Genomic DNA, 72,089 nt, shown 5'->3' on the forward strand with positions numbered 1-72,089 from the left:
GGTATAGAACAATAAATTGTGGGTGGTTGATGACCCAGTTGCGGACCAGAGCAGCTCACGTTGTCCCAATAAAAGTCAGCCCGGTGGAAACTCACATTGTCCCAATAATGTTCTGTTAGTCCCCTTCTTTTGGCTATATTAGTGTTAAGCCAGCCTAATCACTAAAAATATAAACATGCTGAATTGCAGCAGCAACAGACAACAAGAAATGATGAGAAATAGGCCTGGGGCAGTCAATATGGTGAAGCACAATACCGGATTACAGTACTGTAACGTGTCTATATAGTGCTGATATGTTAGTAAATTCACAGTACAGTACTTACTTGCACATATTCATAGTGCTGTTCTTCATCCCTCTCTGAGTTTCGCTCAAATGGCACCTTGTACACCTGTTTCAACTGGATTTGGTTGCACTGTAATACATGGTCCAATGCAGGCAAGCCTGCATTCACCTGGTGAATGCTATTGTATATTGTGTTGTCTGCAATTAAGTGGTCCTGGATTTCTCGTAGTCTAATGGTATTGTGTCCCAGCACCATGTTAACAATAGCGTCTCCTGTTCTGGTGTGAACAGCTGGTGTCTTCGGCCATGACCTGGTCGTCTCTCAGCTCTGCAGAAGATCCAAAAATATGACATGATTGGTTACAGTAAGCTAAAATAACTTTTCTTTCAATATGAAATGACACTGGCCAACAATCACTGAGTAACATAGGCCTACTGATATGTCGAACTGCAGTATACTACAGTATACGTAAAGAGCAGTAGCATAGTGTAGATAGTAGGTAACTTACCGGTTCTGAATGTACAGATGATAGATATAACTGTGTAGCGGCTCAGGTTGGGCTGAACTCTCTGCCCAACCTCCCTCATACTCATTGCATGGTTGAGCACATGGTCAACCAATGTGGGCCTGATCTCATCTGAGACAACGGTCCTTCCTCGTCCTTGTCCTCGTCTTACTCTCACTCCTTGACCTCATCTGTGGCCTTTTTTTTTATAGTGCTAAAGCTCTGATTTCTAAGTGAACAATTAAACAATTAGTGTTTACACCTCTGAGGAGGGGGTGTTGCCAATTGGTAAATAAAGCTTGGCATTTTGATTTGTGTTGATTGGTTACAAGAGATTTTAATTTTGAATGTTGTGCCTAATGTAGAGAACTGTGTGTAGTGTTTTGCAAAAAGTGTGATTTAGAATTGAAAACTGAGTGTAAAGCAGAAATTGTGCTTGCAGTTTTGCAGACTTGGTTTAGGGACTTGGTATATGAGTTCAGGGATTTGATACATGAGTTTCAGGTTTCAGTGATTGTGTTTACTAATAGAAATGGTGGTATAATATCACTTAAAAGAAATCAGTTTGATTAGTATTATTTTGTTTGATTATCTAATATTACCTAGTTTGGAGGGGGATGAGGCAGGTTTTAAATAGAATATGTTGCTGTGTTTTTTTTAATTTTATGCATGTACATACGATCAAATAATACTAATAAATTCTTACAGTAATAAATAAACAACAATAAATAACATATCATGCTGAGGTTGGGGCTATCTATCTATCTATCTATCTATCTATCTATCTATCTATCTATGTGTGTATCTATCTATATATATATGTGTGTGTGTGTGTGTGTGTGTGTGTGTGTGTGTGTGTGTGTGTGTGTGTGTGTGTGTACATATATAATGTATATACATAGAGAAATATGTATGTATGTATGTATGTATTTATGTATGTATGTATCTATATATACATGCATACATATACGCTGTCTGCCAAGAAAAAAAGTCGCAAACTCTACCATTTCATTGGACCACATTTAGCTTTGATTATGGCATGCATTCACTGTGGCATTGTTTCGACAACTTTATGCCATGTCAAAACATTTATTTCCGTCCAGAGTTGCATTAATTTTTGGCTGAGATCTTGTTGATGAGAGGAGAGTCTACTCACTCCGTAAAGTCTTCTCCAGCACATCCCAAAGACTTTCAGTGGGGTTAAGGTCAGGACTCAGTGGTGGCCAATTCATGTGTGAAAATGATTCCTCATGCTCCCTGAACCACTCTCTCACAATTTGAGGAATCTTGACATTGTCATCCTGGAATATGCCTGTGTAATCAGGGAAGAAAAAATCCAGAGATGGGATAACCTGGTCATTCAGTACATTCAGGTACTCAGTTGACTTCATTTTATTGTCGCATAACGTTGCTGAGCCTAGGCCTGACCAACTGAAGCAAATCCAGATCATAACACTGCCAAATCCAAATGGCAACTTTTTTTTTTGGCCAGGCAGTGCATAATGTATATACACAGATGAATATGTATGTATATGTGACCACTCGCATGATTTAGGGGCACATTCACAAAATTTCCATTATTGTTTTATTCGTGAGACACTAAAGTACAGATTCATAACAAAATGGGGTATCACTTCCCAATATTGACCAAATACTTTGGCCGTAATGCTCAACAGAATATCATGATAGCCTTTCTCATTTTTGTACACATTCTCAGCACAAAATCTACTTTTAGAAAAGGAATTGATGCTTTAAATGGTTAGATTTGGATAGTGATTTACTCTAGCAGTAAGTTAATTTTGAAGGTGCGGTGCTGAAATAAAAATGACACCATAGATTTATAGAAAATATGAAAAATATATCCAAGATAAAGCATTAATTTAGTGGTAAATTGTGATACTTTTCTTTACTCTTCTCATTCTCTACATATCTTTGTGTGTCCCCTCATCATCCTGTGACTTCAACCAGTGTTAATTTTGGCAGGTGATTTTGATTTAGTCTTAGTTTTAGTCTTCTGATTAAAATACATATTCGTTTTTGTCATATTTTAGTCATTTGATCATTATTAGTTTTAGTCTAGCTTCAGTAAACGAAAACTAGACAAGATTTAGTCACATTTGTCAATTTGCATTTTTTTAAACTAAATCAGAACAGTGATTTCATCAAGCACACAGACATTAGGCTTGCTATAGCGATACACAATTAACGCTACCAAGTCAAGTGAACAAGAAAACATAGCCGTCTGCTTCTAGCCAACAAAGTCAAGCCTTTAAGTTGATTTTGATAGAAGGCTAACCTTTTTTTTATCATTTCTTGGTCACGCGTCTTCAAATGCCTGAGGTTTGAGGTATTTTTCCAATCGATTTTGCACCCACATTGTTTGCAGTGCGTTTTATTTTCAGTTGTATTATAAAATGAGTCACAAATCCGTTCTTTTTCTTCTTCTTCAGAGAGTAGCCATGATATGAGTTGCCAACAGCGTTGCCAGATGGGAAATGTTAAAGTATCGTACCAGAGACTTAAAATGATCGTATTTTGAGGGAAATTATCATACAGGAGTATAGGAGTATATATAGGAGTATATATATACACATACATACATACATACACACACATATAAATGTAATAGACGTTATGATTCAATTATTAGTCGTTTTTTAAATTTCCACATTTCGTTTGCTTTCACACGTGCTGTTTTGCCGTTGAGCTAACAAATAATAGATAAATTGTTTGGAAGAGTATAGTGTACAATTGGAAATGAACAAATCAGTGAGTCAAATATAGGAATTATATTAGTGTACTGAACGCAACGAATCGAATCACTGAAAAGAATCGTTTGGAACACTTCTACTGGTTGACCTGCTTTCCAGAGTCGGGTAGGAGGGTAAAAACTAATCCTAGTCTGTTCACCTCTATATGTCACCCTGAGGTACCGATAGTTCACGTGTAGAAGCGCTGTGGCGTTTGAAGTGACCCACTTACAGTAGTGTTAATTGTTTAAATTAGTGGATTTATCACCTGCACAATGGATATTTTTCAGTTTTTTCAGACATATTTTGTGTCTGTTATCATGGGGGTCGTGGTATTGATATTATTATGGAAAAACCGTGGAAAACAAAGCTTTGACCGATTGCCGCCAGGTCCTCCACCGTCGCCCTTGACTGGAAACTTGTTACAAATCGATGTCAGCGAACCCTATAAGTATTACCTAAACGTAAGTATTCAAACATTCGAATATATGGGCTGTCGAATATATGTGGCACATCATATGTGTATAATAAATTTACTTGCAGATCTCAACAGGGTTTATATCCCTATGTATCTCTGCACGACAATCAGAACAAACACTTCATGGTCTAAGAACAAAGCATGAGAGACATACCCACTAAATGCTTGTTTTGTTGTGGAACAACTGTTTACGATACTAGAAACCCTAGGATTCAGTTTCTGTGCATAAGTACGTAGATTATAGAACCCTCTGAAAGGGTACACGCTATGACGTTAGGTTGCAGAAGCTTTAAAGAAACCATTTCAGATTTTTGCAGTGATTTTGTGCTGCTTGTTTCATAAACTTTAATAAAAAGCTTAATCTTTTTAAATCGCTTTTTCATAATAGTTTGCTCTGGGAAACGTTTTGGGAAACGTTTTGGGAAAAAGTAGAAACGTTTTGTAGACTACATTTATGGTTACGTCACAGAAAGCTACCTGAAAGCAGTTTGTTCGTTTTAGTTTTGTGTTATACACGTTAACGTATCTGGTGTCTAGTGATTAAATTTCTTGCAGTCAGACATAAGTTATTTCGTTTTTAAAAATATGCTGTACTTTTTATTAAGTCTTTAAAAGCGTTTTACGCGTTATTCTGAATTTAAGTCGTGTAGATGAAAAGAGATTTGTAGGAAATGTACAACGTGGCTGATGCAGGTGCTAGAGTTGCCGTGCGACTGCGACACTCCCCTAAGACTTTCCATAATTGTGTTTACTTGAACACCCGAAGTAGATCAGTGAGGAACTGCTTAAAACCAACGGAAGTAGGGAACAGATCAAAATCCTACGCGATTTCCTAAATTTCTTTGAGTTATGACTTAATGTAGTTTTAAATAGATGTAATGACTGGAGAAGTAGGGAAGCGGGCTTGTGATTGAAAGGTCACAATCCCCTGGACCGGCACGTAAAATGTGGGTGGGTGGAGTGGGTGAACAGCGCTTTCCCCTCCCTCAGCTTCCATGGCGTAAGTTCCCTTGAGCAAGGCACTTAACCCCCAAGTGCTCCCCGGACGCAGGCGTGCTGCACACTGCTCCTGCGCTTCGTGTGTGTGTTTTCACTGCCGTATAGGATGGGTTAAATGCAGAGATCAAATCTAATGTTCGCTGCTCACAGTGTGTGTGTGCGATCATGGAGATTCTCATTCTACTGCATTTTAGTCACTAGGTGGTGCTATATTGAGAATCCAGGATTGGCAAGTATATTAAGCAGTCAGCTTTGTCCTGCATGGTGAGATCTGGAGCCATGTGGGGGGGTTGGGGAATGTTCCAGGGCTTGACTTTTGGACAAATTTATATATCCTTACCTTTGATGTAGAATCTTATGGTGTTCATCAGTAAATACAACTTCTGATGGAAAATTACATTTTCATTCACTGGCTCATTATTTGTTATTTTGTTTTGGATTTTGAATTTTCAGGAAAAAACAATTTTTCAGAAAAATATGCCTTTGTGAACTCCTCCTGCAGTGTTTGTCAAGTTTATCAAATTTACTGTGTACCATCCATAGAGAGGACCACCACCAACAACAACAACAAAAACTGTAGCCCACTAAAAGCCAATCAGTTTGACTTGTCAGGACTTTCTTCCAAAAGCATCTCTGCATGTACAGCAGGTAATCACAAAGCAGAATGCAAAATATTACAGATATTGGTCGCCATGGATCTTGAATCTTGAATATCATAATAAAGTAAATAGTGAAAATGTGTTTAACTGCTTGGGGTCTGTCTGATGGCCTTCATACTCTCCATACTTCATTTTGTGTGTGTGTAGGGTTTCAATTTTCAAGTTTATTTAGAGCCCAATATCACTTTACGAAGGACTTTACATGCCCACAACAAACAAAACAGTTGTAAAGGATTGTAAACTTTTGCAACATTCATTTAATACATTTTGCTACAGAAAAAACGAAAAACAAAATCACAACTGTTGCTTAGACTCTGTTAATATCCACTTGTGTCTGTATTGATTATTGTTATTATTGTGGTCCCTCGGCAATGATTTGTTTTTGTCTAGCCATAACTGACATTTTATAACCGTCTCTTCCACAGCTCAGCAAGATGTACGGCTCTGTTTTTACCATTTGGCTGGGTAGCAAACCGGTGGTGGTGATTTCCGGTTACCAGGCTCTTAAGGAAGCCATGGTTCTGCAGGGAGAGGAGTTCAGTGGCAGGGCCAACTACCCGTTGATCATGAGAGTAACCAGCGGATATGGTGAGTCAGATTAGAGCTGATCAAATGGGAAACTACCCAGGTAATATACGTAGACCCATTGTCAGTTTTGCAAAGTGTGTGCATAGTGGCAGCTCACTGACAGTTGCTGTTCTGTTGTCTCAGGGGGGCAAACACTAAAGGAACAAGTGTACCTGACTGTTTTTGTTTTGAGTTTTTCCTTTGTGGCACTGTTGAATGCAGTGAACCAGGGATGGGATGGGATGAAGCATCCTCTTTGTTTAGATAAAAAATGTTTTTCAAACAAAATTAAGGCGAGTATGAACAATAACTGCCATGTGGTTTTATATAGATGACATTGTAGTAGCAATTGTAGTGGCAACTGCAGTTCTTAATTACCACTACTGTTTGTAATTTCGGGGCACCAGTCCTGACAGACAACTCAAATTAGACATTTAGTGATCTTACTTTACAGATGACACTAAACAAGCTGTGGTGTGTCATTACCTGTTCCAAAACTCAATGTTAAACTGGTTGCTGCATTTGGGCAGTAGACACACAGCACAGGATAACAACATGTAATACATTCATCATGCAATGGAATTAAAGTTCACTGTCTGGTATTTGCTGCAGCATTATGACGGACTCCTTAATAGACTATTTGATAGACTATATTTGTAGTCCTATGTTTGGTAGATGCTGGTTCAGTGTAAGATCGGTTGATTGTTGTAAGACAGTCTATCAGTGCATCATGTGGTGACCATGGAGATCCTACTTGTGAGCCTTTGAAGGCAATTGGCCCCAGCTTAGTCTTGGGCTGATGTATGAAAACTCAATCGAGTGTAGCTGCTGACGTTTCTTTTTTCTTGTTGATAAGTTGTCAGGCAATCGTGAAGTTACTTGCAAATAGTGGGTGCTGCAGAATTCTGGGTAAGGCAATGCTTTGTACACTGTGTATGCATATGCATGCAGTACTGCCACTTATGCAGATGATAGCAGTAGTGATCCTTTTCTGGCTTGGAGATTGCAAAGTGATATGTCCAGCACAGTTCCCTCTCAAGAACGAAATCTGAACACTTCTCACCGTTGGATCCAAGATATCGTCACAGACACTCTTTATCACACAGTCACACCCACAGTCACACACACAGGCACGCACACACACTCACACACATAGTTGGAGTGTGAATTTGAGTTGTTTTCTTGCTCCTTCTGTCTTCCAGGTGTGTTGGTGAGCAGTGGAAAGCAGTGGAGGGAACTCCGCAGGTTCTCCCTCACAACCCTAAAGAACTTTGGAATGGGACGCAAAACCATGGAGGAAAAGGTGCAGGAGGAGGCCAGGAATTTAACAGAAGTTTTCCGTCAGTTTGGAGGTACCCCCCATCTTTTGCTTATGTTTTTACATGTCATTTGAAAATTTCAAAGAAAGAATGAATCCAGTTCATTGATGTAATATCTCTGTTTGGAGTCTGACAGCTCAATTAAAAGCAATTTATATACACCTTTGGAAAATCTTAAGGGTGATCTGGTGCAGGGGAAGAGTCGCCAACTAGTGGAGGTGTGCTGAGGGTGTTTGGATCCCCAAGGAAGAAAACTCTGAGAACATCAGTCAGTTCATCTCATTGCTAAGCGTAGAGGGCAAGATATTTTTCAGTATCCTGTCACGACGACTAACCGAATTCCTTCTGATGAACAGCTATGTTGACTCCTCCGTTCAGAAGGATAGGATCCCTGGCATGCCTAGCTGTTTGGAACACACTGGTGTGGTCACACAACTTATTAGTGAGGCACGCAAAAGCAAGGGAGACCTGACTGTGGTGTGGCTGGACCTCACAAATGCGTACGGATCTATACCACACAAACTCGTTGAGCTTGCCCTACACCTACACCATGTTCCTAGTAAAATCAAGGAACTTATTCTCAACTTCAGCTTAAGAGTCACTTCTGGGTCTGGCACTGGCTTGAGAAAGGCATTATAACAGGCTTCACCATCTCAGTCATCCTTTGCGCCCTCGCCATGAACATGATCGTCAAGTCAGCAGAGGTACAATGCAGGGGCCCCTTGACCAAGACTGGAGTACGACAGCCCCCAATAAGAGCATTTATGGATGACCTGACTGTCACTACAACATCTGTCCCGGGCAGCAGACGGATACTCCAAGGCCTAGAGAAGCTCACCACCTGGGCAAGGATGAGCTTTAAATCAACAAAGGTCTCTAGTGCTGAGGAAGGGGAGAGTAGCGGACAAGTTCTGGTTCTCACTGGCCGGAGCCACCATCCCGTCCATTACAGAGCAGCCAGTCAAGAGCCTTGGGAAGATCTTTGACTGCAGCCTAAAAGACACTGCCTCCATCCAGAAAACCAGCAAAGACCTCGAGGCCTAGCTAACTAAGGTGGACAAAACAGGCCCTCTGGGAAGGTTCAAGGCCTGGATTTACCAGCATTCCATACTACCCTGGAGCCTGTGGCCTCTGCTGGTGTACGCAGTGCCCATAACAACAGTCGAGGCTCTGGAGAGGAAAATTAGCAGCTACTTGTGAAGATGGCTAGGCCTAGCTCATAGTCTGAGCAGTGCTGCTCTGTATGGCACCAGTAATATCTTGCAGCTCCCGATCAGTGGCCTTGCTGAAGAATTCATGGTGGCACGAACGCTGGAAGCTCTCCAGTACAGAGAATCCAGGGATCCAAAAGTGACATCTGCCGGCATCCAGGTCTGTACAGGCAGGAACTGGAGTGCAGACAAATCCGTGGAGGTGGCTAAGTCACGGCAGGAGGCATTGGTGGGGTCTGTAGCTATAAGGTGTGCAGGCATAGGCTACTTCCTGGCAACCAGGGTCGACAACGTCCAGGGCAAAGAGCGGCAACATCTCGTTCAGGAGGAAGTGTGAGCAGGCGTGGAGGAGGTTCGAGCCAGCAGGATGGTGGGGATAGGACAGCAAGGAGCATGAACAAGATGGGAAAATGCACTGCAAAGAAAGATCACCTGGTCTAACATCTAGCAAGAAAACTTCCGTCGCATCAGATTCTTGGTACAAGCCGTCTACGACGTCCTACCAAGTCCAGCAAACCTTCACATCTGGGGCAAAAGTGAGACACCTTCCTGCCCAGTAGCGTAAATGCTTTGAGTGAATGCCCTGCAAATCCTCAGCAGCCCACCTCCACAGGCTCACAGCGAGTTCGCCAGCCCTGCCTTCTGCACTCTTCCACAAGCTCCTGGTACTTTGTGCGCTTCCTCTTGTTTGCCTCGTCCATGCCATGCGCTCTTCCCAGGGCACTGTGATTTCCAGCATGATCAATTGCTTGGTGGACTCTGAAACAATGATCATGTCTGGACAAAGCTGTGTTGATGTTATCTGGGATGGGAACTTCAGCTGTTTGCCCAGGTCCACTTCCAGTTGCCAGTCGATGGCAGTGGCAAGGAACCAGACTCTGCTCTAGGTTGTTGGTGGGGCCTCTCTCTGGCTCTGATGCTTTGTATTTTGTGTGCTATGCTAGGTGCAACACTGTTACTTGTATTGTAGACCATGCCAAATGTGACAAATAAATACTCAGGACCACAAGAATCTTGTTCAATAATATTTTATATATCTTTTCAATGAAGGACAACAGGATGAGTAGGAATGCACCACTCTAATGTAAAAGACACCGCCTCCAGGGTTGCAAATAAGTGGGTTGCAAATCAATGCTAATGTAAGCTTTTTCTCAGGACCAGATGCTAGCTGTGATATGTAATGTTACTGTCAAGGTCAAGGACAAACTTAGTTATAAGAACAAAGAAAGAAAATTTTGAAATTCATTTTTCTTATTCTTATAATATGAGTAACAGGGTTACATTGGTTAGAGTAACACTCAATCAAGGCTGAGAAGACTGGAAAAATATGAAAAATAGAAGAGAGGACTTACCTTTGGGGGGTATTTCAGAAAGCGGGTTTAGTGAAAACTCAGACCTCCTAAAAGAAGAGCCCTATGGTTTCATTCTCACAGCAAAACAAAGCCATAGGGCTCTTCTAGTAGGAGGTTTGCTACTTTCTCTGAGTTAACTAACTCTGAGTTTTCACTAAACCCACTTTCTGAAACCTCCCTCAGGTCTACCCATAGTGTAAGCAAATGTCTTGATGATGTCATTTCCTCTGTCACGTGACTCACTGTTTTTTCTCCTCCGCTGCCAGGCTAAGTAGGTTTTGGTAGAGCCATGTAGAGAGAGTCACGTCAACGAAAGTTCAAAATGCTTGATCATCACAGGATTCACATAGACTTCAGATAGTTCCAGGAAGTTCTTGGCGGGCAATTTGAATGTATGAATACAGAGAGACAGAACTGCGGTTTTTGGTAATTAGTAGTCAATAAATGCACCCATTTACAATATTTATAGCTTGTCGACATGTGTTTGTGGTTACATCAATAATTTTTTTTTAAAAGTAGGGATAATCCACTAGCATGCTTTAATGCACATGTTAATTTGATTTAGATGTGCTGATAATATACAATCTGATTTTTTAAACATCTTACACTTTAAAAGTGCATCACAAACGGTCTATTCTGCTGCAGCTCTACTGCGCTGCTAGTATTTGCTTCTAACTTCTGAGAACTATTGAGAGGCTCCACGATCTGCTATTGCTGTTAAGAAGATGGTCCATTGGAAAGAATGGAGATGACGTGACTCTATCCCTACATGGTTCTGGGTTTCAGGGTAATAGGGTTGTGCACATTTTGTAGGGCACAAGTTCAGTGCATAATTACTATTGTTTAAAATATGTCGATGATTAAAAAATTGTTTTAACAATTACAAGAGACATATCAGCAAAATCATACCAAAAAAGTAGATCTAAAACTTATTTTAATTGTTGTATTTGATGTGCAAGTTTGTCATCATGAATTTGGGACAAGAGAGAAATGCCATTTTAGGGGGTGCTCGAGAGAATTTGGTATTTTAAGTAATATTCTAGAGCTACATTTTTTCTACAACTATATACATTTTGTCTCAGCACAAGTATAATTCACACAAGAAGTGCATAATTTAGTATTTGTGTATGGATTATTCGAAGTTTCATGGGTGGGACAGAAGATGTCCTCCAATTCTGGAATGTCCCAGGAAGGCAGATGTGAACTGGCAAAACCACAGGTTCTTTTGTTTTGTTTGGGAAGGAAAGTAGAAAGTAGTTCTAAGTAGTTTAAATTTCACATTACTCTGTTTGGCGCGTATAGCTGTTCCTTTCTAGGCCATGAGTGACGCACAGGTCTTTTATTCTATCAGTGGAATTAACGTTTTTCACCTTCATGCTCAAACTTGTCACTGAACTAGGTCATGAATTCCAGATCATTTCTGTCATCTGACTTCTGTTATGGTTGTGCTATGACTTCTGTCAGTTGAGCTGAGTTTCCCAGAGATTACAGCTCAGTGAGGTAATACCTTATTCTGGAAAAAAACAAACCAACTAACATACATACAAACAACAACAACTACCACAACAAAAACAAAAAACAAACATGAAGAAAAAAAAATGTAGTTTTACATCAGTCATCGTTTTCAAGTGTTAACTAGATCTCTCAGACAATTTGTTGCCTTTTTTGTGTTAATTGTCCTAACCAATCAAATCAAAGCAACTGACATTCAGAAGTTTGCTGTGGTATTTGACAGTGTCTGTGCTGTTTCCTTTTGTTCCCCATAGATTCTCCCTTTAATCCCAAAGACCTGATATTCAGAGCTGTGAACAACGTCATCTGCTCTGTGGTCTTTGGCCACAGGTGTGAGTACGATGACCCAGAATTTCAGTTACTCATCCAGGCTGTGGAGTCGTACTTCGATGTCCTTAACAGCACTATTGGACAGGTACGTCTAACCACATTTACCGCGGCAAAGATGTGTACAGTAATGTCTGCAGTCACCCTAGTGTTTTCCTTGTACCATAGCTGCAACAAACTCAGTCGAACGTTGTCTGATTCAATACTTCATTTAACCAATAAATGTTTAGTAGAACTCTCACAATATGTGCACATATTAGTCAGAAGTTCATTCTGAAATCCTTCCTTCATTCAAACGTCACCACAAAGTATAACATGTCAATATAGCATGTACCATTATCGTAGCTGTTTGCTTCATTTTAATCATAATAGTACAGGTTGAGCATCCCTAATCTGAAAATACGAACTTCTCCAACATCCGGAACTTTCTGAGTGCTGACATGACGCTACAAGTGGAAAATTCTACACCTGACCTCACTTACCCATGTGGGGCTCTGACGATCTGTTGGCGCCAGTTTGTTACCAACCATCGTCGACGCCAGACATAAGTGCATGACTTACTGTGTTTTTTTGCTCATTCTCTGCTCTGTAGTGCACAGATATTGTTGCAAATGTTAAAAAGGGCTGCAGATACCACTATGGGTAAGAGTGATAACGTTGTAGACGTAGACGTATAACGTCGTATTTGTATTCTACGAGCAATAGGCTATACCATATAGCCTAGGTGTGTAGTAGATTATACCATCTAGATTTGTGTAAGTACACTATGATGTTAGCACAACGTTGAAAACGACACATTTCTCAGAATCACAACTGTATTCCAAAATCCGAAAACGTACAAAATCCGAAACAATTCTGGTCCCAGGTATTTTAGATAAGGGATACTCTACATGTACAACCAAAGCTCTAATTTCTCTTCTCTGTTTCTCTGTCTGCCTGCCTCTGTCTCTCAATAATTTTTTGTTTGTTTGTTTTGTTTGAAAATAACAGCTCTACAACATTTTCCCCAAAATTTTTGGGTGGGTTCCGGGTAAGCATCAGGAGATGTTTGCTGTTCTGGATAGGGCTAAAGCTTTCATTTTGGAAGAGGTTGAATGCCGGACAAAGGATTTGGACCCTTCCTCTCCACAGGACTTCATCGAAGCATTCCTCATTAAAATGAATGAGGTAAAAATCACTCACCGACACCAAGTCTGAGTGCTGTAAGCTACGAATAAAGTGAAAGAGCAGACAAAGTAATTCTAACTGCTTAGATGTTTGTATGTCTGTTAATGATCCTGGAGTCACCACTTTCTTATCTTACCCACTTGGCTATGACTGGTGTTTAAGAGAGATTGTGGAGTGAAATTAGAACACAGAAATTCACAAACTGGAGTGGGCAGAGACAGGGTCTGCGGAGGGTTTAATATTAAATACTATGGCTTAAACCCTTATTACTGTCTTTTGCAAGTGTGCTGTCTTATGTCAAAGAGTACCAGCTCCAGCTCCTCAAAATGAATCTCTATTTCTTTTCCAATAGAAACAAAAATTATTTTCCTTCAAACAATGCGTGCGTTCCAATTTCAACTCTTTTACAAGTTTGTTGCATTGATTTAAAGGCATCCAATAGTTTTCTCAAGCTGAATCAGGTTTCTAACAAAATATTCAAGTGTCCATACATTCAAAATAAACCATGTGAAATGTAGTTCATTTCCATTCCAGTTATGTCCATATCATTCCATGTTCCTTTGAATTATTCGGCTTTAAAGCACATACCTCCGCTGAGACGCTCTCCTTTGGTGAATCCTGCCCAAAGCGTAGGCCTCTCCAAGTTTTTCAGTTATCCACAACGAAGTAATCAAAATAATTCAGAGCCTGGTCTTTGACTATTTGTAGTGGTAAAAACAGCTTAAGTTTTGTTCCTTTTGTTTCCTATGTTCCATTAAACTTTCCCACTTTTTTCCTTTTCACTGGAAGTCGGGTGCAATTGTCTGACGCGTGTTATAATGAAAATAAAAATGCATTATTGTTGTTCCTCTTGTTGAATTTATTTGAAAAATAGAATGAACATAAAACTGCAAAAATAAAATTAGTAAAGGCAAGATAAATTCCATTATAATTTCAACTTAAATGTAGAACAGAATAAATAAATTTCATAATATTTTTAGGGGTTCGCTATTATAAATCAAGATAAAGTAATGGCTCCTACACATTGCTTAATATAAAGATTACGGACACATCTGGCCTCAGTAACATAGTATCAGTTTCAAAACAAATGATGTTGTTTTGATCAGATGTTCTGTGTTTCTGAAAGCACAGAAATTCTTTATTTAATGAATAACTACCATACCTTTTTTTTTCAGGGGGTGGGGTGGGGTGGGGTATTGTGTTTCAATTTGCCTCTAGAATGAGACCTAGAAACCTCTCTGCCTTTAGTGGATATTTTTGGCACAAAATTAAAGTCTTACCTGTGTATTTCAGTGAGCACCCATTTGTCACTGTGACGCACTTATCAGGAATAATATGGGGACTTTGGAAAACACAATATTTGTTTTTATGATTCACTCCCTAAAATACAGACACAAACCATAAGCAAACAGAGGTGACATTGAATAGAGAAAATCAATAGTTGCTACACATCTTGTCACATCAGTGTACAACTGGAGCGAGGCGCTTGGGACAGTGGGAGTAGTGACATTCTGATGAGGGTTAAAGATCTTGAATGTGTGTGTGTGTGTGTTTGTGCTTGACAGGAGAAGGACAAACACGACACAGACTTTCACTTGAAGAACTTGCAGACCACGGTGTGGAACTTGTTTGGAGCGGGGACAGAGACGACCTCTTCCACTCTCAGACATGGCTTACTACTCCTGATGAAGTACCCACACGTCCAAGGTGGGACAGGAGGAGGACCTCACCTTTTTTAATTTCTTCCCAAGCAGTACACTTATTATTGAAATTAACACAGCAATCCTACTGATCCAAGATCAGGTACATCTTTGGGTGAACATCCAACAGCATGGAATGGAATGGAATTTCCCATAAATATAAATTTTGAATCACAAGTTTAACTTTGAAACTAACACATATTGCATGTTTGTCCATTAATAGTGTATGCATCTGTAAACTCCCTGTCTTGTACATATGGTCCAGTGAAGCAGCTGCATTTTCTGATGATTCTGTTGAGGTCAGTGTCATTAAATGTAGGTGAATGTCATGTGGTGCATGTCATGTTGTGGTGTTCCCTCAGAGCGTGTTCAGAGAGAAATTGATGAGGTGATTGGCCCAGACAGAAGCCCGCGTATGGATGACAGACAGAACATGCCTTACACGGATGCAGTTATTCATGAGATCCAGCGCACTATGGATCTGGCTCCCACATCCGTCCCACACAAAGTGCTTAAGGACACAGAGTTTAAGAACTATCTCATTCCCGAGGTACTCTCACACTCAAGGAAACTGCAGCCTGTATAAGATGTTAGCAGAGATACACTACCTCTGCCCTGTGATTGGCTAATTTTAGAGAGGACCCACCATGGAGAGCATTAGGTTTACCCAGGGCAAAAGGAATGGCATTGAACCCATAGCAGGGGGTCTTTCCTGCCATGCTTTGCCACCATAAGGATTTTAATTCATGCAAGATTACACATTTCATAGCCACTTAATGCTCTGGTCTTCTGTTTCAATGACAGTGTTTTTTCCTCATTTGAGTAAAACATCATAGTTAAAATCAAGAGGATCCAGCAGCTCAATAATCATTGTTTGTTGTCCAGGGCACCATGGTACTTCCTCTCTTGTCCTCAGTGCTTTCTGACCCCGAACTGTGGAAGAATCCAGATCACTTTGACCCAGAGAATTTTCTGGATGCTGAAGGTCGCTTTCAGAAGAATGATGCATTTGTAGTGTTTGGAATGGGTGAGTCTGCTCTGAAATGTATGTGCTGTTAAACTGTAAAGATTTAGGTGAAATGAACTCTGAAAGTACAAACCAAAGGAGTTGCTTTATAAATCACTTATTGCTTTTATTTTTGGGCATTAGGTCAAGCTCAAATTGAATAATGATTGGCTGGAGTTTTACAGATTAACTTTTTCATATGAAAATGAATGAAAATGTTTTTCTCCTTAAATGATAACATGCACTCCTTCAATGTCAGCAGCATCAAAGCATGTATGGGAGAAGTTCCCTTTTCTTTTTGTTTTTGCCTTATTAAAGTAACCAGACAATAAGGATAAACAACGGGTTGGATTTTGTCTTTGCATTATCAGCTCGCTACATAGCCATGCTCTCCTGTCTTATTTCAAACAAGAAAATTTCGAAAGACTGGAAGAGTCAAAGTACAACATTTTTGGATGTTTCTTTGATGGTTTCATTTAAACTTTTTGCCAGAAAGACATGTAGATATTTGATTATGTAAAGGACATAAAGATGTTTGGTCAACGTCGGTACCCCATTTGCAGCACATATTCGTGTTGGGGGGCCATTGTATACTGGGAAATGATCTTCCGGTAAACCTTACGCCTCTTTTCTGGTCCACCAGGGAAACGGGTATGTCTGGGTGAGGGTCTGGCCAGGATGGAGCTCTTCCTCTTTTTGACGTCCCTCCTCCAGCATTTCACCTTTAAGGGAACCCAGGCGCCCGAGGAAATAGACTGCACGCCTGCTGTGTGCAGCTTTGGCCGAGTACCCCGCACTTACGACTGCCACGTCCAGCTCAGGGGGAAGTAGAAGCAGCCGCTGAGGGTTATATGTTGTCTGCAGAGTTGAGCCTTTTTAGTTGAATCTATGGCTGCACATTGAATCATTTCTGGAAAACAAACTCCTACTATTCCCTCACTTTATTACGCTTTATGATGTGAGACCCAGTATAGTTACCTGTTGCAGTTAACAAGAAAAGCAAGACAATGCATACAAGGTCTGACCAGTTTTATTTTAAGTCAGAGGCATACACACACACATACACTCACACACACACACACACACACACACACACACATACACACACACTTTAGCACATGAGCTGTTTTCAGATTGTAGTTCAAGATTTTAACAGTTTTACACAACCACCTGCATCTTTTACTCATCACATGGTGTAAATTAATAGTGTCCTTTGATAGGCATGGGAAGCCTTGGTCTTTACCATCCACAGTAGAACCTGACTGATATAGGATTTTTCAGACCGATACTGATTTCGATATTTGAAGATGTAAAAAGCGGATAATGATATATCAGCCGATATTCTTTTTTTTTTCTTTTTTTTTAGAAACACATAACATCAACAAAGATTTTCCCTAACATTTGTTATTTGTAGTTATTTAAGAGTCTTCACCAAGATAATGACATAATGCAGTTTAAAAGTAAACTTGTTTTATTGTTGTAAATAGTACATTGAACAAAAGTACAACAAAATTAAAGTTTTGATGAATAATGCAGTGAACTGATACAGTGATCTAGAGTAAACGCAGCTGTTGAATGCCTCTAGCCTACATGATTGTTTGCATCGATGACTTGCAACTTCGGGATTTCACACTACAAGTTTGAAAGAGAAGCTAGATAACTTTGATTGGCTACCAAGCCATGTTAGATACTTGTTCAGCTCACGTTTATTTACGTGTCCCTTCTGGTTTAATAATTTCCAATGCACCGACTATAACTACAGACATGCAAGTCGCAGATATATTTACCATTGCTTCATTTAGGTAGAATAAGTTCAACGCTACACTTTAATCGCTATCAGTTTAATCATTAACATTAGCGGTCCACTGATAAACATGGCATTAGCTGGCTTTGTCGGCAAACTAATTTAGCAATGGACAGCGTTACAAGCTGCTGTAAGCAATGTTTCCAGAGAAGTGCTAGGATCGGTGTTTGTTTACTTGCTAGAACTGCCACACTGTTTCATAAATAAACCTACAATCAGTTTTGTCAACAGCTTAATCTACACCACTCAACTACCATAACGTTAAACTTAATTTTGATGTTTGATTGACTGTACCGGCTTTCCCGATACTGCATCAAAACCAGGCATGACTGATATGAATGCCATAACATGTTTGAAGGATCCATCTTTGGTCTCTTTTTAGCTGTCATTTATCGGCTGTTATGAACGCAGATACCGATTTATCTGCAATTAGCTCATATCGGCCAATAATATCGGCACGCCAATTTATCTTTCGGGCTCTAATTCAAAGCTCATAGAGTGAACAGTGTAGACTTTTCATATGGGTCAAGTTAGTCCTGTAGGCTACAGAGGTAAAAAAAACAGAACAGTTTTGGAGGTATCATTATCATTATGAATGTCTTTACGAATGATTTAACTCTATTCAAAACACTTGCTTGTTTCACATAAGTAGGAGATCTGTATTTGATGTACAAATACATTTTATATATGATTTGATTTGTATTTGAGTAGATGTTTGAAAAGATTAGCTAATCTTTTTTTGTGATGATATATGAACACATTTTGTGACAAGCAACACAATTTACCACTTATACAATCTGTTATATCAATATTAATTGAATCTGTTATATCAATATTAATTGAAAGAGACCAGTTTTGTTAACAGACAGGTAGCGAGTATTTTATTTGCATAGATACTATGCTAATCTGTGTTTTTAGATCTTGGAATAAAAACACTATGTAACATCTGTTTGTTGTTAATGTTACCTAAATCTTATTTTGAATCCTTGAATCTTCCGATTGTGTTCCTTTGTTTTTGGCCTGCCCCTTTGTTGAGTAATGCTGGAAAGCTGCACATGTATCCAGGATCTATTCCAGTTTGTGACACTAACTAATAGTCTGAATACTCAAAATGAATAGATTCCCTCCCCCAGGGGCCTGAAACTGCTGTGAATTCAATGCAGTGCATCCGTATGCTAATGCAGGAGAGCTTCCTTTGCAGATTTGGGGGTTGGACTGAATACACTGGCAGTGTTTTGGGATTGTGATGTCACATCAGTCAGTTGCACATCTCTGAACATGTTATCTCCCTTTAATGTTCTTCTTTCATCTTTTCCTAGTACTCTAATTTCCAAAGGCCTGACCACCCTGGCTCTGTTACAAAGGCATGAACTGATAGCACTTTTAACAGCGTCATCAGATTAACAGCTGGATTAGTACATCAGAAGTGTCTGAGCTATGCGCAGATTATACAGAAGTTCAGGTTCATAGAACAGGGCACATGTTCCAATGACTTGTTCAGGAATTGTCTATACATATGGTAAATATTTTATACAAATGTATATGTTAATATCTATTTTGTGCTGTAATCATTATTCATGTGTCAGCTCTCAGTCCAGCGGGAATTTGTGTTCAAATTTACAAAAAAGATCACATCAATAAAACATCTCTTTTAATCAAACCTAGTTTACTTGCTGGTGAAGAGAAACCCCACGTTTGGTGCTGACTCTTACTCCAGAATAAAAATCAATGGGAGTTTTCTGTGTCGTAAAAGTGTTTTGTTTTGTTTTTTGACGCAGTTTGCGATGCTCCTTCATTTAACACAGTTCCATTACTGTCTTTGACTTTTCCACAACAGACAAAACAGTCTCTCATTGGCCATTAATTCAACATTATACTAAAACCAAAGGGAGAACACCACACAAAAGCCTGAGCTGTGTGTCAAATCATGCTGAATTTGTATTTTAAAAAATAAACATTTATTTGTTTCAAAGAAGTAACAGCATTTTTACTATAAAATACATAAATACCAAAACCCAACACCTGATTATTAACAGCACAATGAAAACAACAACAACAACAACATATATATTGTTAAAGGTTTGCTTTATTGGACAGATATTTTCTTGTATTGACAATATTGCTTTCAAGCAGATGTGTGTCTTAAGCTAAACCTGAATGGCATGACATGAAGAGTGCACCTCACACCAGGCATGTATGGAGTCAGGACTCTGTCCAAAATGATCAACTACCTGAATAAGACATCCCAAACACATACCCTCTATCTGCCAATAAAAAGTGCAATCTGACAAATTACAGTATCCTTTATAAATAAGTGTACTTAGTGGTGTTTGTAGACTGCATTTTTTAAAAAATTTTACAATTCAGGTGCATATTTACAATATATTGCTGACTTATTTGTTACTAACTGATGGCGTTTTGAACTTTGGATATATGTTCTGATGCAAATGACTGTGGAATGTTCAAGAACAAAAACTTTCCATGTTTGTCCACTGTGGTGAAACAGTAGGGTATCAATCCAGACATACATACGTTAGCATGTGTTTACTACAGGATTTCTAAAACACTTCTTTGTTTTGTGCTGTAAAAAGACATGGTTTGGACTTTGACATGTGTAAGCTTTACTCTGATGTAATGAAATTAGCACTGAGAGGTCAGAGTGATGTAAGAATTCTGAGTCCAAGGCTCAATACATGTCTTTATTTCTACATGTAACCACTAGAGGTCACCTGATACAGAAGTGTGGGATGACTGCAGGCCCTTGTGTGGAGTACAATAACTACTGGAGCATTTGCTGAGAGTGGGCCTTTAAGGCTTCATATTCTCGGTTTGCCCCATTTTGACACATCTTAGCTTGAGAAAGAGAGGAATTCAAGGAGTTGTAATGTCCCAGGGAGATGTCCCAGGGTTACACTGAAAACCTAACACTTTATTTTCTATAATTCCTCGGAAGTGAGCATTCGTTCAGTAGGAAGTTGCAGTAATTCGTTGACACGTTTTTAAACGTCTCTGTCTTTTGTGTTATACTGGCATTTCAAGAAAAACAAGTTTGCTTTGTAAAACAACAACAACAAAGACAAAAAAACAAAAACAAAATCGGTGAAAAAAAAAATAGGACAAAGGGAACAGCGCAGTGATTTTCTGCTGAAGCATGAATCTTCAAGAGCTTATAATCAAATCACATAAAAAACACAAACTGAACTGTGAAGATGGTCTCCTTTGGGAGGAATTAAACAGCACTAGTAAAAAACCATGTTTATTCTTTGGTTGTACATCTTGATGTTGTAATGTGTTTGCTTCGTAGAGTGCAGACAGAAAACACCATGGAGGAGGCAGGACAATGGAGGAGGCAGGACAATGGAGGAGGCAGGACAATGGAGTTGGCGGTACTCATAGGGCGGAGTTTAATGATAAAACGTCGACTGTGTAATGCCGGGTCTCCACGGCACACTAACCTGGACATACATGTACTACAGACTAGTGAAAATAAAACACAAGGGCATATGTAAGCAGTTGCATTATGGTTTGCAGTGGTAGAGACAGATAGGGAGCACAACACTTGTTCCACACAAGAAAGAGACTGATTGACTTTCTCCAATCCCACCAACATACACAGGTGCAGCTGCTAGGACCAATAAGCAATGTGCTCTTAAAGGCACAGCTCATTATAGCCAATAAAATGCGCAGGACAAAAAAAGAAACTGCCAATAATTAAAACACAATTTTCTTTGTTATTTTCACTGTGTTACTTATTTGCATTTTGTGTCAAGGAAATTTATTGACAAAAAGATGAATGGAGCACATTATATAAATATATGACTACTGTGGATTTTCTTTCAAAAGAAGTGCGTTTTGTGTCATGAGAATACACCATTCATTTGGGGTACCTGTCTATATGCAAGTAAAAAATGAGTTGCCCTGGTGTTTTGTGGAATACTCCTGAAGCCTTGATACATGGTATGACAGTGTGATGAGGTTGCTGTTGTATTTTTTGACATGTTATATTTTAAACACCAGAAAACAGTGTGGTTTAAAATTCATAACAACAACAACCCAATATGCATTCCCCTGAAAATGTCTATCCCATAGAATATAACAGCAAAAGAGTTACCACATGGTTAAGGCCAGAGGAGGTCATGGTTAGTGTCCTCTGGTCTACTTTGAAAAGGCGTGCTACATAATGCAGTAATAATTAAGGTATCTATGCAGGGGAGAACCTGGGGATTTAAGGCTGAACTTCTTCAGTTCTCCTCCATCTCCACATGTCCCTTCCATCCTTTTGTCTTTAAATGGAAAGAGGAATAGAAATCGTGCACTACAAGTGCTTGGACACCATTGCGAACAGACAAAGAATATGGAAAAAACCCCACCTGGGTGCACTCAAAGGCGGGGAAAAAAAACCAGCCCTCCTACCGTGCTGGGGAACTGAGTGTGTCTCGTCAGGAGGAGCAGGAGAGTTCCTGCGTAGTCGGCGGGTTCCTGATACAGACTGGTGCTGTGTGCTGAGATGTGTGTTTCAAAAGTGGGAACGACCAGTCTGCACAAACAACCAGAACAATGAATTATTTAGTTCATACGTCCACACAGCAATAACACAGGAAAAGTAATTTGATGTAGTTGTTCCCACAAGAACCACCACTTCAGGAAATTACATAACATTGAGTTATCTATCTTTGTAACTTGTGTTTCCTCCGTTCCTATTACTATACACTGGCAGTTTATGGACTAAAATCAGGGCTGCTATGGTGAACCGCTTTGTGAAGGCAAGTGAAACTGACAGATGTGTGTCGAGCCTGACAGAAACATTATTCAGTACTGGGAGTAAATTCATCAAGTCCATACTCTTCGCCAAACTTTGTAGGCGTGTATGTGTTTATGTGTGTGTGTAGTATAACATAGCCTAGCCTGGCATAGCATGGGATAGTATAGTATAGTATGGTACAGTGCAGTACAGTATAACAAATAGCATGTATAGCGTAACACTCAATCAATTAATCAAACAATCCGTTAGCATATAACAGGCCGTAGGCTCACTGCTCTGGCCTCCCGTGATCTGAAAATGTGAACATTATGAATAGGTTTAAGAGGAGAAGCCATTTCAGCCAATACTAGGGAAGATAATTTCATTCAGCATCTCACAAGGCTGTGCTTAATGATGGAGATTATGGGATTAAGAGCAAGAGCCTTCATTCCTCCGCTCATGAAATCCTCTGTTTGCTAGGCTGATCCTTTCATTGGGTTCTTTTTTACATCATAATCCATTTGAGGGCAGAATATAATCTCAATCCGATTCAAACACCGCTATGACTTTACTATTCATCTCCCACAAAGTATCAATGACCGTTAAAAAGAGGTAAATTGCATGTGAGCCCCAAAACATCCATTAATCCTAAATTCAAACCTGCTGCCTCATTTATAGCTTTCACAATAATCCTGACATTCTCATATTCATGTTTGAAAACATTCATTAATCCTCAATTCAACACTGCTTCTAGAGATGTGGGGTTGAATTTAGGATTATGAACTGGTTTTGAGCATGAATACTGATTTTGCATAAGTCAGCATAGCTATGTCCAAGAGTTCAGGAAAATGAGTTGTAAATTTGTTGTCAAAGGCAGTAGCAAAAGTATGAAAAAGTGTGAATGAATCAGCCAGCTTCCAGGACACCTGACTTGCAAATAGACTTGATTACATGAGTAACCATTATTCTGTCATCAAAGTAACTCATACTGCATTAAAAACAATCTGAGTAGACCGGACACAGGATAAGAGGCTTTTAAAGACTCCACATTGTTTCGCTGCAGAGAGGATTACTGCATGTGCTGGAATGCTGTGTTATAATGAAAAGATTAGATCTCCCGTTATTTGGAAGAAAAAAAAGCCTACAGAGCAGAAACCTGCCTGGCAGTCATGAGAGAACTTGGAGTGTAACCAAACCAACAGCTGTTTCTAGTGCATCTCCAATGTGCTGTCTCTCATCCTGTTGTCATTTGTAATGTGCCTCATGATTTAATTAACATGATGTAATGAATTATGGCACAATGTAAACTATGGTGTGGCTCAAGACATGTCGTCATATGACGATGTGACCAGATGACCATTCTGTCACATTAGTGATACTTGGTCATTGTCTTCTGGCCCAGTGTACCCATATGGGGGTGATGTGTAAAATTCACTAAGCTACACCTTTGTCTGACTTGTTTTAGAGTTTTATAACATCCATGGAAACATTACACATAGACTTCATAGGTTCTGCATGAGAAATAGTAAGTTAGCCATAATGGAGTGTCACAATTCCATAATAACCCATTTAGACACCATTAATGGTAACACAGAGATCAGTGAATGTTAATGTTGTGCTTATGATGCCGTGATTTGGTGTGAATGACATCACAGCATTTAATAAACATGAGTCAGGCCAGGTGTTACACAGGGGCCCATGTGGGGCTGTATACAGTACTATATGAACCACATTGTGGGTTGTGAAGAGAAAAGAGAGCGTTTGTCATGTTTGTGATTTATGAAGCTTACCTGTGACTACACAGCTCATTTGGCCCCTCAGTCTTTTGTCTTGTGGTTCGTTTTGTACTGGTATTCCTCACGAGCCCATACAGTTCCATTCATTTAAACTTGGTCATTATGTTTTCAGCATAGCATGTTGGCACGTAACAGACTTCATCAGTGATGTGTAAAACCAGGTCAAGAGGTAGAACATAAGCAACCAAAAAATTAAAAAAGGATGGAAGAAATTAATGTGAATTTCATGTGTCCACTTCCAAAGTATCTTAAGTGTGATCCAGCTCTGAATCGCAGATGTTCTACTGCGCATGTAATGTGTCACTTTGTGGGCCATTTGAAAACACACATAAAACATCCACTTCACAGACATCACAGGTCCTCTGTAAAAAAAAAAAAACACTTCATCCCTGAACAAATAGCTTTACTACTGATGGCTTCAGACATTATCCACCTTCAAGAATAGTCACCCTGTTGATCTCGATAGAAGCCAATAAAGTTAACTTTAATTCCATGTAGATGGATGGATAACCCTTTGCCGTCAGCAGTAGCTCTCTGAGTATTTGGCTGTGCCGTCCCTATCATCACGGCTGGCCGACTGCCCATTCAAGCAGCCAAGGACCTGCTTGCGGGCGGAGATGTAGTAGTAGGCCTTGCCCTTCTTTGCCCCAGGGTGGAGGTGGAGTGGGCACGTTTGCTGAGATGGGGCAGATGTTTGAGACAAGTGGTTGTTCCTGGACACCTGGGGACACTCGGGCTGGCAAGGCGGGTTGTGGTGACAATGGGGCCCTCCAGCGCCCCCTTGCTGTGTGTGGCTGCCAGTGTTCCGCTGGTCATCCAACACACTTATACCAAGCTTCCAACGATGCCACTTTCTCTTGATCTCAGACTGCACCTGAGGGTAAGGATGGGGTGGGAGACCACAGTGACCAAGGCACACATACACACACATTTTAAATGAGCAAGAACGATTGCTTTGTGGACGCTGAGTGGGACTTGTCCTTCCATTTACAGTACTACATGATGTTGTAATAATGTGATATCTTGGTGTAAACATCTACATCATATTCTAAACACCACAGGGGTTAGAATGATTTCAGCCTCCTTTATTTTCCTCACCAGTAAACTGAAAACTGCAGTCTGCATTCCTCATTGTACTCCTCTTTAGAGTGAATGCAGTGCTCCACAGACCTAGCCCAGACTGACAAGTCTATCCTGAACCACCATGTCCTCCAACTGAGGGAGATGTACGATTCATTGTTGTGTAGTCAGCTGATAATAATCCTATTGTTATACAAACATGCAAAACCAATCTCATTTGCATATGAACTGGAGTCAACTTTGGTTCTCATTACCTGATTACAGTGTGATGAGACAATACAGCTGTCATTCCAGGTCTTAATGAAGACTGGCAACTGCATTTAGCTGTAATATGAATGCACCCTGAGAGACTCCCTTTGAATTTGCTCTGTAATTTTGCCCGTATTAAGAACTCATAATTATTTTGATTATATTTAATAATTATATTTTATTGAGCTATTATGCTTTAGATCAATGGGAGGTCAACAGAGGGTTAGGAAAGTTTACTCAAAAAAGTTTACCTGTTTACCACCATTTAAACTGTAGTGGTGAAGTATGCAAATTATGTTTTAACATTCAAAATGTCATCAAGTTTATTTCTCATTACGATGACAGTATGCATAGAAATACTTGACACTCACTGTTTTGGTGCCTTTAGTGCCTTTGTCTTTATTTATGTATCTGACTAAAAATCTGAACTGGCACTGAAACATGATATGCAATTAATAGGAATGTTCTGGATAATGGCTCTTCTTATCTTATAGGTTTCTCTGTATTGACACACACTCCCCCCCCCCAACAAAAAAAAACCCAACCTCATTCCACTCACCTCTTTATTGACAAAACAGTACAGTATGGCCACCAGAAATCCCTGCATAACCCAACAGAGAGAATAAGTGAATGAGCCAAATTAACTTGGCAAATCAATGGCAAATCAAAACTGTGCATGCGTACACGTTTATTAGGTATTGGGTACTGGGTATCCCCTCCATGAAAGTTATTTGCTTTTGCAGGCTTATGTGGTATGGGGGTTGCTATAGAAAACACTCAGGCTTCATAAAAACCCAGTTACTGTCTGACTGGACATTAGAAAGGGCAAAATGAGTGACCCACAGTGACTTTGGGAGTGGTATGATTCTGTCACTAAAACTAGCTCGCTGACTCTGCTCGAGGGAAAAGTAACAACACTAACAGATGGGCCAAAACCATGGGACAGTGCGGGACAACGTGCAGGAGGTGTGCAGGGGGGAGTCAAAAATGTCCTTTGTTACTGCTTCTCACTGGTAGTCTATAATAAGAGATGACTCCATATGAACTCCTGGAGGAGAGGAAGAAAAAGCTCCGGTGTGTACTGGCTCTGGACAATTGACGTATGATAAAATGTTGTCTTGTTCAGTAAATCTCAGGTCCTATGGCATCATGCTGATGGCACAGTCAGATGCTGGCGTAATCAGTACATGGACTGACCAGCCAAGCAGACATCTGAATAGCTCAACATATCTGGATGTTCTTGCTAACCAGGGGTGTCCCTTCATGAAAACAGCTTACCGTTCATGAGGGTTTGGTCACATAGAACACGACAGTGAGTACACTTTGCCTGCTTGTGACATGTCTGTGCTGTTGTCCAGTCTATAGAAACAGTGTCATGCTGCTGTATGGACCAAAATGCCTGTGGGACATTTCTGATACCTCTGATCTCTGATGAGCTGATTTCTCATATAATGGAAGAATTCGGGATGCTCTGGGTGTGAAGGGGTTCAGACTGGTTACCAAGTGGACATACCTAATAGACTGGCGAATGAGTGTATTTCTCACCTATGGTGAATATATGCTGATGCAATGTACAAGAAAGGCTCACAGGTCTCTCTCTCTCTCTCTCTTTCTCTCTCTCTCACACACACACACATACACACACACACACGCAGAAACGCACACATATCTATTCAGAATATTTCTTTTGGTCAGCAAGTTACTGCACAGATCTGAATGTTGCCTGCAGAGTCTCATAATGATAAGTCCAGCTGGATGTACCTGAAAAGAGTTGAAGAAGAGTTCAAAGAAGAGGTTGACGTTGCGGAGCGTGCCCTCTGTCTGTTCCTCTGTCATCACAGCAAACACCACCTCATGGATGCCCAGCAGGGGAATGAGAGTCAGGGTTGACTTGGCCAACCTGCACACAGGTACACATTTATAAACGCAATCCAAATGACAGTTTTACATTACCCTCAACAATGTCGAGTGGTCCTGCATTGATATCCTGCAAAAAAACAAACAAACACACACACACATTTTATGAGTTCACACTGATTTTTCCACCCCTGTCTGAATCTAAGTTGCTGTATCTAAGTAGTACATGTACCTCATCTGATGTGCTTTTAATTTGGACACACTTCAGTGTGTAAGTACTAAAGTATTATTAAGAGGAGTGTACAAGTTTGTATGCATTGTCATTTAAAAAGATCAGCACAGTAAATATAAAGGGATATAAAACATTCTCATAGGTACCTGCCAACATGAGTGAAACCGTGAGGAATTAAGAGAAATACTAAATAGATTATGGACTTCAATTCCACAGACTAATCTGTTTTAGTTACTGATGAAAGAACTTGAAAGCATCAGATGTCTGTGTGCGTGTTTTACTCCTCAGAAGTTTGACTTATTCAGTTTTTCAGTTAGCTACACCAGTCAGACCTCATTAGAAAACCTACAGTATATGACAGTGTATCTCCTTTAATCTGTAGTTTTTCATAGTAAAAATAGTGAGAATGTTTTGACTTGTCTCCAGCGCCTCATTAGCCGCAGACTGTGGTTTTAAACTCACCGAGACAAAAAGAATTGCCAACGCACTGTGTATGTTGACAGGCTATGTATACGTCATGCACACTACAGTTAATTCCCTTAAAACAACACTTCTTTGGGAATGAAAGCGATCTGTTGAAACATAGGATGACATGCTTGTTGGCAGTGGCGTGAAAGTGCAGAGCCAAAGCAGTTTAAAAATGACCCCAAACCCGTATTACAGAATCAGTTTATTAGTGCACTCAAGTACCTCAATATTTCATTTTCAAGTGAAGTGCTTTCAATCTTTTGCCACAATGTGAATTTTTTTTTCTTTCTTTGAGAATATGAGTAAATTGGCTCTTCTACTCCAGTCTCTCTCCCCGTTCAAAATACCCTAAAACCTTTGACAATTTTTATCCATTAAAAAAAGAAAGTTGTGTGGCACCATGGGGAAAATCTAGAAACTGTTCGGTTTTATCCCCATGATGGGCCTTGCATAAAAAGAGCGATACTCTTCAGATTTCAGTCATCTCATCCTTATGCGCCTGACTGGAGGCACAGCCCAGGTCTGAGGATTAAACATGAGGCCCAGTGGAATCAGACCAGTTTCCTTGCTCCATACTTCAAAGGCTTACAACCCATTCTTAGCCTGGTGTTTACGTTTTATGCAATTCAGATTCAGACTGGAGGTGAAAAATTCAGTGTGAATGCATGTTTGGTATGTCACAGTGGGGGACAAAGAGAAACGTTTTCTCTTAATGTGGGGATCAGTTTTTGGATGCTGCAGAGTAGCTGGTGTCAACAGACTGCAATGACTTGCTCTGAGAAAACATTACAGTGACATGTTACCTCAAGTCAGCGCTAAAGCAGATTTATAAGAGTTACAGTAAAATGCTTCAACCAACTGCTAATTATGAAGCACACAAACAAAAGAGTTAATTGAGAACATAAAACCAGCAGTTTGTGCTGAAAATGACTTTGACAGGCCATGTCTGGGAGAGAGCTGTTTCCTGTCAAAGTTTGAACATTCAATGAATCAGAATGCCTCTCTCTAAAAATGTAAAAAGATATATACTGATATGCCATCAGAGTATCAACTATATCATAAAATGTCTTACCTGAATTTATAGTCGCTGTACCTCATCTGATGTGCTTTTAATTTGGACACAAGAATTTGTATGATCCTTATAAATATAAAAAAGTTCACCTGAAACATAAAGCAAAAACCATCCCATTATTACATAACTGATAAGGTGAATCATTTCTAAACTCATATATGAAATATTTATGACTAGCATCATCTTTTTGCATAGGTACAGAGTGTTTCATACAAAGACACCAGCAACTAGGCCGTGATTAATATTAAGCATTTCACTGAACGGTTCAAAGTGTTCCTAAAAAGATATAACTTGAACATTCTCAGGCATAATGATTCATTCATTCATCCATGTATTTTTCATAAGAGGGAATGCAATAAGACAACAAACCACACAGGGTATGGGGAGGACAGAGAGATGTATCTGGATTTTGGAGCCACTAAACCTCTTGAAGGATGACTGAAACACATATACACATTTGTTTCTCTGTTTTTTAAATGTCATTTTGACATAGCACTGGGGGTCTGATCCTGAGTGAGTGAGCAGGAGGGGGACCAAAGCCAGACACAGATTTAATGTCCTTCATGGACTGGCTTTCTCCTAATCTCATCAGAAATTATAATTCCTTGTGCTCTTCTTTTCTACACCACAGAAATGAACAGACTAATGGATTAAATTAACAGGGAGGAATAGGAAGTGCATATTAGAAATATCAGGTCATTCAGAAAATCACGAAAATAACAGTCTGTTAAAGAATGCTCACTAAAATAGCCAATAGTATTGGTCTGTTATAGAATACTCACTGAAATTGCCAATGGTGTTGGTCTGTTATTCAATACTCACGAAAATAGCCAACAGTATTAGTCTGTTATAGAATACTCACTAAAATAGCCAATAGTATTGGTGTGCGGATGATCCACCAGTATGCCAGGTTTTCATTGATCTCCCAGCACCTATAACAGTGAGGAGATTTCCTTCAGGTGTGATTCATCTTTTTAAAAACAGCCAGTCACAAAGGTGTATATCTAGTGTAACTGATAAAAGTGCTACCTTGTGTTTTCATATAGGTACCGCATCACTATCCAGGGAATGACAAACAAGAGTGGGGTGCCTGGTAGGGGAATGAAAAACACTAATATGTCCACAGTGTCTAGAGCCATTGGGTTTGTGTGATGTTAGATTGTATGATTGACTACACTCAGTAAAACAGCATTTTGCCAAAGGATTTTTTTTCCTCTGTATGTTTTTTGGCTCTCATCCAAAACTGTTTCACGACCTTCAGAATTTCAAGATCATAAAAAAACCCACACATTGTCACATTTCCTTTTCATTCATCTGTACCTGTATCAGACATTTCCAAACATGCCACTGTGACATTTCTGAACAAACACACCACTTTTTCAAAAAAATATTTTGACAACCAGAGTCAAAGACCAGCATACAACATGTTTATTATGTACACTGGCACACGGCTATACTAACCCCATCCAATGACGAGGTACCCGCAGAAGTAGCTGTGCTCAGAGAAAACCATGAGGACCAGTAGATTGTGCAGGTAAAGTCCCTCCACTAACAGCCAGTAGTAATTGGCCCCAACACAGTACTGCATGATGACCTGGGCCACACGGCAACCTGACAGGGCCTGCGGGCAGAGGGCAAAGGTTAGACCAGTGTTTGTTTTTCTGACACAGAGATTATGGTTGAAACACACACACACACTCACAGAGCTCCATCTGAATTGCTTTTGGATCAAACCCACAGCTAATCTCAAACTGAGACCACTCTACAGTCTTTGGAATAGTTTGGTGACTGCGTTTGCATGTGTGTGTGTGTGTGTGTGTGTGTGTGTGTGTGCGTGTGTGTGTGTGTTTGCACATGAGAGAGAGAATGTGTGTGTGTGTAATTTTATTCAAAGGGCTGATTACCCGTTTCCTTTTAACTGTGCACATCTGTCTCACCATACACAGACTGATGACATCATAATGGCATATTTACTGAGTAATATGTGGTTACAGTAATTTGCGCTCATTGTGGTTCACCTGACAATCAGACAAAAATGAAGAACAGCAGGCCACAGCGAGACTATTAATTTGCCTGTATGCTGATTGTGTACATTTTAAAATGAACAAGCATTTCAAGTAGAACATTTACATAATCTTTCTTATAGCCTAATGAACTGCAATCAGGAACTGCCTGTTCAGTTGTCATGAATGAGTTTGATAGTAGGAAGTAATCTGATGTTGGCATCAAATGTGCCTGCTAATCCAACCCTAATTCTATAGATATCCACAAACTTCAGAATTCAGCATCAAAAGACTGAACTATGGCACATGGCGTTTGAATTTAATCAAACCCTGATGTGTGGGTTCAGACCTGGTCACTGAGGATGTTAGACACATCTTGGTTGTCCTTGAACTCAGGTGTGTCCCTGGTAAGGAGGGCATCCCGGGTGAGTATGGACACAGCTCTCAGGATGAATGAGGCAAACAGGTTGGTGTGGATGTAGTTCCGTGTACACCGCAACTTCCTACAGATTCATATATATCACTGTCATATGCACACTCTCATATATAAAGCTATTATATATAGCACACATATATATTGTCACATATAAAACTGTTATATATAGCAGACATATAATATTGTCACATATAAAACCATTATATATGGCGCATGTATAATATTGTCACATATAAACCATCATATGTAACACCATTATACATAACACCATCCAATATAAGACCGTTATATACACACTAGCACTATATATAACACCTTCATATATAACGCCATTTTATATAACGCCATTACATATAACACCATTAAATATAACAGCATCACATATAATGCCATTATATATAACACCATCATATTTAGCATCATCATTTATCATATATAATACTGTTTTTTTCAGTGAGACGGGATCACTTAGCCCTTTAGCACCATGTTGAAGCAAACCCACAGCATCAGCATGAACCCTTAGTGATCTACTGTAAAGTCATAAAACAAGACTGTGACAACATGTGGCATCGATCTAGATAACACTGCTGTTAATACAGACAGACTGGACTCTAAATCCAACAACACGATCTGATGTGTGACCGTATGTCATCAGTGTCGACTGTGACCTGTTCAGACATCTGTTAAGTGACATTTACGTCTTTCAAACACGGTGAACGAGAGTGGAATGCTGAGAAGAAAAAGATTAGTCAGATAAAAATAGGAAAAAGCCCCTAACCTCCCAGATGGCATTCTACCTCACAGTCTCTAAACTCCCTGCATTTTTCCATTAATATTAAAAAACCCCACACACATCAAATTCTGACATGACGGGGAATATTTCACATTCTATGTGTCCCTTAGGGCAAAAAAACGCAGAGACAGATGTCATTATGGGAGCAACTGACGTGGTCGAAAAAGGAAGAGGTGGGTGGTAAAGAAATTGCTGAATAATGGCTTGCTTCTGTCCTCACAGTGGCTTCGAGAAAAATCTGCTCTTTTTAACGAAAAACCAGTAACATAACTGGCTCTGGTAACAATAAAATGAACACTGTCAGAATACTGTGTGAAGAATAAAATGCCAATAAAGCATCATTAACATGGACGTTTTTGAAAAGACAGAGCATGCAACTAACTGGAATAATTTTTTAGCCTATAAGTGTTCCCTTTATGTTAATGTATCTTTATACATGTTCCAGAATCCTGTGCCAGTGTCCACACGATGGCTCCAGTCATACTCATGACTGTTTATCTGTGTGGTCTAACCTGAAGAGGAGCAGGATGACGAGGGCCAGAGAGAGGCTGATCAGAGACAGCGAATAGCCCACAGTGTACATCACCCGGAAATAGGCCAAAACCATCATTTGGGTCTCCTGCCAAGTCAAGAGAGAAAAAAATTCTTAATTCACACAAGGAGTTCATTACAATCACTCAGAAAATACGGTTATTAGCAGGATGTTTTGGTTTTCTTGTGAGGTGATGAAGAACTGCTGCTCAGGTTAAGCGTTCACATTGTGACATTACATTGTTGTATGTATTGTATTAGCCCCTGCGTGTGTGAATATCACAGCTGTTCACTCAGTCTGGGCGTTATAGACAGTGAATATCACAGCTGTTAGCTCAGTCTGGGCGTTATAGACAGTGAATATCACAGCTGTTAGCTCAGTCTGGGCGTTATAGATAGTGAATATCACAGCTGTTAGCTCAGTCTGGGCGTCACGGACAGTGAATATCACAGCTGTTAGCTCAGTCTGGGCGTTATAGACAGGGAATATCACAGCTGTTAGCTCAGTCTGGGCGTTATAGACAGTGAATATCACAGCTGTTAGCTCAGTCTGGGCGTTACAGACAGTGAATATCACAGCTGTTAGCTCAGTCTGGGCGTTATAGATAGTGAATATCACAGCTGTTAGCTCAGTCTGGGCGTCACGGACAGTGAATATCATAGCTGTTAGCTCAGTCTGGGCGTCACGGACAGTGAATATCATAGCTGTTAGCTCAGTCTGGGCGTCACGGACAGTGAATATCATAGCTGTTAGCTCAGTCTGGGCGTCACGGACAGTGAATATCATAGCTGTTAGCTCAGTCTGGGCGTTATAGAAAGTGAATATCACAGCTGTTAGCTCATTCTGGGCGTCACGGACAGTGAATATCACAGCTGTTAGCTCAGTCTGGGCGTCACGGACAGCAAAGCAAAGTGAATTTCAGGTGAGGAGTCAGTGACCCTCTCAGCGGGCTCTCTCTCCCTCTCTGTCTCTCCCTCTCTGTCTCTCTCTCTCTCTGACTCTCTCTCTCTCTCTCTCTTTCTTCTCATATTACTGAAGGCAGGGCTGCGTACCTCCATCTTCATGTCATTACTCCGCCCAGCAGTCTGATGGGTCCGTCGATCTACGACACTGCGGCAGAGCGCTGTTGCCTCCTCAGGGCAAACAATCAGTACTGATAATGACCTCTTTTATATTCAGACTGCCTCTGTCTTAATGGGCCTCAGTTATAGATGCACACTAACCCAATGGGTAGACGCTTGGTTCTGGTTTGCCTCAAAGATGTCAGTAAAAAATATTCTCTCATTTGGGTACTGAGGCATTTTATGGATAAAAAGAACAACTTATGTCTAAATATGTTAGGTATCTTAAAGTGGTTAAATTCAGCTTTTAAGACAAATAACTGTCTAATGTTACACTAACAGGTTCATAGCATAATTTCTTTCTTATTTTTTTTTTAAATAAATTTTTGTCAGAGAGACTTCTTGGCCCATGCATCCTCATAAATCTAAAGACAAAGTATGATTGGAGAAGCCGATTAATCAATCTAAAGACAAAGTATGATTGGAGAAGCCACTTAATCAATCTCATTTCATTACCTCATCAATATTTCATATACTGGTTGTGTGTGAGACCCATTAAGCTTGATTTATCGTTCCTTTTTCGTTTGAGAGGGGCTGCATTAATCAGCACATGAGTACAGTCAGATTTTGGACATGAGCCAAAGATCAGTCCTGTCTCTTTACTCTTCCCCTCAGGGAACCAGAGAGAGAAGCTAAACAAATAGTCATATTTTCATGGTTTTCTGTTTCTCCATTCAAAACTGTGCTGGGTCAAATCTGTTACAGCCCTGGGTGGTGGTGGTGGTGGTGGTTGGGGGAGGGGGGTGTCACCTCTGCAGTCTGCTGGCTGCCATCTGCACTACACTGTGAATGGTCCCTCCAGGTCCGACTGGTGCTGTTGGTGGCCCACTGGCCATCTGAACTGCACTCTCGCAGAACATAACCATGTTTTACTGGAGAGACACCGAATGACAGAAAGAGAGAAATAAGAAACATGGAACTCAAGGGTGGAGTAACTTTCAAAGCAACAAAAATGGCTGATAAACTGACAAAAACAGCTAATTTGTTTCATATAATGAAAATAAAACCCTATGAACATTGCTTTGAGCCTTAAAATTAGTTGCATAAAAACTGAAGAGGCATTTGATTCCATCTTGAGGTAAAACCACTAAGGTTAAACAAACAAACAAACAAAAATTCTATCAAATGTACAAATGTATCAAATCACATTTTATTATAGAGCTCTAGTTTACTGTAGATTCATTTTATTATCTGGATCGTGAAACACATGTACACAGTCAATTTATGTTTTCATTGTGGATGAAACACTAAACGATTACTACAATACCTTAGCGTCCACAGCACTCACACACTACTGATTGTCATTGCCTCATTTCCAGTTCCTTTCCAGTTTGCCAACTCATTAGTCAGCAACTCAACCAGGTCATTATTTTTTATTTTCATCATTATTCTATCATTATCTACTACTAGTGTATCAAGCCCACTTGTTCCCTGTTTATTGTCTCATTAAGTTATTTATATAAATGCAAATTGGTTTCAGTCAGCTCCCTGCAATGTATCTCCCGTGAGTGTGCCAACTTGTGTATTTCTCATTAGCTTACTGTTCCTGTTAGTCTCCCTGTTCCTATTACCTCTCCTGTTCTTGTGTAGTGACCATAGCCAGTTTACCGATTATGACTCCCAGTCTTGTTCCTAGCAGCCTGTTTATCATGTACTGAACTCTGTCTGGTCTTGATGTTGACTGCATTTCCTAATAAAGTTATCCTGCATTTGCATCCACTATTTGAATCCGTGACACGGACAGACTTTCAGTTTTTTTTTTTTTTATAGCTCAACAAATGAATTCTGAATTAAGAGGGACCATTATAACATGTCAGTTTTACATAATATGGTAGCACATGCACTGTACCTTGGTCATACCAGGGTAGGTACCATGGACAGGGCACTTTAACTGTGGTGTTGGGTGCTGCATCTGGCCAGCAGGCGTACATATCGAACATACGATGGCAGAAGACACCTGGGGTCAACGGGAACGGACATGCTAATATGATAATACTTTCAGCATAACCCAATCATTTTATAAGTACTTTTGTCAGCTTTTGATTAAACAAAAGAATATTCCAGATCACATTTGATTGTTAAATAGTATATTCAGTAATAGTTCGGTCAGCTCAAACTTGCACACACAAGGATACGAACACACACACACACACACACACACACACAAAACACAAGAACAAAGTAGGGTTTCTAAATTGTTTTTGTCTCAGCATACAGTTAAACACTGTCATAACATGGGGATTAGAAGACTTAATTCTGGGTTTTAGCTGGATTTCACACCTGCTTCCAGATCCTCCAGACCCATTTGGCGGAGCTGAGATTAGTTATGCCAGCTACAGCCAGCATTAGTGCTGAATTTTTGGAGCTCACCTTACAATTCCATCTGGCATTGGTGTTAACTCTGGACTTAAAGAGGCCAGTGTGAAACAGTGAACTCTTTATTTATGGGCTAAAGATAACCCTGAGACAAATCTCTCTATGGATTAAACTGGTAAACATGATGGTGGGACAAAAAGCTTTCATTCCAGTTTAGCATTACTGCAGAGAGAGGAAAGCTGTCTGGACTGTTCATGTGGTAAATGAAAGGTTATAGATGGGAGTCAGTTCTACCTGAGGTGGTGGGTTCTATGCTTATCTTGTGGATACACTCGTTTCTGTAGTTGTTCCATTCTTGCACCGTATCTTTCACAGTCTTCCCAGACACACTCTGAAAACCACAAATAATAATTAAAAAAAGGGACACAGTGAATATTTCTGTGAAGTCTCCGTAGGATATCTGTAATTACTCAGTCTCCCAGTTGAGAACAATGCTTGTAGAATGGTCTTCCCTCACAACCCAATACAGCTCTTTAGTGATAGCTTTTACAAGGCTGCCTGTTTTTCCTCTATGCTCCCTTCTCCAGGGTTTTCTCACTGGAGTTATCGACCACAACTGGTACTTCTGTCTGGAGGCACCCCAGTGTCTTATACGACCGTAACTGGTGTAACTGGTCATGGCTGAACCAGTATACTCTCCTCAGATGGAAGGTTATGAAGCATTACACTGTTAGGAAGTAATGTACTTCTCAAAAGTACCGATTATCCTTCACTGTCTTGATTCACTCATTAAAATGTCTGTGATTAATAATGGCAGAATGTGGCCACGTAAATGCTGTTAAGTGTTTTGGAAGCACTGTGACTGGACTGTGTCCCATGGTGACAGGTCTCGCCACTCTGACACAGTGTGTGGGTTCCACACTTTAAATGTTTACCTCAGTTGTGCACAGGACAGACAGAGCGAAGAGGAAGAGGATAAGGATGGTCCTCATCCCTGAGACGGGCACCAGGGGAGAGGGCCAAGCATCTCAGGGCTGGGCCAGTGCCCAGCAACACCAAACACAGCCCGTGTTTCCTCGCAACACCATGCCAAGAGCTACGACCTGTAAGTGACATATAACAACAACATCAGTAATAAATGTAATTATAGTAAGAAGAAGAAGAAGAGGAAGAAGAAGAAGAAGGAGAGGAGTAGAAGCCCATTAACATTTTCATAAGTGTTGCTATCTGTTACTGCTACAAACAAAAAATAAACATATTTTTATTTTCCTATGCATTAACATGACATTGAAAATGTTAAATATGGCTGTAAGACAATACTTGTAACAATAAATAGCTACTGCCATTTGTTACAGCTTCTGTGAGAGCTGCAAACATTGAAAATCTGTAATTAAACATGGAGTGTGTCGGCCTGTTGGCATAAGTGTTCATTCACACATGTACAGATTGTCAGTACCTATTCAGCTGAGTCCCAATCTAAATGACTTAGTGTCTTGTTGTCACTACTTGTACATGTTTCCAGACCACACTTTTTGGCTGCTCCTGTTTTTTTCCATAGTATTTAATGTGCACGCTTAACGCAGATATACATGGAGCACTGTCGACCACAGATTCTTTCCAACAACCTGTGTACATTCCAGAGGAAGAGCATAAATATCTCACTTGTACTCATACTATGAGTTAGCATCTGTTTGGTCAGAAGGGCTCTTAAATTATTGAAAATTTCATGGGAAATCTATGCTACAATATAGTGATAAAACACAAATTTCAGAATATTTAGCCAAAAAGTTTGTGGCATAAAGTGACAACACCATAGAAGATATGACAAGAAAAAAAAAGTATGTTTTTCTCCACAGTATTTCCAGCAGTTACCCCAGTGCCAGACCATGAGTATGTTGGAGTAAATTGATTTTGATAAACGCAGACACTGGTTTCAGATCACACCCAGATCAATGGCAGGTCATTTTATCCTAGTCTCAATGTAAATTCAACCATCTCAGTCCAATGAAAGGAAACAACAATGTCTTGTATGTTGCTGATGTCTAAATAAAGAAACGTCCGCTGAGACGGCGACTGGCCCATCAAATCTCATGTGTGGTTAGAAAATGTGTTTAATTTTTCAGTATGTGACGCTAAACTGAGCATCACTGGAAATCAGTATGCTAAACAGGCTGGAAAATGATGTGGTAAACACAAATTCTGAGCCCACTGCGATACTTTTATTCCACCTGACTTCATTCACTGAATTTTGTCTACTTTAAAGTTTTTTCCCCCTCAGTTTTTAGGCCCTATTCATTAGAAAAAATCTGTGCTATAGGAAATGGAGTCATCTTTGGCAGATTCACTGATGAAACTGAAGTAAATGTGAGATGATAACAGTATGAGTTTCCTTGGACTTGGGTCTTTTTTGGATGTGTACACTTTCTGTTCCAAACAAACCCCAACAAATTCCACACTTCAGATTCTGGCAAACATATCTGTGAGTGAATACAATCCAAAAAAACAATTTATTTGTTCTTTCAAGCAGAAATGTTATGGAAGTGTGGAGAAAACCACCATGCCAGTCATGCTGCTTTCATCAAGGAGAGTAAAATTACACTGATGTCATAGATCACTCTGGGAAAAAAAAACAAACAGATGTTTTACAGCACTGTTTCATCCACCCCATGTCTTAGAGGAAAAAAAACTGCACAAAAAATCAGCTGTCATCAAAAGGACCAAACAGACTGTGATTAAGTATTATTTGACACAATATTCCACAAGCCAAGAATGCATTTTGTTTTTATTACAAAATTAGAATAACCATGAAAATGGTCCAAAGACAAATAAACCATGCGTAATCTTTGCCAACTCTTCAAACACATAAATGGTCTTTTTAAGATGTCTTGTGACAGACACTAAAATAGACACTAAATTCAAACTGGTCTAAGTGCAAAAATGGCAAACTCACAAATGAGTTCTTCGGAACCAAAACGTAACCCTTCTATCATCAAGAGCCACTGAGCCAAATGAGTAGCTGTGACAGGGAATGATAAACTCCTGAGAAACTCATTTCAATCTGCATGTTAGTCAAAAACTCAGACAAATAAAATTTAATCTCTCCTGCTCTTGACTTTACTTTAGTTAAGATTAAACATTTCACGTCAAGTGAAGCCTAAAACAGAAAATTAACATCTGGCTAGTTAGCCTCTGGGCATTGTCTACTGTTTGAAAAAACAAACAAACAAGCAAACAAAAAAAAAACCCCCAACAAAAACATGATTTGCTCAGTAATGGAACAAGGTAAAAAAGGACACACGTTTGCGTGGCTTTGTTTTCCTCTCAGTGACAGACACCACACACATTCCTGCAGACAAAAGGCTTTCATGCATTCATGCTTAAATCACTTGTTTCATTAGCAGAATCTCTCCTTCAATTAATCATGAAAATGTATACCTCAGAGCCTGTGGGCTTTGAATGAATAATTCCCCTAAAGAGGCCATTAACTGAAGAGGGAAACTGCCGCCTGTTTTTCTTATGTTTGTGTGTCCTAATGGTTTGAGACTGGTATGATCATCATAAACCAGACAATGACTGGGATAAATCTCCTCCAGGGTGATTTAGGCAAACTCGTGTTTTGAGCTCAGACGATAAGTTCCTCTAATGCAGTTAGAGCGGATGCCCAGTGGGCATTATTTAGTACTGCTCTGTTTGCACATTTTCCCTAATGCCAGACACATTTGAGAAGATTTGAGAAGATAGCCTTGGGGGTAATCAGTAGGAACTGTCCTAAAAATCTCAGGGGAAGCCATGAGCAGCAGACCAGGAGTCAATAACAACTGTACCCTTGGCCTCACACAATATGATATAATAAATGTGAAACAGTACGTTTATATTCCCACAGGAAAGCAAGTCACGCCTGCTCAGCCTGTCTGGGGCTCTGTAAGCCAGAACAATAGTCAAGGAGAAAAGAGACATTTTTTATTGAACTCGTCCATTGGGTACGCTTTGGTATTCACTGGGTGACACTGGGAGCGAGCCTTGTGCTTACATTCCCTAAACTGGACAGATTACGGTTAAAGTACCACTGACAATGCTTTATGCTGCGTTTTTTTCTCACCAACATTTCAACACTGACTGCACATTGCAGGACCACTTAAAATATTCTACAGAATTTCACCAAGCTCGTGATTTACAGGAAAAAGCAAAGAATTTTGAGATACCTGTAGTAACAGGGTTGACACATGGAATAACACATACAGACTGTTTATTTGTGTGCATCTGTGCATAACTTCTGCATAACCATCTGTGATTTTACAGAGTTTTCTTTAGAGTTTTTTCAACTTTTTTTTTTTTTTTTTTTACAAAGTTTTCACTGATGATCCTTTATCAAAAACATCATCTTAAATAAACAAATACGGGTTGTGTGATAGTCACAAGGCACTTGGTGTGGGTGAGGTTTCTGCCATATTTATGGCTCTTGCCTCAAACCAAATGGTTCTCAAATCCAGTAACAACAAATGCTGCAAACATTAATTGTACTTATGGTGACAGAATTTCAAGTCTCCAAAATTTAAAAGCAAATGGGAGGTCATGCACTAGCTATAACAGACTGTTTCTTTTTTAAAAAATACAAGTTTATTGAACAAAGCAAAACAAAACAAACAAAATAAAAACATGACATATGAGCAAGATGACAGACAGAGAGTGTCTTGCAACAGCTAGATTTATTTATGAGGCTTGCAGGAGAAGGACACTTTTGGATTCATTGCGGGAAATCAGATCAATGACCTGAGCCACGGGTATGTGGCAGGCAGGAATGCTAGTCAGCTGAACTGTTTGTATCAGAGCTAATGTAACTCTGGGAAACAACATGGAGTGGAACAAAGAGACTAATAGTGGTGCTGACTCACATACGTAACCAGCTTCCTGCCTGAAACTTGACCCCCAACTAACAAGATGGGTCCCCAGATATTCTCGGCTTTTTGTCTGTTGCTTCAAAGAATCATGGCCGCCTTAACAAAAATAGATCAAAAGTGTTGTCTGAGTGTAGATGAAAGCCCATTTATTTGGCCCATTTACAGAGTGCAGGTTTCCTTTGGTTCTTATACATAGAAATCATGCAGACCTTTACTCATATTGGTTGATGTGTTCTGCTGTATCTGAGATTATTAAGGACTAACATTGAAAACATGGAGGTGATGAAGATCACTGCATGCAAATATTTGAATAAGGTTGATAAGGATGTTTAAGAAAGCCATGGCTTTGTACAGTGACATGAACCAGCTGGTGGAAGTCTTGAGGTGATCTAAAAAAGCATTTTTGAATATTTGTTTTGGAATTCAACAAGTGTTGAGTGACATAGGACCACAAAACTCTCCTTTCAAAGTTTAACTCAGAGTGTCTAGAAATGCATTTCATTTCACGCGACTATCAGTGGGATATAAAATTATTGCAGTGGTGTCGTTGCTCTTCCTGCATTTACTCACACTGTTTGTTTTAAAAGAGAAGACAAGAGGACTCCAGGACGAGGCTAAAAAAAAGACAAACAAACAAAAAAAGCAAACGGGTGATGGATATGTTTAATGAAAAAAAAAAAAAAGAGAGTGATGGATGGTTTAAGCAAGCCATGGCAGGAGAGATCAGATTTCCTCTATAGATGCTTTTCTTAATGGAATATTTTTCTGGTGATAGAAGCTTCTTAAGAATTCCTGCAGTTCTCTTTTTAATTTTTAATTTCACCACCCTTATTTTCAAAGAGGTTCTAAGAGACTAAAGCAAATTAAGCAGCCTTTTATGCTTTAAATGCTGAACCCCAGTCCTGCTTTGGCGTGATGGGATTAATGGGAAATATGACATTAGGCGCTTTCGCACCGGAGGAACTTTTCATAGTTCTTAGAACTGTTGGAGAAAGTACCCCCTTTTTGGCGTGTTCGCACCGCAGGAACTTAGAACGATTTTAGTTCTAAGAACGCCGTTTTGAGGGGCTTTTTTAGCCCCTACTCCAGGGTAGGTACTTTTGCAGCACAATAGGAACCTTGTGACGTCGGTGTACAGCCATTGGTCCAGACGCAGGTATACGATGATTGCAACCGCCATTTTTAAAGATCCGTGCAAAATATAAAGTCTTAGAACGTATTTCATTTAGCTTTTGATATTCATGTCTCAAAATGTCTGGAATTGTAGGAGGGGGCACATGGTTTTTATGTTTTATTTTACCGGTATTTTATATCCCCCAACAATGACCATTTTGTAACGTCCAATGTATATTTGTACATTGAAGAGGTAGCGTACACTCCGCTTCGGTAGGTGCTTGTGTGTCCGCTTGTGTGGCTGTGATCCGCATTTTAACCTAAAATAAGAATGTGTTTATCCAGCTTACGATTTTAGGGCTGCGGCGGGGAAAAAGGAAAAAAAAAAAAAACACGATGGCGCGAGCAAGGGTCAGGCACAAGCGCTATGCTAGCACCCGAAAAGTACTATGCCCATCAAGTCATTCACTGCTACTGCGGTGGTAAATGCATAAATGCATTCGGAAATTATTTTCTCCATTGGACTGGGTCTATCGCCATACAGTTTTATTTTCGTTAATGAGAAGGCAGTTATAGGTTATCGAATGTGCAATCAATATTTCTGTCATTCAAATTCAATAAAACTCATTGCGTATACTGTAGTCTAGTTTGTCGATTTCTTTTGCCGCAGTAATGGTCCTTTTTTTCCTTTTGGAGGTATTTAAAAGGTCTTAAAAGTAATTAAATTTGTACTTCAAAATGTGCAGCTATCCTGGTTAGTGTAAACAACAGCTCTTAGCTGCTATACCGTCGGCCGGCTTACGTCACTTCAGCGTTCCTACTGGCGGTGCGAAAGCAAACAGAAAAAAGGCCCTAGAACGAATGTAGTTCTAGGGGAAGCTCCATAGGGGGTAGTTCCTATCGAATTAGACCCTAGAACTGTTCGGTGCGAAAGCGCCTATATTGTTCCCAGGACCTGGTCATTCATAAACAAAAGAAAACAACCTTACAGGAAGTCTGAACAGATTATAATAACAGATATAATAATTCACAAAATATAATGGTTATGTTAATTGTTTCAACCAGCCATTTTAGGTCAATATCTAAAATCTGAGGCATTTTATTGATGCACAGACAATGACTAAGTTAAGCTAAACTGCTGAATAACATGGTAAATGTTTGATGTCATATATTTTGATATATATGGTAGATGTGTCGCATAAGAAAGCAGCATGATGGCGAATTCCATTTGGATGATGCCAAACGAGAACACATTTCTACAACCCTGTCTTTTGGCCATTCAAAGCTTTGTTCATTAAGCATTGTTAACCCATCCATTCTCTAATCATCATGTACACCAGTTCCATGGTCCTCTATTCACTAGCTCTCTCTGTCTCTATAATGTATACCCCTTGGTTTGTTTCAGTCAGATGTGACATGATATAAGTATACAGAGCCATGTTTCTTCCAGTTAGCTTCCTTGTTCCAGTTTAGCTGTGTTCCTTGTTACTGTCCTTGACTCCTGTTAGCCTCTTTGACTCCTGTTAGCCCTCCTGTGCATTGACCTTAGCCTGTTACCTGACCTCTGATTTTGCTTATCACACGCTAGCCTGATTCATTTACATTGGACCCTACTTGTTTCTGCCTTTGTATTTGGGCTACGATTTGCATTTGCAAAAGTTTGCCTGCACTTGCATCCAATCTCTCTGGATTTGTGACACCCATTCCTTTGTTAACTTTGCAGCCATACAGCCAAAACTGTTCCTATATCATTACACCCATCAATAATTTTCCCATTCTTTTAAATATCCATCTTTTGGTTTACATAAATGCAGCAGAATAAGAGTACAGAGACAGAGGTATGTTAGTAGAGGTTCTCAGCTGAAGGACCATTTCCACGCTAAAACAGCTGTTGGATAAGCTCATGCCTTTAACAATCACAGATCCATGAGAAATTGCACTGCAGTCTCTAAGTGAGCTAATACCATATGTGTGTAGTCTGGTGTATCCATGCTCACATGGAAACCCCCCCCCCCCCCCCCCCCAGTCATCATCTGATGACCTGTCATCTGGATATGCAAATAAGCCTCCAACACACAAACTGCCGCCTACTGTGCAGCGTCCGTTTTTAACTGTGTTTATATTCATACAAACACTGCAGTTGAGTTTTTATTATAGTCATTAAACTGTATAAGTTAAAATACGAAGAAAGAAAACAAAGAAGGAGCTGCAGAGATGGGAGAAGATCTTTAAACACACAGCTGATCAGGATGTAGATCTTTAGAGAATATATGGTTTTGAGCTGACATAGATTACCAATATTTAATGGTTTACTTCAGTGAAACTCAAGAGACTGCCCAGGACTTTGGACATCCAGGTATGACTACATAAGAAAGACATACATACATATATTATATATATATATATATAGAGAGAGAGAGAGAGAGAGAGAGAGAGAGAGAGAGAGAAGACTCTTTCTCCTCTAAAGAAATCCTTTTACTATAACCCAGTCTCCTGAATGTGTTTCATGTCACATGTTCGCATAACCAAACTGCAAATACAACCTGAGACTCTTTCACAATATCTCCTGTGCGCAGCTTACCTTTTACAAAGTCAGACCAAATAAATTCATGTTCCATTTACTCAAACCATCTGTGAAGGTCAAATGGTTGAGCAAGTCCATGGAACTACGCAGTCTTTGAGTTGGAAATTAACAACTCAAGACAGGAATGAATTACACAGTCCTTCACACATGTGCTGCCCTGGAACTGCGAAGGTCGCCAACATAAAGCCAGGATTAGTGATCAGGAGACAAGAGAAGAAGGAGCGTCAACTGGTCTTCGGTTCCTCATCGTCTGATTCTAGGAAACAAACTTGCATTCACTTTCAACATGATGATCGACTAGAAAATTATGACATAGACGAGTACAAAATAAAAAGAAAGAAAACAGCAACACTCATGTTTTCTTGAGCCAGAAATGCAGAGTGAAAAAAGTGACGTTAGTAAAATTTATATTTTTGGTAAACTTTGGTAAACTGCCTGTTCATTGGCAAAATTCAGCATACCGACAAAATCTGAAATCTAATCTACAGTCTGTTTGACAGGATCTTGTCAAAACAAAAGAATGCCAAAAGTGGAAGGGACTTATTAGTGCCATTTCTGTGCCAAGTCGTGGCATGTCTCTGAGAAAGAAAAGGATTAGAGTAGGATTACATTTCTCATGCAATCCACAAACTTGTTAAATGTCTCATAGGGCACACAAGCAAATGATAAAAAAAAATCTGTAGAAGCATGGACTGACATTACAGTTTTTGTATGAAATAGATCTGACACAAATTCAACAAATTTGGCACAAATTTGACAAATTTCTCCTTGCAGTACGAATTCGACACAAATTTCTGCCTGTGGGAATTTATGTGATCATATCATAAAGACTTCTTTCTTAAGAAAAGATCTTAAATTCCAGAGAGAAAAAAGTTAGACCAGTAAAAAGGACATATTTTGTTTTTTGTTTGTCTGTTTGTTGGGGGGAGCCAAAATGCATGTTCCATTACAATGTTTACTGACACTGTCCCATGCAGTAGTCAAAAGACAGCTTGTTCCAAAAAAGTCTAATTGATTGAGTTAAATTTCCCAATGCTCACAGGCTCTGCAGTGGGTGAACCTGTGTGTCACACATCATAAATCATATGACCAGTGTTACAGCCGATCTTGTGATGTGTCACGAATTAAAACTTCTGTGCACTCCGTCAAAATCTCTGTGGCAAAGTTCTTATAGGAAGTCACCTTAGGTAAAACCTAAGTAAAGCTCATAGTTATAACACTCTTTCTATTCTTACTCTTTGTGAGCATTCATAACATGTCATCAACAGCAGGTAATACTCTATATCTCTCTAGATTTGAGTGTTGAAACGCATAAAAGTATACACAGCGAGTTATTTATCATCCCGTGCTTAACTGTGTTGTTACGTAGTGATTTTGCAGATCTAAAGTATGAATTCTTTATTCAGCACATATTTAATACAAGTCATAGAATAACAAAACCTTTCCCTTTTAATGCTGGGGAACATGCTGTACGAGTTTCTAATTATCTGTGGGAAAAGATGCTGTCGGTATCTCTGCAGTTATAACACTGTGAAGCGTAAAACACTTTTCACTGTAATTGATTAAAACTACCATTTTTGAGGCTCTGCAATCTTAATGATGCTTGTCTGCCTAAATTAAAATATATTTTCTTATGACTGTACATGTGTTACCTTTGAAAACTGACATAAATTTCAGTTGCAGTCAGAACCACACAAACAGATACAGTCACTAAATGCCTTCAGTACACTGAGCTGTGAGTCTGCAGGAGGGTCAAACAGTTTATCGTGAAGCCATTTACAGTAAAGTCATTTACAGTTATGTCACTACATGCAAGGGCAAGGCCTGAAGTATATGCATACGGACCTCGGACATCAGGTCAAGATCACCTTGTTAGCCAGGTCTCTTTGCTGTCTTGTGTGTGTGTGTGCGTGCGTGTGTGCGTGCGTGTGTGTGCGTGCGTGTGTGTGTGTTTGTGTGGGTGGGGTGTAGAGAGGTTGGGTTGAAGCTGAGAAGACCTGGGACAACTGAAATATGGTAGGTATCCAGAGAATGATTTTAGGCAATGCCAATTAATTCTGACAGAAGGACATCCAGCCTCAAAATCCTGCCCCTTCACATAATGCAAATATTGCAGCATCTAGCTGAGTGAATGTCTTTCACAATCTCTCTCTCTCTCTCTCTCTCTCTCTGTATTTTTGTGTCATGTGCTTGTGTGCGAGACACATTTGAGATGCAGACTGACTTTTGTACCAGCACAGAACTATAAATAGTATTGTTGGTCAGGCTTCTATCATCAGTTGTCCCAGATCTCAAAGAAAGACTGAGACCTTTGAAACGATACTGGGTCAAACAAGGAGCTGGACATAGAAAGACTGGTGATACAAATGCTGTGCACACTTCCAAAAGCCCGCGTTAATGTCATTCTAACATTCCTCAGCATGTTTAGCTCATGCTTAGACTCAAAACATTTACGTGTAAGCGCTAGGACTGCGGGTGTCATATGTTTTGGTTTGCTCTCCAGCCCGTCGGTAAGTGATCCAACGACCTGATCAGTCATGAGTTCACTGTGTGAATCGTTGGACTTTGTCTGACGGTCTATGCGCTGTTTTAAGTAATTGGGAAAAAAAAAAGTGACAAAGATTTTGAAATAAGCACTCGGGCTTAAGCATCACATTCTGGCAGGACATAATTCTGCATGTTCTATACAGTAGCCTCAGAGTTCCAAAACACGGGACTAATTCAGTCGCGGTTTCTTTCAACGAAATTCTCACATTTGACTTAGAATGATAACAATGCAATGAACCAGAACCAGTATCCATGACTGATGCACCAGTGACTATACAGAGAATGACTTGAATAACAAAATGACTTATTATTTATTGCAAAGACATTAACAAGCCAACCTTTATATTAAAATTAAAAATCGGCCTCAAATGAAGCGCAAAACAGCACTCTGAATCTTTCCCTTTAGCATCCAACTTTGGAGAGCTGCAAATAATTTTATATGCTCTATTAGACAAGGGCCACTTTTCCTCTAAAGTTCAAATGATTATGTGTTTTCACGCATCGCTAATCGTCAGAGACAAACAAATCTTCACTCTAGACCTATGGAGTGCAGATGCACTGGAAGCATGCATGTTAACAGTTACTCATGGATGTGCGCAAGGAGCGAAAATGGATGAAGCATCTAACCCTCTGAACGTCCATAGATTCAACGAGCTGAACTGTGCGCTGTGCATGGTGTCCTTGAACATGCTTAAGCGCACTGTGCTAGTTGAAACTCGACCTATAAATTGATGATCGATTTGTTTGCTTTACGAGCGCTTGGTATTCTCCGTGCCTTTTACGCCTATGTTATATGTAAAATCTTGACCCAACAGCTTGACAGTTTTGTAAAAGGTCAAGCCGAGGAAGAAATCCTGACGCACTACAATTTTACCAGTCTTTTCCTCATGATTCCCAAAAGGTTTTATTTACATGTTGATACAATTTCCAAAGGGTAACATCTACATTTACAGAATTACGTTTAACATAACATACACATACTAGATATACACATAGCGTATCATACTAGATATGCTTATCGTGACCATTAATATTTCCGTGAAACTGCATTCGCGTAATGTATGGACTTTTCTCTCGCGGGGGAATGACTGAAAAGAAAGCCGCGTGGGTGAGTATTTTTGAGCCCGGAATGTCGCCGTCAAATGGGCGGATTATTCATCCAAACACCGGTTTCGTATCAGTATCAGTGGACCAAGAGTGGCACATTATACGGACGGGACAGTCAACGAAGTTTAAAAGTGACATTTTCATTACTGTACTGCAAGTCCCAAGGGTAATATAGAAAACCCATACAATCACTGAATTTGTGCTGTAAAAATAAGGACTGAGGTTAAAAAAAAAAAAAAAAATCGAGTGTTTCGCAAACGTACACTTTAAGATATAACTTTTAGAAAATAAGAAGTACTTTAATTTTGAAATGTTCTAGTTATCAAAATTCACTATTTTATCTTAAAGCAGACTCAGCTGTACTCACCAAGAAAAGCTTAATGTGAACAGACTTACCGGTCGTTGAAAGATGTTGTTTCGAGTCAAGGCAAATCGTTCTATGAACCACAGCGTAAAAAATCTTTTAGGTCCTTTTGGCCAACGCCACGTTGAACGTTGTTGCTGTAAATGAAATGTAATAATGAAAAAAATCTCCCCGTAAAGCGTGCGCCTCTAAAAGCAGCATAATGCACATCGCCAACAAACGAGAGACAACAGAATCGAGGAGCTGTTAGCCTCCATCTAGAACCTCGTATGCGTCCAGCTGTGTCAAATGCACGCGCATATGCACGCGCAGCTATGGAGTACCTGCCTTCAACTGGGAGGTTGCAGTAGGAGGAGAGCTGTTTTTTTTTTTTCTTTTTTCAACATCTGTTTGCTCCAGAAATGTACTTCATGGTTACTGGTTATAATATGGTTAAAATATGGTGTACATAAGTATTTTTATTACAAGAGTATTTATTTATTTATTTTTTATTTGTCCATCAGCTCGTCCGTTAATTGGATTATGATTTTCCCTAATCTTCTGCACAAATCTTCCTGCAATCTGTGGGATTAAGAAAAAGGTACAGGTTTGAACCTCTTGAGTAGTCTACAATATACCATCATAATTTTTTTTTCTTCAGTATCAATATATTTTCGCTTTTTCATCATTTTAGACTCTGACTGATCCACTTGTTCATCATGACTATCCTATGCAAGTGTATGAACTCTAAAAACAACAACAACAAAATATCATTTTTGAGATTGGATTATTTTCTTATGTAGACATTTACAATGTTCATTTCTCAAACTGCTCATATGAACACCAGACTTTGATTGGCCATTACAGTGGTGACACAGGGGAGCAGTGCATGCCTGGGTTTAGAACTGCAGCTCCTCAATAGAAACTTCTTTTGCAGAGGAGTGGCAAATGCCCTATCAACATGTACTTCAAAGAGAATTAAATAAGAGAGTCTGACGCTTCGCCAGCTTTTAAGGCGTTTTGCCGCTAATGTGGAGGAGTCAGAACTTTTCAAGAGACTCATGAATGAAACAAGCAACTGGTAAGGGCGTATACCGGCCTACATTGCTCACCTGTATTTCACTGAAACACTGATGTCAGAATCGCACAAAGGAATGCCTTGGCTGTCCTTAAAAACACTTTTTTAGTCCGAAACTGTTGACATAAGATTGGATAACCTCCTGCCCTATTTCTGGATTAGTGACTATTGTTCTTTCTTTGGTAGTGCTGATTCTAATGTATATATGAGCAGACAAAGATACTATGGCTCTTTGCCCATTTCAACTGTAACGTTATCTACCCACAGCTGCATATTAGTCCTCTGACATGCTTTTAAAGTCAAAGAGACATGGCCATAGTCCAGCCCCACTACGGAGCCTAATCTTAGATCTAGATCAGCTTTATTTCAAACGTCCCCGATTGTCTTAAAACTCACAAGTGTATAATTGAAGACCACCACAGAATCAGTAAGTGAGTGGAACATGCTGGAACGCTCAATGTCATGCTTTTGTTTTTCTCTTAAAACCACCAGTGTGGGGTTTCACATTAATTTCCATTAAGGGTCTACTCTATTTCAGACCATCAGCTGACATCAGCTGTCACTGACAGGGATGATATATCCTCTCTCTGTTATGCAAATATCAGCTTCTGATTTTTTTTTTCTAAAAATACTCATAAAATTAATATTAACTGATACAGCCACGGATGGGGAATGAGATAAGGGACAGAATAAAACAAAAACTGACCTCATGTCTTTGCGAAAATATTGACTGTTCTCACATTTTTTGGCAAGGAACACTATGTACTTTTTTAATGTGTACATAGTTGTCTTGTGATGACTCCAATGAGGTCAGAATTGTAATTGGTTCACAATTCTATGTAAGTGCAATATGACGTGCCCACTCAAGAAAAACTGGAGTATATGCTGTTAATATTAATTTTTGTCACTTTATCCTCAGATTTAGAACATGTTTATGTAAGACTGAATGACTGTGAACTGACCAAATGAAGTCCCCCCCTCTCCTATTCGGATGGTCAGACGGTAGAGATTTTGTCATAGAATTAGGAATGGAGGTTTTGTCCTGGAGTTGGGAGTGGTGGTTTTCAGGTGTAGTTGGGAGTGGTGGTTTTCTGGTGTAGTTGGGAGTGGTGGTTTCTGATTAAGCTGGCAGGGTAGCAGAGCCAGCTTCCCAGACAGGGTCACTGCTTGTACAGTCCTCCAGTATGGGCATACACTGGTTCAGGGTTTTCCCCAGCCTGGGGTCAGGACAGTGCAGTTATAATAATGGGGACTTTGTAAAACAGAGTAGACAGGTAGAGGAACCACATGTGAAAAAATCCCAACCTGAGACTAAGTGTCGTGACCTAATTAAAGTCGCATGAACATGTGTTGCTTATCTTAGGAGTTTCTTTTCTGGACCACTTCAGTTAAAGACAAACACAATGTGAGTCACAAGAACTCAATATAATGGGAACTCACGTGTGCTCACGTACCACTTCACACCCTGGCATCCATTTAGCTGGTAAGACCAAGGGGAGGGCTAAACCTCACCTTAACAGCTGCAAGTCCAACAGGTTTTGGACATAGCCCTAACCAGTCACACCTAACTTGTTTTGTTTTGTTTTTTCTTCCTGCACACTCCTCAGGGACCATGTGAGATGTGTTGAGTGTGTTTGTTAAAAACTGGAACAAAACAATATACACAAGGATGATGGTCCATGCCACTGATTTAGGTTATAAAATTTTGGAAATTGTCTCACAGAAAAATGGAAAACTTTAAAATGTGTTATGTTTCACTGTTGTCACCTTCATGATTTAATGTTGTGTTATTTGTTTTCATGGCACCATTTTCCATTTCTAATCTCTCCTGACCTTTACTGGTCTGCCCTTGCCTGTTATTATTTGAGTTATTTATCTCTATAGCATGCTGATGGAATAATGTAATGATATCCCTCTAAAAAGAAAAAACAAACACTAAATGAAAGTAGTCACTGAAACACACAACAAGCACATGCTCCGAGAAAATTCCAGTAAAGTTCCAGGAAAGTAGGCCACTGCACTAAAACCAACAACACCTTTTCATTAATGTGATAGAGAACTGACTCATGAGTATGGTATGTTTACGTTAATCCACAGAATAAAAATACTCTTCAGAAAGCATTTTAAAGTATGAAGGTACTGTTATTAGATAAACTCAAGCAGGAAAACAAAAAGTCAGGTAAAGCATTGACAAGTATACTTCTGTACGAATGATGAGATTAAAATCCCAAAACTGTAAATATAGCATTAAAAAGCATCAACCAAATTCATCACAGGCACACTGAAGAATAGAAATACTTTTTTGATAACCTGTAATGAAGGGAAATGTACAACATTTTTTTAAAAAATGTACTTGAATAAAAGCATAATTCCTCAAAAAATAACTTACTCAAGTAAAACTAAAGCACCATGAAATTGTACTCAGTTTTATAAAGACCGCCCCCCCCCCCGTTTTCTCCTTAATTTGAAAAGTCAAGTTACTCATGACCTTTTGTCAACCGCGCTCTCCCGGCTTAGATAGTTTACGTATGAAATATGCAGCTTTGTAAAATATACTATTTGAGATAGTGTTTATGCAATGATGCCATGCAAATAACGGCCATCTCCATAAGGACGAAAATGACCATGGATAGCTCAGCCACCCAAAGAAATGTGGCCAACTGAGACTCAATTAAGAGGGCTTGAACCATTAATAGCAAAGGTCAGACACACCTCATGCCTGAGTGAAAGTGTCTTAACCCAGGTGTACCACAGCTGCCCCAGAGGGCCCATGTCTTATCAGTGTGACAGTTCACAGAGAACATTTGACAGATGGGGTGTATTCCTAACAGGTGTCCAGCTCACTCAGGGCCAAGAAAGGACCGAAAGTTCCATCACTGTCACAGAGACGGTACAGGATGCCGTTTTATTCACTTCTCGTTACCTCTCTGTTCTCAAAAGTCAACAACTGTGAACTCCCATTGTTTTACTGTCGGAAAGCCATGATCACTCCAAGGTAACAGGAACAGGCATCAAGAGCACAGTGAGTGAGAGAGAGAGAGAGCGAGAGAGAGAGAGCAGATTTATGAAGTCACACTAGAGGCTCATTGAAAGCTGTGCATTAACTGCCAGATATTGCCTCCTTCCTCTAAACCCAGATAAAGGGTAGCAGAATGGTGTAATTAATGTCCAGTGCTCATTTCTTCTGTAAACTCTATGTTTTAGAGGGGAGAGACAGAGAGAGAGGGACCATGGTCCTCTAAGAGAAGTGAAAATTTGATGTTGATCACTCACAAGATATTTTGATTTAAGGGGACAGGAGTGTTGAGGCAGTGTTGGTTTATACTGGTTTGTAGGGAGAGGAGTGTCGTGGTAGTGCTGGTTTATACTGGTTTATATGACAGGAGTGTTGTAGTAGTGCTGGTTTATACTGGTTTGTAGGGAGAGGAGTGTTGTGGTAGTACTGGTTTATACTGGTTTGTAGGGAGAGGAGTGTTGTGGTACTGGTTTGTGGACTGTGGAATTTGTTTTTACTTTTGTGTTAATGACTCAGACCAAGCTTGCTCTATTTCCAGCATGCAGCATAATTAACGCCTCTTGCTAATGTTGTTTTCAGTAGTTTCACCAAAGGGTACCTTAACAAACGCTTAGCAACCATACATAAAACATAACTGCCTGCCCTGAAACTACTAATTACAGTCACTGACCTTAGCATCAAAAATAATAATACAGATCTCTCTCTCTAATCTTAATCTGGCACACCTACTTTCAACCACTAGAGCTCATTACATTGAGTTGAGTGTGATATTATTCTACTATACTGTAATAATAGTACTTTCATGTACGCTTTAACGGTGAGCATCGTGGTACACAGACAGGAGGGGCATTGAGTTAATAAGTGTGATATTATTGTACTGTACTGTAATGATAGTACTTTAATATACTCTTTAACAGTAAGCATCATGGTACACAGACAGGAGGGGACAATGCTTGGTCTGTATGACTTTGAGCATCTGCTCAAAGATTCGTCATTGTCCTAGAAATGTCCAGAAACTACGGCTGCAGCGACAGCCTCTCTTAGTCTGAGGACAAAAAGCAATTGACCCTTACATACACCTATAAAACAGTTTTGGCATCTCTGCAGTAATTCTTTACATCACGCTGCACAGCCGCCAAGCTCTATGCTAAGCACAAGGGCACACTTCTTAAGCCAATGTTTCTGCCTTGTTTTTTTTTCTTTAAATGACACTGACAGCAATAAATCTACAATTGTCCTCTCCCCCACCTTCCCATGATCACGAGTCTATCTCTTATCTCCAAGCCTTTTGTTTGTTACATAAGCAAGGGTGTCAAAACCCCCCATTAGTGCAGAATCTACCTCCCTGTCTCCTTTCTCTGTTATTAAAACATAGGGCACATTCAGACCCACATGTGCAATGGATCAGGGCGTGTAATTATATCTGCTGTTTTTGGGAAATATGACTGACCAAATGTGTTTGTTATATCTCTTGGCAGATGCACAAATCACTTACAGTGGCTTGGCTGACTCTGCATTTGGAAGAAGCACAGGGCGTTGATTCTAATGAAGCAATTGCATCACCTTGTGTTAAGACAAGATTTAATAATGCTGAAAAGATGCACACATGGGCTGGCCCCTGTGGGGTAAACTACTCCTAAGACAAGTTTACGATGTGTTTAACAACTCCAAATGAAGTCTTGGGTTAATGCTCCATATGGACGCACTGCAGATCATTCTCTGCTAAGGGCCCACACAGCAGTGACGGCTACTTCCAGGGAGGTAAATAAAAGCTCAATAAATCTGTGTTCCAAAGGACAATGAAGTGAGCCAAGGAATGGAAGCACAGCCGTACATTTGACTTTGCTGCCTCCTTCATTCCTCCCTCTATTTCCCATTTTTTCAGCCTCCAATGCACATTAGTAGAGTGTTGTGTGGGAGGTGTATGTGTGTGTGTGCGTGTCTCTGTGTGTACCCATGTGTATGTGTGTGTTTATGTGTTGTGTCAGTGTGTGCATGTGTGTGTATGCGGGCAGTGGCTGTGTATCAACTTGTTTTGAGTAAGTAAATAAATAAATTTGTTCAATATAAATGTTAAAATGGCAAACTAGATAGATTGATAACACAAAGTACTTGGCATTTAATTTCACAGTCAAATCCAAGGCCAGTAGCACCTCCACTCTCTTAATCTCTGTAAAAAGTAGTACCAGTCACTCAGCTACACAGCCTTATATGGCTGGCAAAAAAATGCAAGCAGGTTGACTTATTACCTAATATTGAATTATTACATACTGGCCATATGATCTTGAAAATTCTCACTGAGAGGTAACAGATCTTTGTACTCACTGACGTGTCAGAGTGAGATATAGTTGTGCTTGAGTCAGAGTGAAGGGTTTACATTTTATGCCATCTCACACAGGATGCTATGCATCTCGTTTAAACAAAGGCATAGGACTGGGGAAGCTGGCTTTCTATCTGAACTCTTGCTCACAATGAGTTGGGATCAGAATTCAGTATCCTACTGCTAAATGTTTCACAAGAGGTCATTTTGGATAGTCTACTGTGGTCTTCCTGTGAAATCAGGTGTCACTAATCCACAGCATGTTGGGGGAAAAAAAGCTACAGGATTAGTTTTGCTCATGTATGGATGAGTCCAAGGTAATCACATTACAATGTTGGGATTTTTGAAGGGAGCATGTGAATAGGAGAAGGCATGGTTAAATTCTCTTAAAAAACACTTCCCATCAGAGATGCACCCATGTCCACGGATGCCATGTCATATTGGCAGGCCGACACATGCCCGTGCTCAGCTTACCTGTGACACAAGCTTCTGTTACAGTTGTTGTGGTCTGCGTCGACACACGTTGCCACGATACGTAGTTACATTTCTGGGGAGATGCTACGGCGCAAGCTATGGCGTAGGGGACGCGGCTACACAGAGCCTACAGAGTACCTACGGCGTAGATTCGACGCAGAAGTATAAAGTTCAAGTTCAAGTTCAAGTTTATTTAAAGCCCAATATCACTGTTTACAGTCTCAAAGGGCTTTACATGCCCACAGGATTACAACAACCAGAGCAGGGTGGCACTCCCTGACTTGATCCTCATAGTGGGCAAGAAAAAACTCCTCAAAAAACCCAGATGCTAGGGAAAAATAGGAGAAATCTTGAGAAGGACCACAGAGAATGCAGATCCCTTCTAGGCCAGCCAGGTGTGAAATAGGTGCCAACCCAGTGGGCAAATTACAAACAACACAGTGATAATGAAAATGAAAACACAACAAGTAGACAATATAAAGAATGACAAAACAGCAGGGGGTTCAGCTGGGGTGGATGACACAGCCACAGCACCGCAGGAAGCCATGAAGCCGCAGCAGCCATCAGGACGATGATGAAGAGAGAGATGACAGGAAGGGAGAGAGGAAGAGGGGGGCACACCTAAGAGGAAAGTAGTCACATTCAAACCAGACACTCATGCTCGAACAGATGAGACACAGCCAATAAATTGGCCTTTAGTCCTGAAGAATGCTTAACAGAACTTCACCAGAAATTCAATGTCTGTGATTTATGAGTCTTGAAACTTTTCACAGCACACACATGAACGAAAGCCATTTCAAAGCACTGAAGCTCGGCTTGTCGTCTAGCTGGGGGGTGGGGGGGTGGTGGTGGACAGAGTTGGGGGTGAGGGACAGGTGTTTGGTACTGTATGCCACTGCTCTGTTCTACTGCTTATTGATAGTTTCCAATGCTGGTGCCAACAAATCCACAGAGCTGACGTGAGAAAATAAAAGAGAATGTTCTTAATAGAGCAAGTTTACAAAAGACAATTAAGAATGTATATGAGACTGCAATGTAACACATTCCCTCAAAAAACCTGGGTAATTGGTTATTCCAACAATGCCAGCCGTTGCTTTGCGTAATGAGGGAATGTGATGGTGAACATGGAGACTTTCCTGGTCTGATGTACATGTGTATTTTCTGTAATTTATCATCTCAGATATCTGGTACATTTGGAACCTAATCAAACAAAACAAATATTGGAGGAGAGAAAGGGGACAGACATATTTGAGTAATGGGAACAGTTTAGTTCTATAAAAGTTATTTGTCTCCAGTTTCTGATTTGAGTTTCTAATTTGTGTCCACTGCTGTTTTTTTAAGTGCAATGTCTTAAATTCAAACAACTTGACATTATTCTTCCTTCTCAAACAAAACTTTAGATGAAACTGAATACATGACAGCAAATGACTGTTTCAGAAAGAATGAGGAAGTAAACGCTGAATAACCTCTTGGTGAGACAAACTGCGTTATGATAGAAGGGCGTGGGTGACACTGTTTTTTTGCAATAATCCAGTGGCTATACACTATTTGTTTGGCTGAATTTGACCCTGAGATAAGACGAGAAACATAATCGAACTGCGCAGACCTTAAACAGTTAATCATGCTCTTTGGAGCAGGACCAGAAATGTACTTCTGAATCAGACTCCACACTAAAACACAATGTATTAATTCTCTTCCTATCTGAGTCTGACTCCACAATAAAACACAATGTATTAAATCTCTTCCTATGGCCCCCTGGGATGGGTGTATTCCTGTTGTCATGATTTATCTCCATTCTGATAACTCTGGCCCAAGTCCAGACTTGACGACCATATTCAAAATTTGGATCGTTAAGACAGATCAAAAAGATTTAAGATGGAGAAAGAAAATAATGTTTCACATGTTTCAATTTTTTAATGTTTTAATTTCCCTTAGTTAAAGAAACATTCACCTACCAAAGACAGCACTGTAAAGTGATGAAAGGAAAACAAAAATATGGAGGACAATATCTATGATGACAGAATGTGCAATCTGACATGTTCTGTACATACATAAACATGTCTGTTATTTCTCACAGCAAAATGCGTCTCTACCTCTGCTTTCAGTAATTTTCAGAATCTAAAAAAAGTTGAAACAAATAAATAATGAAACAAGAAAATTACTTGAATATCCTCATTGATAAGTAACTTCAGAGAAACGTAAATCATTTCAGCAAGTTTTCATTGTAAGGCATTAACACCTCTTATCCAGAAAGTGGCGAATTTATTTGTTTGGCCTGTCTAATCGGCAAAGTGGAAAGGAAAATGAATTATGGAGGGACGCATTTGGGACACTGAGTAAAATGCATTCACAAATGCAAACATGTTTTTTGTAGTGTTACGTAAATCAGACCTCACAGATGAGAATAAGATCTGTTTAGTGTGTGAGTCAGTTACATGAGTCAGTTCCAGGCACTGCCTTCAGTAAACCTCTTTCCCTCAGTCACAAAAAATGTATGGCTAACTGAGCCTTTAGATCACGTGTAGATGAATGTAAATGTCATTGAAATGTACTAAACAGCAGAATGGTGAAACCTTAGAAACTCTCCTCAGCTTCACACAGTTTTGGTTTCTCCACTTTGGAACAAGGAGTGAACGAGAGAAAAACCACGAGCATTGACAGGAGCGACAGCACAGATTATGAGAGCTTACTGCTGTGAAACAAAGTCTCTGAAGGCCTCAGGGAACTTGTGACAAATCATAATGTTAGCATGGATGTCCCCTGACTTTATTCTCATAATCTTCAACCTTTCTCCCTCTCTTTATTGTCTTAATGTTAGCATGGATGTCCCCTGACTTTATTCTCAAAATCTTCAGCCTTTTCCCCTGTCTTTATTGTCTTAATGTTAGCATGGATGTCCCCTGACTTTATTCTTAAAATCTTCAACCTTTCTCCCTTTCTTTATTGTCTTAATGGACAATCACAGTTCTGATGTTTCTTGGTCTAAAAGGGCCTAAGTTTGTTAGCACGACATCTTTTATAAATTTGTAGAAGAGATCTTGACCTGACGAACATAAAGTATCCATGCAATCACCACTTGTGAGACTGGACCGAATGGACTGAGCACGACATTACAACAGGTCCACTTTATGGCCAGATTTGCATGGCAGATTTTGAGACAGTCTGATTCTTCACTGTCTGGGATCAGAGGTCAAGCTGTAATAGAGTTTGTTTACCATGCTTAGACTCATTATCCTATTATCACTGGATTGCTCATTAAAAACAAAAATAGAGGATGAAAGGCCTCGATAACCTTTTACATAATAGAGGATTTGGGAAAACATCCAAAGTTGAGGACAATGTGCTTATTCAAGCATTCTAGCCACATAAATGCAAAGTTTCTCTTCCAGCTTAAATGTAACACTGTAGCACCACTAAAACCATCTGCAGGTGTCCATCTGATGGCTTAAATTCCAGTATACTTAAACAGCCTAAGACCACTGGAATGTGACATTTTTAAGTCTCCTTGGATGTGCAACCATACTTAGCACTACAGGCATTTTCAATACCAGTGGTGTGGATTGCACAAGTCTGGCCCCTTGCTCTGTGTGCTGGCTGCCTTCATTACCATGGCTTGGTCCTGGCCCTCTCTCATGTGGTTGGCATTAGTGAACTCGATTAATCAGGTGAGGAATGGCTCCTCAATGTGCCAGTCTAGTGATTTTCAAAGCTTACATAATTCAAACACATCCCTTCAGGGATTCTCACTTCAAAGGGTGGGAGAACAAGAGAAGGACAAACTTGGCCCCCGCTGACTTGTCCAGAGTCAAAACCGACCCAAAATAAAAACAAAAACCAGTGACCGCTGTGGTCAGTGACTCCAAGGCCAAACGTTCAACCGTTAGCCAAATTGGAGTAGATGCATTATGCCCCTGGTATAATGCATCTACTCCAAGGATCTAAGGATAGTGATGATGATTTTCTTCCACTACTTTATGTTCGGAAAAGGACTGAGACAGCTGAACCCAGTTTTCAAACAGGAACTCAGGGTAATGGACATCTTCATGCAAATCTGAAGGAAGTGGTAAAATGTGAGAGGTAAGATAATTAATCTTCATTGCCTTCTTCATTGCCTTATTAAGACCCGCTCAGACAGGACACACTTTCTGTTTTAAAAAAGCGAGTTGTGTTGGTAAGTACATGCTGAGGTTGTGTTAACTGAATATGTTCCGTGATTGACTGAATATTTTTAACAATAACGGAAAAATCTGAAGTCCATCCATTTGACAGATTAGAACACTGAGGGTTATCTACCATAACTTTAAGTAATTCACACTCCTGTCCAGCTGGTGGCAAGTGTGCATATTACTTAGCTACTGTCCAGTCTTGTCTTTGATCTCACGTGCATGAGACGTGCCTCTTTGTCTATCAGCCATTGCATTGGTAGGCTGCGTACAGCTGCATACAGCTGCAAAATGTCATGGCAGCTGAGTGTCAGAAGTTTCTTTAAAAAGCCCAATAGTTGTCATGGTGTTAATAAACGAGGAGAAGAGAGAGGGATTGATGTGGTGGAGGATGAGGGACAAGCAAGTAATACTGATAACATTTATCAACCAGCGGCTGCTACTGTTACGGGGCAAGCAAGTGGCAGCAAGGAGGTCAAAAGGGAGTACCAGGTTCAGTGGGGGCAGGAGTTCATATTTGCCTGTTTAAGCATAATGGCCACAGTGTTTTTAGTGGCCTCTGCTGTCACTGCGGAAAAAAATTATTCATCTGCTTCATGTGGTGCTTTTTTTTCACACTTTGTTTTAATTGTTTTTCTGGAAATAAGAAGACGAGTGATAACAATAGTTGACAAAGATTTAACACAGAATAATCCCCTCCCCCCTCCCACTACCCAGACAGCAACAACTGAACTAGACACTACCCCAACAGAAAAAGTACACACACCTAAGGCAACACAAAACGTAAAAAAAGGGGGGGAGGGTATCTCTGGACATTTGTATGAGATTGCTTTAAGATCATGGGGGTAGTCGAGAGTGAGTTAGATTTGAGGAGTTAGTAAAGGAAGAAGCTCGTCGGTGCCGAGAGAGGAGAAAAGAGAAATCAATGGGCCCCAAATAAAATGAAATTTCTCTGCCTTGCTTTGTCGTGTACATCTATTCTTTTCAAGATGCAGGTAACTCATTAAATCTCTCATCCAGTGTATATAAGAAGGTGATTGAGTGGACCTCCAGGTCATGAGAATGGCAATTAGGGTGGCGAAGACCAGAGCATCGTTCTCAGAGTTAGAGAGAGGAATGTTTTTGAGTGAGAGGCCAAGGAGAGTGATGAATGGGGAAGGGTCAATGACTGTTTTTAATGCTTTAGAAACAGAGTCAAAAACTGACCTCCAGATGGTAAATAACGTGAGGCAGAGCCAGAACATGTGCATCAAAGTAGCTGGTGCCTGCCTGCATCGATTGTATATAGGGTCGACGTTAGGTTTAATTTTGGACAAACTGACCTTGGTCCAGTGTATTCAATGAATGAGCTTAAACTGGATAAGACTGGGGCGGCACAGTGGCGCAGTGGGCAGCACTGTTGCCTCACAGCAAGAAGTTCTTGGGTGTGATGCCCAGCCAGGCGGCCAGGGTCCTTTCTGTGTGGAGTTTGCATGTTCTCCCTGTGTCTCCCCTCCCACCATCCAATTGGAATTGGAGACACTAAATTGTCCCTAGGTATGAATATGTGTGTGAGTGTGTTTGTCTGTGTGTCTGCCTTGCGATGGACTGGCGACCTGTCCACGGTGTTTCTCCGCCTTTCGGCCTATGAGCGCTGGGATAGCCTCCAGCACCCCCCGCAACCCTAATTAGGATAAGCGGCTTAGATAATGAGTGAGTGAGAGTGGATAAGACTGTGGCGGGTGCAGATGGAGGAGAAATGGATTCTGTCCAAAACTTAGTCCCACTCATCATCCTGAAACTCATAGTCTAGATCAGTCTCCCACTGCTGTCTTACTAATAGATCCTGAGATAGCATGGAGTTTGTGATAAGGTCATATAAATGGGAAACAACCCCTCCGTTGTTGGGTCTGGTCTCCAATATTTTATCTAGCAGTGTTTTAGGAGGAAGCAACGGAAAATCTTTAAAGTTTTTCCTTGCAAAATTACGAAAATATCTGAAAAAGTGAGTTTGGGGGAGTTCAAATTTCAGGGACAACTGAGAGAAGGAGGCAAACATTTTATCTATATACAGGTCTTTTAATGCTGTAATACCTCTCTTATGCCACATCCTGAGAGCATTGTCATTCAGAGATGGAGGAAAAACCGGGTTGTTGTTACAGGGAGAGAATATTGAATTTTTTTGGATTCCGTAGCAGCATTTAAACTGTTTCCATATTCGCAGTGTTTGACTAGGAACAGGGCTATGGTTTAGATTAGAAGGGGACATAGATAGTGGGGCACAAGCCAGTGCCTTAAGGGACAGTGGTCTGCATGAAGCTTCCTCCAACTGCACCCAGATAGGGACCCACTCGCTGAGGCCATAATGACAATGAGGCCAGTACAGTGGATAATTGGTTTTGGCATCTGTAAGAATGTCTTCCGTATTCTAGCAGGGCCTTTGTTGCACATAAAGGAGGAAATGGCTTCATCTAAGGTTTTTAAAAAAAAGGACTTGGGAATGAAGATTGGGATCACCCGGAAAAGATAGAGAAACTTAGACAACGCATTCATTTTTACAGAGTTTACACAACCTGTAAGAGACAGGGGGAGAGAGGACCATCGAGCAAAGTCGAGCCTAGTGCACTCTAGAGTAGCAATAAAATTCTGTTTAGATAAATCTGCAAAGTTTCGCGCAATTCTAACTCAAAGATATTTAAACTAATTTTGAGCTAGTTTAAATGGGGCAGCGGGGGAGGGGGGGGGGTTCTTTCTTGACAGTAACGTTTAAAGGGAATGGTTCACTCTTGCTAATATTTAATTTGTAACCAGAAACGTAACCAAATTGTTCAATACAATGAAGAACTCGATGTAGCGACGTGGCTCGTTCTGATAAGTAATGTATGACATCATCTGCATACAAGGAAGTCTTTAGCTCCATTCCCCCTCGGCGATACCTGAGATCTTGTTGTCTGCGCGGACAGCTATGGCTAGGGGTTCGATAGAGAGGGCAAAAAAGGAGTGGAGACAAAGGGCATCCCTACCTGGTCCCTCGTTGTGATTCAAAATAAGGAGAGGAGACATCATTAGTGCGAATGGAAGCTAGGGGAGAAGTATACAAAAGTTTGATCCAAGCAATAAAGTTCTCACCCAGACCAAATCTTTGCAAGGTGGCGAGAAGATTCGACACGGTAGAACGCCTTTTCTGCATCAAGAAGGACAAGGATCTCCTGTGATCCTGGAGTGGCAGGTGAATGAATAATATTTAATACTTGTCTAATATTGAAGAAAGGCACTCTATTTCTGATAAAACCTGTCTGATCATTGAGGATTAGCTTTGGTAGGACTCCAGTCTCCGAGTTAGGACCTTAGCTAAGGCTTTGGTATCAGATGGGCACAGACTTATGGGCCTAAAGCTGCTGCAATCAAGTGGATCCTTGTCTTTCTTCAGAATCGATTGAGGCCTGACGAAAGGCCTGTAGTAGTACCCAGGCTTTAAGGGCATCGTTGAACATGTCAGGCATGGGTTTCCCCAAAATACTTGAAAAGGTTTTAAAGAAGTCAATGGGAAACCCATCAGGTCCTGGGGACTTGCCGCGCTGCATAGATCTGATGGCCTGGGTCACTTTATCTATGGAGAGAGGTTGATCAAGTTGGGACTTAGTGTCTTGGCTGATGGAGGGAGTAGGCAGGCTGCCAAGGAGTGCGTCTAATAGAGGCTGATCTGCGGTTGATTCTGACTGATAAAGTTTAGTGTAGAAATTTTTGAAACAGTTATTAATATCAGATGTATTGGTAAGGACATCTTTCTGGGGGATCCGATCTGTGGGATTAAATTGTGTGTATATCGTTGTCTTTGTTGCAGAGCTAGGAGTTTACTAGGATTATCTCCAAATTCAAAATATGTTTGCCAAGTTTCGTGTAGTAATTGAACAGCCTGCTTAGTGGAGAGCAGGTTAAACTCGATCTGCAAGGAGAGCCTTTTCTTATACAGTTCTGGGCTAGGAGAAGTTGTGGATTGTTTGTTGAGTTTTAGGATATCAGAAGACAATTCCAGCAGTCCAGATTTACATTGTTTACAGATTTACATTGCCTTCAATGTCTCCCAGATAGAACATGGTGACATACCATCTGCATTGAGAGAGAGTGAATGTATTCACCATTGGACAGTAGGAGGGGATTCAGTTGCCAGATCTTTTGGGTCATCGGTTTCTCTGAGAAATAGAGGCATAACAATAGTGGAGCGTGGTCAGAAATAGTGATACTTTCATATGATTTAATTTTAGACAAAAGTTTATGGTCAAAGAAAAAATAATCGATTCTCGAATACGAGTGGTGAACTGGGGAAAAGAATGAGTATTGACGTGCAGTGAGATATGAAAAGCGCCATGCGTCTGAGATACCGAAATCATCAAGAAAGGCTTGAATAGCTCAAGCTGTGAGAGAGCTGGGAACCAGTTTAGGGGTGGAACGATCTAGTTCACTGTTCAAAACACAGTTAAAGCCCCCTCCAAGAATGAGTTCATAGGAATTAAGGTCGGGAAGAAGAGAAATAATTTTAGAAATAAAATGGTGGTCATCCCAATTTGGTGCATAAATATTAGCAAGAGTGACTTTTGTCGAGTATAGAAGATCAGACACGATCACATATCTCCCAAATGGGTCTTCTCGTATAGGGGACGGACTAAATTGGACATTATTGCGGATAATAATTGCTACACCCCTGGCTTTTCTCTGAAACTTGGAATGAAATAGCTGACTTATCCAGTTTCTATTAATTTGTTGGTGGTTGGACACTTTAAGGTGCAATTCTTGAAGAAACACTATATCCGCTTTCAGCTGGTGAGTGTAACTAAATACCTTGTTGCGTTTAGTTGGCGAATTAAGACCTTTGGTATTCCAGCTCAGGAAGTTCACCACTCCTCCTCCAGCAGTGCCCCCCATATTTAGTAGATTAGTTGGCATATGGAAAGTGTTAAGAATTGCACCATGCATACGAGAGATAATGAGCCAGTCCAGAGATGAAGAAATAAAATAACTTAGGCTGTTGGCACATAAGGGGATAAAACATTGGAAATAAAACAAAAATAACAGTAACATAAAGGAGAGGGGTCAAAATGGGCCCCTTTGCTGGCAGGGAAAGCTCCCTGACAGTGCTGTCGCCCACACATAAAAGATTCTCAAGGGAACACCTATCCTTGAGAGCACTGTGAACATAGCTAGAATAATTTGAAGCATTGTAACATGAATAAATTCCCAGATTCACAATAAAAATGAACAAGCAAAGAATACATTGTAAAGATTACTTCAGTCACACATCTGGCTTAGAGTCTTGTAACCACATTGGTTGTCAAGCAAGTAAGATTGAGCTGACAGTGTACAAGCAGAAGAAATCATTGCAGAACTATAGTGGTAACAGTAACATTATTAGTAAATGTAATAGTGATCAACCAAAAGGGAAAGAAGAAGAAAGACACCCATCGTGCAAATATAACGAGTATATGAAACCATTACATTGGTGGCACTTTGAATACAGTGCCCAAGAATTAAAGTGTCTTTGTAAATATGCCAGATCCCTGGCCGCCAGTCATCCACGTATTCAAATCAGTTGCAGGACAATATTACCCATCAGTCCAGGTATAGTAAGATCGTGACTGTGGCACCTCCGGGTTTATAGCTAAGATACACCTCAACCGAATGTACTAGATGTTACTGCCCGTCTTACCGGGAGTCAGGGACAGCATAATCTTGTCTTTGAAGAACGCAGATGCGGAGGAGGGTTCTTCAAACGAGTGTTCAGACTCCTGGAAAGTTACCACTAGTTTGGAGGGGTATTTGTGGCAGGAATCTGATACCTGTGGTGTATAACTGACCTTTTAGCCTTGAATCTCCTTGAATTTCCCTCACCGTCGGGCGAGCTTGGCGAAGAGGTCTGGGAAAATTCAAATAGCAGAGCCATTGAAGGATAACTGGCCTTGTTGGTTGTGGAGGAAACGGATGATTTCCTCCTTTGCCTGGAAATGATGGGACTAGACTATCATGGTTCGTGGAGGTTGGTCAGGGGATGGCTTGGGGTTTAGGGTGCAGTGAGTGTGCTCGATCACTGGAGGTCGGGGTAGCTTTCCTTCTCCAAACAGTGTAGTAGAAAAGGATGAAGTCTGTGGGTCGCCCCTGTTCTGTGCCCTCAGGAATGCCAATAATCCTCAGGTTCATCCTATGGGAGCAGTTTTCTAGGTCGTCGGTTTTCTGCTGTAGATGCTGGTTTTTGATTAACAAAGCAGCGCATTGTTTCTCAGCCTTTTGAAGGTTAGCTGACATCTCAGATAGCGCTGACTCCAGTGCCGAAATCCAGGCCTCGTGGTCATGTCGAACTGAGAACGGATTGGGACTTGCGAAGTTCCGTGAGCAGTTCCACTACAGGGCACAGCCTGTCTTCAAAACTTTCTGCCATTTTTGTCTCTGCTGACATGCCTGCTGGCCCTGTCACATCCCATCCCTATTCTGCCCCCAACACTGCCCCTACGTTCATGTGCGTATTGCATCTTGTGGACGCGTAGCGTTAATTTCTGAGAATGTGCACAACCGACGCACCAAATAGACACAGGATACACGAGGCAGCCATCATGCGCACGCGAATGTGTAGTTAAAAGCATGTATATCTTCGGCCTAACGCAACCTCTGAGTACACGCTAGTATATGCTGAATGCTTTCTGACTTGTCAGAGGGGTGGGAACATGTCTCAGTGTACTTGTCTCTTACTATTACCATTTATCTCCTCATGTTACCTCTGCTGCCAGGAGTAATAGAACTCTAGTGACAGAAGAAACATATTGATAGTGAGATATCTTATTCATTGTAAATTGAAATCAAGCAGCTAATCCCATAGCTTGCCAATTGCCAGTTAGCAGTGCTGGTATCTGTGATGAAATGTGTGGTGTTATGTAAAATTTGTTAAAAGCTACTCAGCAGGTGTTACCATTGGCCTGTTTCTGCCCTTTTCCTCACAAGTAGATAACAGCAATCTGAAGACAACAAATCAAATATTTTGTGGTGACTAGAGACAATTTTTTTCCAAACAACCTTGCATATTCTACTGTGTAGTTCTGGATTAGAAATAATTTAGAAACGGATACTCTTATGGTTCAAGCAATAGGTGTCATTTTTACTGAGCACTGACACAATATGGTTATCCTGTCAAGACTGGATGCTTGATTCTAGTGATGTGTAGAGTCTACAGATGGGTGTGCAGATATTAGGGATGTACTTGAATCTGAATACATCATTCGGGAAAGCACAAATCATGTGATGGAAATAGATACTTCTTCTACCTGAAGCTGCTCTTTGTTACGGGGGGGGGGGGGGGGGGGGGGGGGGGGGTCGAAAAAACAAAACATGTCTTGGTGTCAGCCATTATGTTTTCTCAAATCAATTCATGTCATTGTGGATGGCCACAAAATATAAATGCCCATTCTGTTTGCAACATGGGACTTTGATTTCACAAACTAGTTGTTTCATTTACTACACATTATTGAAAAGTGATATTCTGTAGTTGCCCCCAACAAGTCAGGTGCAGAAGCTAACGAGACAAATGCCTGGTGTGGCAGCTGGATTACCCCTACAACCTATAAATCAAAACGAAGCTTAGAACCTGTAGTTTTTAGCTATATGTGTTAATTTCCTCCATATAGAAAAACCCAGTCGAAAGTATTTAAATTACCAGGCCTAGACATTATTGAAAAGTGATCGCTATATTTTGTTGTCGCCCCCACTGAATCAGCGCAAATTACTGTTGTAAAATAGTCATTTCCCTACTGGTCTGCAGTAACCTTAACACATCAAGAGTCACAAACACAGCATGCCTATATTAAATCAATTTGATGCTTTGAAGACACAAAAATTGCATTGCCAAGTAAAATTAGGTTAGAAGATACAACATTTGCCTGATTTACTTCCGGTATAAACCATGCCCACCTCTGGTCTACTATCTGAATGCAGACACAGAGACAGATAATTTTGTTGGTTGAACAGATACAGATACAGATAATGACGTATCTGTACACCTCTAGTAGATATATGTACTTTACATAAACTACACACAAAGACTAACCCATATCACTGTGTGTATCTACAGAGGTACGTCTTGTGAGAAGCAGAGATGTCTGGAAGGGGGTCATCTGTAATTTATCAACTAGAGAAAATCAGTGGGACAGATACTTGCCACTGGCTACATCACTTAGGCTCTGTCCTTGTATTGAAATAACTGGTAATGTTTTACTTAAAATGATATAAATGGATCTCTCAAAGTTAATATGGAATGTAACTCAACAAAAAACAAAACAAAACAACACAAAACAAAACAAAACAAAACAAAAAAACAAAAAGAAAACTTTCAGAGAGTGCTATCTTATGTTGTCACTGGGGGATAAAAAGGATTAGCTGAGTCTTAGCTGTGTCGTTTGACATTAACATGACTCACGAGACACTGTTTCTATTTTTCAGCACCTGGTTTGATAGACATTTTTCATTAACAGCCTGTGGCAAATTGCATTTTAGCCCTTGTTAAGCTACATTTATCCATCTCATATTTTTTTTTTTTAATTCTTATTTTTAAATGGACATTGTGGTATAATTTTGGTGAGAGATGACACTTGTGAGGATACCTGTGAGAGGTTTACCGCAATAATGCTCCGTAGTTAACAGACCTTTAAATACTGCTCCACTAAACTAAACCTCATATTAATATACTTTGAAGTCAGGCAGAATTTGACTCTTTGATCTAAGCTCTTCCTGTATTACTGAATAACAGGCCAGTGTGGACCTGCACAAACCTTCCTGAGCCTTTTGCTGCAGTCTATATACATTATAGATATGGTAGAGAGAAACTGTTGTACTTGTAATGCCCCTCTCCTTACTGAGTTCAAACTGAAACATAATGTTAATTAATAGAGTAGTATTACTTTTTTAATTACATTACTATTACCAGTAAATATCCAAAATATTAAATACAAAAGAACCATTGACCAGCTCAGATTATTTCTATGGACTGCAATGTTACATCCAACTCACTCACCCCCACAGAAGATCAGATTTGACCCCAATTAGTCACTGTTCCACATAACAGATAGAACACGCTGACATTTTCCCCAGAACCAGACCCTGTGGAGCACAGAGCACATAGGAGATTTATTGTAATTCTCAAACGAGCGGTGCATACATTGTGAGAGATGGCCATTAATGAAAAAGGACTTACTTGTTCATGTCTTTGTGTCTTCAATTAATTCAGTCTGTAATATCCTCTATGACTCTGTGTTTCTCTCACTATCTCCAAAGTTCCGTTTCTTTTGGTGAATTATGTCAGGCGTTCTATCGTTCCACAGGGCAAAGAGTAGCACGTTGCCACAGACAAAAGTGGAGATCTTCCACTCAGAATACAGTACAGCTCACGACTGCTCTCCATCCCCAGCTGGAAAAACCAGCCTTATATGTAGATATGCACTCTCAGCACTGAGACTGTTTGTTGGTTTCCTCCTTTTTTCACATAACCCACAAGATCCAGCAGTTCAGAGAAGTCAAGTCTGGTCAGATTTGAATCTTTCTCTTCTCAGCTCTCTCAGTGCACACTCACAGATAAGCATGTGCTACTGACTGACTTCACATCTGGATCCTGTAAGGTTTGTGTTGTATGCCTTTGTCATAAATGGAGATAAAAAAAATGCTTCTATCAGTTCATTGATATATGATCATGATAACCTGCAATACACTAAAGAATATATTGATAAAGTTTCACACAAAAGATAAGGGAGAAAACATACGAAAGGAAGAAAAGGAAATGACCTAAAAAAAAAAGTCAAAAAGGAAATGACCTATTTGATTATGTATTTGTTTGTTTATTTGTTTACTGAAAAGCTGATGTTCCAGCTGCATTGTTTTACATTGTTTATGCATTGTTTATACATTGTTTATGCATATTCATTGCACAATATCGAGGGATGCGGTAAGTGTGGCAGAACAAATAGCCCTACATCCCAGTACCATTTGACATGTCAACACGTACTATACCCGGTGAGTGAGCAAGCTACATCCTGTCTACTGGTTTCTGGTGAGCTCTGCGTCACACTCACCCAGTTTAGCCCAGTCAGCTGTATAATCATTGACCCACATATATTCTTTTGCTATGTCTTTCTAAAAGAAAGTCTTACGGCAGAACAGCTCATTATTATTGCGGTATTTACTTGCTTATACAGATGCATATCATTGTCACATGATCTGATACGACAACAATGCCGCTATACAGGTCATATGATAGCAATACAACTATACAGATCATTTTATTTATACTTTAATCATTCATCATTTGACGTGTGTGTGTGTGTGTGTGTGTGTGTGTGTGTGTGTGTGTGTGTGTGAAATGTATAAAAGGTTCTGTGACCTGTCACCAGAGACTCATGTCTCAACACAATGTATGATGCAAATCCCACTTGACACGTTTCCTGTTAACACGGGCTGGACCTGAGGGCTCAGAGTGTCATGTGAAATAGAGGCACTCCTCATCACCCGCAACCTTCATTTTACAAAATACGCAATGAAGTTGATTTATTAACAGGCTCCTAATAGACCCACGCCATTGAGATAACAGAAATAAAAAGAAATGACATATTAGTCTGCGCATTTGTAAGACAGAGGTCAGAGGTCACTGAGCCCCTCTGTCTGTCACATCTGTCCTCTCCTTATGTACTCATCCATGTCTGTTTTTGAGCTGATGTTACTATGGTAACGGCTGTGTCGGTTAAGTGAGGTTCAAGGGCATTCGGATTGAAAACCTCAAGTTGCTGTTTAGATTTAATACTATTCATACAGTCACAGCACTGCAGCATTCTGTCTTTTGTTCTTCAAATACTGAACTTTGCTAGCTTTTAAGTTTAGTTCAAAGCCAGAACAATAATACAGAATGAAAGGCAAATGGTGTTAGAGAGCACAAAGAAAAGAATAAACTAGCCCCAACGTTGAACCACAGAGCAGTAAGCTACCTGTGCAAGGAACATAAAAGAGTGGAGGCTCAGAGTGACATGCTATGTTAAATTGACTTTAATGAGTTTAGTTAATTTACAGTAGGGACGGAGAGATTTTGGATTTATGTTCGACTCCAAGGAACACATCTGAATGGTGGCTGACGGGGCAAAATATAAAAGAACTGTGAGGATTTGCCAATGTTTTCATTTCAAAGCTCCTCCAAAAAAAAGCTTTGACTGGAAATGAAGTTAAGATGGTAACGGGTTTGAGTATAACCAAAGTTATACATGTCACAGATTCAGAGAGGCTGGATGTAAGCGCAGGCTGACCTCGTTCAAAAACCCAATCCGGAGTCAAAGTCAAGACCAGACAGAGTTCAGGGCACGATAAACAGGAACAAGACTAAGAATCAGAATCAGTAAACAGGTTATGGTCATACAAGAGCAGGAGCACTACCAGGAACAGGGAAACTAACAAGGGCCAGAGGAACTCTGGGAATATGAGAGCTAACAGGAACAAACTAGACTAACAAGGAAAAACAGCTTGGTAAACTCATATGAGAGACTTCACATATGACTGATGGAAAACGAAGAGTATTTACACTGGAGACATAATGAGATAATGGACAGGCAACAGGCATAAATGATAATAAAATAATGAGCTGATTGAGCTAGTGGATGTTGGGTTGACAAAGCAGAGCACTGATTGGCCAGAGATATGGGGGTGTGACAACATGCTTCATCTAGAAGGAATCCATGAACACTTTTAAGAACAGTAAAAATGTAAACAATGAGCTGATTTTACTTGTAACTAAATTTGACTGTGTATAAAACACTTTAACAGGTACACAGTGCTTGATACAGTCATCTAAAACATCCACTTGTTTTAAAACTACCAGGAGAACTTAGGTGTTCTAGGCATAAAACCTGTTTCATCAGTCTTTAAAACAGCAACCACAAAATTCAAGTGTTAACGACTCACACTGGACCCTGACGGATCCACCTGAGAATTACTGCACCAAGCCAAATGCAACACTACTTGGCTGACTTCCTACACTCAACTCTCTCATGTCAAAACATTCTCATGGACTCAAACCCTCACTGGCCCAGTATTCTTAAGAGCCTAGTGCAGCTGGAAGGCTC

General features: G+C 40.1%; 2 protein-coding genes across 3 annotated transcripts; one reads left to right on the forward strand and one right to left on the reverse strand.

Annotated features, from left to right (window-relative positions):
• The first annotated feature begins 3,719 nt into the window (after nucleotides 1-3,719).
• LOC115814765 (cytochrome P450 2M1) lies at nucleotides 3,720-16,896 on the forward strand. Of its 2 annotated transcripts, none has more exons than XM_030777711.1 (9): nucleotides 3,720-4,003; nucleotides 6,101-6,263; nucleotides 7,445-7,594; nucleotides 11,891-12,051; nucleotides 12,954-13,130; nucleotides 14,696-14,837; nucleotides 15,193-15,380; nucleotides 15,716-15,857; nucleotides 16,480-16,896. In XM_030777711.1, exons 1-9 carry the CDS (start codon nucleotides 3,815-3,817, stop codon nucleotides 16,665-16,667), a joined length of 1,500 nt encoding a protein of 499 aa, XP_030633571.1. In that variant the 5' UTR covers nucleotides 3,720-3,814; the 3' UTR covers nucleotides 16,668-16,896. The 2 variants fall into 2 exon arrangements, with proteins under 2 accessions (XP_030633571.1, XP_030633572.1); XM_030777712.1 differs by lacking the exon at nucleotides 3,720-4,003 and adding an exon at nucleotides 5,566-5,664.
• Nucleotides 16,897-19,754: 2,858 nt separating this feature from the next.
• gipr (gastric inhibitory polypeptide receptor) lies at nucleotides 19,755-49,203 on the reverse strand. Its single transcript, XM_030777309.1, has 15 exons — nucleotides 48,982-49,203; nucleotides 37,272-37,439; nucleotides 36,631-36,727; nucleotides 35,870-35,977; nucleotides 34,771-34,892; nucleotides 32,880-32,986; nucleotides 31,488-31,641; nucleotides 30,597-30,756; nucleotides 30,165-30,225; nucleotides 29,998-30,067; nucleotides 29,136-29,224; nucleotides 27,268-27,406; nucleotides 26,066-26,107; nucleotides 24,172-25,051; nucleotides 19,755-22,177 (listed from the first exon to the last, which is right to left on the reverse strand). The coding sequence occupies exons 2-14, from the start codon at nucleotides 37,326-37,328 to the stop codon at nucleotides 24,698-24,700; spliced, it is 1,560 nt and encodes a 519-aa protein (XP_030633169.1). The 5' UTR covers nucleotides 37,329-37,439; nucleotides 48,982-49,203; the 3' UTR covers nucleotides 19,755-22,177; nucleotides 24,172-24,697.
• Between the last annotated feature and the right edge of the window lie 22,886 nt (nucleotides 49,204-72,089).

Source organism: Chanos chanos, chromosome 6 (assembly GCF_902362185.1).
Source record: "Chanos chanos chromosome 6, fChaCha1.1, whole genome shotgun sequence".
Lineage (NCBI taxonomy): Eukaryota > Metazoa > Chordata > Actinopteri > Gonorynchiformes > Chanidae > Chanos > Chanos chanos.

Coding starts and splice junctions, on each gene's coding strand:
- gipr (XM_030777309.1), bottom strand. CDS start 37,328: ATGAGGACCATCCTTATCCTCTTCCTCTTCGCTCTGTCTGTCCTGTGC. Junction 35,978..36,630: donor CATAGAACCCACCACCTCAG/GTAGAACTGACT, acceptor CGTTGACCCCAG/GTGTCTTCTGCCATCGTATG. Junction 26,108..27,267: donor TCTTCTTCAACTCTTTTCAG/GTACATCCAGCT, acceptor TGGGTTATGCAG/GGATTTCTGGTGGCCATACT.
- LOC115814765 (XM_030777711.1), top strand. CDS start 3,815: ATGGATATTTTTCAGTTTTTTCAGACATATTTTGTGTCTGTTATCATG. Junction 4,004..6,100: donor CCTATAAGTATTACCTAAAC/GTAAGTATTCAA, acceptor TCTCTTCCACAG/CTCAGCAAGATGTACGGCTC. Junction 12,052..12,953: donor TTAACAGCACTATTGGACAG/GTACGTCTAACC, acceptor TGAAAATAACAG/CTCTACAACATTTTCCCCAA.